This window comes from Ambystoma mexicanum, chromosome 1p (assembly GCF_040938575.1).
Source record: "Ambystoma mexicanum isolate Mex_15411 chromosome 1p, UKY_AmexF1_1, whole genome shotgun sequence".
NCBI lineage: Eukaryota > Metazoa > Chordata > Amphibia > Caudata > Ambystomatidae > Ambystoma > Ambystoma mexicanum.
In genome coordinates this window covers 246,850,261-246,922,349 of record NC_090921.1, presented here as the reverse complement: position 1 = coordinate 246,922,349, position 72,089 = coordinate 246,850,261, and the positions used below count along the sequence as shown (strand labels likewise).

The 72,089-nt window shown below is 46.5% G+C and overlaps 1 protein-coding gene across 1 annotated transcript; it reads left to right on the top strand.

Annotated features, from left to right (window-relative positions):
- The first annotated feature begins 14,204 nt into the window (after positions 1–14,204).
- On the top strand, positions 14,205–52,566 carry LOC138473019 (transcription factor HES-7.1-like). Its single transcript, XM_069611529.1, has 3 exons — positions 14,205–14,372; positions 47,611–47,706; positions 52,024–52,566. Exons 1-3 carry the CDS (start codon positions 14,205–14,207, stop codon positions 52,564–52,566), a joined length of 807 nt encoding a protein of 268 aa, XP_069467630.1.
- Positions 52,567–72,089: the final 19,523 nt, after the last annotated feature.

The window sequence follows — 72,089 nt, the reverse complement described above, 5'->3', positions numbered from 1 at the left end:
AGCCTTCAGTGTTTCTTTGACTATTAGTGCCACGCCTCCGCCTTTGTGTGTTGGTCTATCTTGCCGGAGGATGATGTATCAAGGGGGGAGAGCCTGGCATATGGCAGGACCAGAGGCTTCATGTAGCCAAGTTTCTGTAATGGCTAGGGCGTCTAGCTCGAGGTCAGAGATTAGGTCATGTATTTCTGTGGTGTGCGCTTGTAAGGATCTAGCGTTGATGAGGGCTAGCTGTATTGGGGGGGCTCTCTGTGCTCGGCTTGGCAGGGTTGTGGTTGTGTTTGGTGATGTTGGTGTGGAGATTGTTGGAAGGGTGATGGGATGAGAGATAGTAAAGGGTGTGGGCTGTGGTTGCAGTGTGAGTTTGTGGTGGGTATTAGTGTGAGCTGTGGTGGTGCGGGCTCCTAGTCTGACGTTTCTTATGTGCACTGGTACCGTGTGGGCTGTGCTTCTGGCTGTGGGTTTGGGGTTTGGGATAGTGTTAGTGGATGGGGACTCTTGGATGTCACGCTCTAGTGTGCGCAGAGTAGGTAGGAATGGAGTAGGGCGGATGGAGTCAGAGCATGGGAGCTTAGCAGGGTGAGCGGGGGCAGGTAGGAACGGAGTAGGGCGGATGGAGTCAGAGCATGGGAGCTTAGCAGGGTGGGCGGGGGCCATGTTGAGTATAGTGGGTGTAGCCTGGGTGTGGGTGTATACAGGGGGGCAGAATCAACTTTGTGCTAAAGACATAAAATATGCAGATTCGACTTTGGGCTAAAAACATGAAATATGCAGATTCGACTTTGAGCTAAAAACATGAAATATGCAGATTTGACTTTGAGCTAAAAACATGAAATGTTGGGATCTCCTTTCACATGGCCAGGCAATCCACAAACAAAGCATTTCCCAAATGCTCTCTGGAATGTGGGCTTGCTCTGACCTCCATCTGGTGTGGAACTAGGTGGTACACTAGCCTGATTCGGTTTACCTTGTGGCTTACCCTGGTTATGTTTGTGGCCCTCTTTTGGACTGGAATTATTGGAATTCTCCTTGTTGTCTTTCTTGGACTGCTTTCCCTCTTCCTTCTTCTGAGTGGCCTCAGAATCCTTGTGAGTAGCCCTGTTGGCAACCCAGAAGTCAGCAGCCTTATCTAACCTCTTAGGATCTATATACTTTGAATCAGCCAAGTGCTGTCTAAGCTCAGGAGAGCAGGCATAAAAAATAGACTCCAACATTACAAGATTCCTCAAACCTTCATAAGTGTTCACTTTGTAACCCTTAACCCAACCATCTAAGTTTTTCAAACAGTCACACACCCAGGTAGCCCAAGGGGTACAATCATGCTTTTTGAGGGTCCTAAACCTCTTAAGATACTGGGAAGGGGTCGTCCCAAACCTAGCTATTAATGCTAGTTTCACACACTCATAATCCTGCTTATCCACCTCCCCCAACTCCATTACCGCATCACTTGCAACAGGGGGAAGCCTAGAGAAAAGCCAAGGAATCAACTGATTCCCTGAGATACCTTGAATCCCATGATTGTACTCAAACAGTGCTAACCAATCCAAAACATCAAGTTTAGTCTCATAAATACTGAATGTAAGCTTCCCCAAAACACGCACCCCCCTTAGTGAGAGGCAATGACGGACACACCCCAGGAGGGAATGAGACCAAGACCAAGTGCGGGTGAGATCAAAAGGGTTTTTATCTAAACCAATATAGGGCATGCAAAGGACTCTGCAGACTCCGAGTGCTCTGTCTGACAATAGCAAAGACAGTCCTACTTATTACAGAACTACGTCACGCGTGACACAAGCTATAGGGGGCACATAGTCTTAGGGATTGGGTGGTGATGGCTAGGTGGTATACATTGTATACAGTTGCTTCTCCAGTATTGGCGGACGTCCATGCGGTGCCAAGTGGGGTTGATGGGTCAGCTGGGCTCATTCGGGTGGAGTGCTGGGCTGGACATGACTTGTAGTGATGATAAGTGGCGATTCTGATACTTTGCCCTTGTGGCCAAACATTCACATTCATTCATCATGCTATACAATTTCAGTTGTCTTGTAACTCTTGCAATACATTGACCTCATATCGAGAATGAGACAGGGACATTGATATATAATAAGAAGTGCCCCAATACATCTGTTGTAAGGACACCTTAGGTTCAAACATGTTAATCCCATGAGTCCATGTGTGGGGTCAGGGGCACAGGAGGGGTTACTTGATCGTCCTGTCGACGAGGGATGGTATTATGATCTGTTGGTACAGGGGTGGGCGCACCCCTTCGAGGGCCATTAACTTGGGGTGAACGGGGATACCAATGGGCCGTGGGGGGCATGTAACCGGTGCCCGGGAGATGGTGGGATTTAGGACCAGGTAGCTCGTAATTCATAGAGTCAGGCTGTGGCGGCCTCTTGATATGGGGGAGGTGGATGCTTGAAGCGGGTCCAGCAAGATTGGGAGGGGAGGCGAGGCTGTGCTGATCGAACACCAGCTATGCCCGGCGAGCCTGGGAGGGAGGAGGGGGGAGACGACCTTGCAGCTCTGAGCCTGTCTCCCTGCACGGGGCAGTTTATCGTACCATTGGCAAGGGGCAGGTGGCAACACTTGGGGGCTTCTGGGCTGTGCACATATATTTACATTAGTGAAAATATAAGCTGGGTGACTGTCATTTGGCACAATTTCATAACAACAGTTGACTTACGAACATGAGGTAGTGTTAGATTGGTTGGTGAGCAAAAGAGGGCAACACATATTATACCATGATACAGTCTGGCTCCAGTCCCTTGGTGGGCCTACATACATTTCAGCGGTTCATTATTACACTATGTACAGGGGCTGTCAAAAAGCTATCACATATCATATGGCCACTCTTTTACACAATAACAGCAAACGTTAGTCAACGCGGCAAATATCACAAAAATGGTTACCACACAATACAGGGTGCCTCGGGGGTGGGCGGGGTGAGGGGCGCCACACAGTCCAACTTAGAGGGCTTGGTACAGGGTCAGGGCATGCACAATTGGGCTGGTTTCGGTTGCTTCCTAATGAGCTTGGTCACGACTGGGACAATGATGTACTGCGGAAGGTAAAACGATACAGTGTTTACTTTGTTGTTTGTTCGTGTCTGGTTGCTCGTGAGAACAAGCTCTCAGCGGATCTACCCTGAGGTGGAGGCCGGGGGGGTGGGGAGTGCAGGCCTCCTTGAACGCGGTCAAGCAGGGGTCAGACTGTAGCTTTCTAAATGTGCAAGTTGTTCTGCCTGTTTTAGGTTTTAGCGCATTTGACAAAATGGAGTTATCTAGTACAAAATGGTGCCTGTGTTGTGCCATATATGTGGTCGTGCAGCTTCACGTGTCGATCTGCAGCCACCTTGCTTCCCGGGCCCTGGGGCGCGGGGGCTGCCGACGAGTCATAAGTCTTCACCTGGGTAGGCGATGTAGGCTAGAGGGGAGTCCCATCGACCTGCCCTCCCCTACATTTCCCCCCTTTCGTTACTTAAGTAACGAATACCGTAATTCCCCTAGCCACTCGCGTTCTATTTCATCCATTACTGCCTCTTCCCATGCTGGTGTCCCCTTTATTGGCATCCACGCTTTACATAATCCCCGGAGGCTTTCTCCCCTTCTAGCATACTCGTCTGGCGTGCAGGTCATATATATACATCCCCCATCTCCCTCCAGGTCTACCCATACGTCTGTGTACCACTCTAGCTCCAGGGGTTATTTTATTGTTGAATGATATAACCTATCTACTATATCCCCATCATAGTATATTGGCACCATTCTGAACTTTGGCTCAGAGTTCTCACCAGTCTGTACGTGTACCTCCTGTTGCGTTCGTGCCACTCCTCTAACGTTGCCCATTGTCACCATCATCATTGCTCCATCGGGGACTGCGCCTGCGCAGCAGCGAAGACCCAGCTGGCACACACAAAAAAATCAAGAGAAAAAACACGATGAGGGGCATCAGCATTTTGACGGCGAGTCCCATCCAGGAAGGCATCCATGAAAAGATGTTGTCGAACCATGTGCTTGACTCCGCGCCGCCTTCTTTCTTCATGCATTCCCCCAAGTTGTGCACTGCGGTGATAACGTGCGATAGTGTCCCATTATCTGCGTCTTCAGAAGGCACGAATGTGTAACACGCGCTCCCGATTTTTCGGGAAACACCTCCATCCATCGCCGTCAACAGGTCTAGGACATACCTGTTTTGCGTTGTCATTAGTCTCAGAGCCCTTAGCTCCACCTTGATCACATTGAACCCTTCTTCAGTGTCGTTTGCCAGTTGGATCAACTCCCAGCGCGTGATCTGCAGCCACTTCGCGTTCGTTCGTGCCTGGATGCTCGGGACAAGGGAGGCGAAAAAGGGCTCTGCTGAACTGAATAACCTGTACCTGTCTGGGATCTGTGCCAACAGTTCTGAGGAGGCTTTTGATATATAGTTTGACGACCTTCGTTTCTGGGATATGCCCCCTTCGATGTGGCCCTCCGACAGGGCATACAGCGGTGGCTCTTCAGTGGGTGGGGCGTTGGCTGCTAATCAGACCACTGTCCTACTTCCTTCTCCGATGTGGCTCTCTGGGATCACCATTAGGACTGAGTGCAGCGTTGACCGGCAACACGTGCCCCTCCATGATGGTGGGAGTTGCATGTACGCCCGTTTGCCACAGACCCAGTAAATGTCCATCAGGGCGGCTGTCCCCTTTTTCACGTTGGGTATCATTAGTGTTTTATTTCAGTTCGTGTTTTTTCCCAGATCATTTTTTCCTTCTCCCAGGAAGCAAAGTTAATTTGAGATTTCTTTCTGCAGCTTGAACGGTTTTTCTATGGTGCTCACCCACGTCAGTTTGGCTATGTGTTCTGTCCAGAGTGTGGTACAGGTTTTCTTGACCCATTGTAGTTTTTCGGTTGGCAATCCTTGCAGTGCTTCAGCCATACATGTTATCACGTCTTCCACTTGTTTTCGGAGAATAGTGTTCCTTTTATGATGAAAAATGGTTCTTTCAAGCATACCACTCCTTTGGCTCTTGAGTAGCATGTCTTCTCATTTTGCATAATTTCGAACGATACCGTGTGTGCCTGGAGGTGTTCTTAATTCTACACAGAGTGAGATGAAGGAGACATTGGGCATTTGTGAGAGGCAGTTCTTGTGGCAGCAAGACCTTAGGTGTGCCTGAAGCATGGGGAATCAATGAGCACACATAGCAACTTTCATTAGTTGTTTGCTTAGCTGTGGAGCTCATGTCTGCATATAATTTATTTGATTGGTGTGGGTGTCTGGGATCTTCTATTGTGTCCAGCTCCAGGCCGGAGTATTCGTCATATTTTTTCCTACCCACTTCCCTCCTCCTACTGCTTTTAAGGAATTATTTTGCATTCCTGGCTGCTCGTAGTAGTGTATCCCTTTCCCCACCTCCCCCCCCTTTCCCACTCGTCATACAGGGTCATGAAGTTATTAGTAATTTCTGCATTTTCTTTCATTCTATCTGTGATGTAAACATTTTCTATTGGTTGACTGGTTTCTGGGGTGGGCAGGGTAGCAGTGGTGTCATATAGGCATGATATAGCAGAGGGATTGTGATCATTTAAATTATATACACTGACATTTTTTGCATTGAGTTGGGGCTCTGGGAGTGTAGTTGGGCTGTTACTGGTAACATTATGCTGCTTAGCCTGGTCGGGGTGAGGGCTGTACCCCCATACCAGCTGGAAACCATCCCATATGAAATAATGACCCTCCTTAACCGGTTTCGTTGCATTCTCCATAATGGTTCCATTACCTCCCACCTCATTTATCCCAATGGAGATAAATGCAACGGCCTGTAAGTTACGAGCCCAAACATGATAGTAAAAAATAGAATTGCACAAACAGTCAAACCACATTCATACAAATAAGTCCGCAAATCAAAAGTTACATTTCTCTTCCTAATTTCCCTATCCCTATCCGTTGCAGGCTGCCTGTTCATTGCCATGGTTTCTCCTACATGTTAAAATATAAAAACATATTATGCATATAGATACATTGAAATTCACACTTCTCAATTTCTGATAGTACAGGTAAGGAGTGGAAGATGGAAAAAAAAGTGAAAGAGGAGAGAGAGAGAGAGAGAGAGAGAGAGAGAGAGAGAGAGAGAGAGAGAGAGAGAGAGGGAGAGATTACATTTATTTACATTTTCCTTTTAAATTTTGACACACGTTAAATATACTTGTCATATATTGTCTTTCAGTATTCTTGTACATCACGCGGAGACATTTAGTATGGCCATTTTGTCATTGTTCTACTATTGTGCCTCTAGTACATTTTCACCTTCTGTGCTATTCACCTGTGTGACGCTGTCATAAGCCCTTCGGACGTCTGTCAAATGTATCCAATACCTCAGGCCCTTCACCTTTACAGCCGTGGGCATGCAATACACCACCTCGTATGGGCCACGAAATCTTGGGGCATTCCACCTACGTACAAAGCTTCTGACATAAACCATGTCTCCTGGCTCTAGCTGCCCTGTTGGTATTTCTTTTTCTGTATTTGATGCGTCTGATTCTCCATCGCCTGTGAATGGTGGTGCGAGCTGCCTTGCTATCATGCGGGCTGCTTTAGTAAGTTTTGTCAGATACTCATTAAATTCTTCCTCCAGTACAGTTGAGCTCCTGTGGGCGTCAGAATGTCTGCGAAGGGGTGAGTTTGCTGTGTGCATTCATCTTCCTGTCACAATCTCATGGGGTGACAGATGGTGGTCCTTGCTGGACTGATTTCTCAGCTCGAATACGACCAAGGGGAGACACTGCACCCAATTATTTTTAAGAGTGAAGCAAAGCTTTGAGAGTCTCCCTTTCAACAGGCCGTTTATTTTTTCCACCACGCCGTTACTTTGCGTGTGATAAATCGAGCACAATTTGTGTTTTATGCCCAACATTGATGTTACTTCCTTAAAGAGATCATTAACGAAGTGCGTGCCATTGTCTGAGCAAATTACATCACAAATTCCCCAGCGGCGGAATACCTCTCTCACCAGAAACTTTGCAGCGCACTTCGCATCAGGACGTGCACATGGTCCTGCCTCGACCCACCTTGAGAATGGGCACACTACCACTATCATGTACCTAGCTCCATTGCACCTTTCCCCCATGTCTGCATAGTCAATATGCAGCTCTCTGAATGGGCCTATTGGCTTGGGTATTGTCCCTCTTAGTGTTCATAGAGTCATGCCTGAATTGTATATCTGGCACGTTGTACATTCCATTGTCAATTTTGAAAGTTGTTCTTGCAACCCAGGGACGAACCAGTGTTCTTGTATTTCTGCAGCAATGTGTTTTGCATTGTGTGCGGGAAAATGCAATTGCTGGAATGCCACTTCTAATTTAGTGGGCATGACCACCTTCCCTGTGTTGTTTTGTCGCCACAATAAATTAGTTGCTGACTGGCTGCATCCCCTCTTTTCCCACAGTTCTTTTTCCTCTTCTGTGGCTCCTACTTGCAGCTCTAATATTTGTGATATGGGCATAGTGTTGTAACCGCCTGGGAGGTCCTCCAATGTTTCCTTCCTCACTAAGTACTCACCTGTCCTTTCTTTTACAAAATAGGATGCTTCCTTGGCGGCAGTGTCCACTGCCGCGTTTCCCAAAGAGACAAAATCATTGTTGGTAGTATGGGCTTGGCATTTCACTATTGCCACTGCAGTGGGATCTTTCAAGGCCTCCATAAGTTTTTTCAGGAGTTCTGTATGTTGCACCGGGGACCCATCAGCCCTATTAAATCCCCTTCTCCCCCACCTTGCAAGTCCCCCATGTACCTTTGTGGTCATGTATGCTGAGTCTGTGTAGATTGTGACTGCACACCCCCTTGCAGCGCGCAGCGCTTCAATCAATGCTATGAGCTCTGCCGCGTGTGCTGAGAAATAGGCAGGCAGGCGCTTCTGTATTAGCACTTCGTACTCACCTTCTTCCAATCGCACGACAGCCACCCCTACATGTTTTTCTCCCGTTTCTGAATTTATGGAGGCTGACCAGTCTATATATTTCACCTTCAGCTAGTGCGTTTTCACTCACTATTGTTGCCCCACTTTCCTCTTCCTGGAATGTTGCACAGTCATGTGCTTGTATGTCCTCCATGGTGCAATGTTCTGAACTGAATCTAGCAGGGTTGACCACCTTACATCTCACTACATGTATGTTGGCGCTAGATAGGATCACTTCATATGTGGTGGCTCTTTGTGTGGTCAGTGTGCTTTTGGATCATTCTAGTATGGCAAACAAGGAATGTTCCACGTACAATGTCACGGAACACCCCATTACTATTGTGGTGCTTTTCTCAATGGCGAACGCGGCAGCTGCGAAGGCCTGTTCACACGCGAAGTGTCCCTGCATTACTGCGTCTAGTGTTCCACTGTGGTATGCCAAGGGCTTGTGCCCCAATGATGTTTTTTGTATTAAGACTGCTGTCATAAGCGTTCCTTTGCAGTGTGAGAACAGGTAGAACTCGCGTTCATAGTCTGGGTTTGCGAGTACTGGTGCACTTGATATGAGTTCTTTGAGTGAGGTGAATGCGTCGCACACTTCTGAGTCCCACTGGATCTCTGTGTTTTCCTTCTGTGCTTCTGTGAGTGCCTGAAGCAAGGGGCGTGTGTATGACGCATAATCTAAAATCCATGCACGGCAGTAGTTGCACATCCCTAGGAATTTTTGCATGTCCTTCACTGTTTTTGGTCTTCCTACAGCTGAGATGGCTGCTACTCTGTCTGGAATCATTCTCTTGCCATCCTTTGAAATCAATTGCCCCAGGTACAGCACTTCTTACCTTGTAACGTTCTTTCGACGGGATGTTCCTCCGACGTATTCCTTATCTTTGATAATACGTTTCCAGCTTGCTGGCCTCGGAAATTTTTTCTGTAGAGGGCGCTGCGCGTCGACGTCCGCCGAGTCGATGTCCCTCGACAGCCACCGTATCAGCGCCGACGTCATCATGCCCATAAATAGCCACGCGCTGCGTCCGTTGCTCAGTTCCATTTTGTAGCATAAGAAAAGTCATGCCTGAATTGGTTATTGACCTTGAAGGAGCGCAAGCTGCAACCACAAGGGAAGTATCACTGCGGGGATGGATGGGAGGGGCGATAAGGAATACGTCGGAGGAACATCCCATCGAAAGAACGTTACAAGGTAAGAAGTAACTTGTTCTTCGAAAGGATTGTGTCCTCCGACGTATTCCTTATCTTTGATAGACTCCCATAGCAGTGGCATGTAATTGGAGGTGGGAGTGAGAATGCTATGTATCCCTTTAGGGATGGACCGAATGTAATATGGCCTTGCCAAATCTGGTCTCTTGAGTAGTGGAGGAATCCAGGTGGTAAAAGTTTGTGAATGTATGTGCGGACGACCATGTGGCAGCCGCACATATGTCTCGGACCGGTACCCCTCTTTGGCGAGCCGAAGAGGCTGCGATACCCCTGGTTGAATGAGCCCTGAGATTTTGGGGTGGCTCTTTCCCTGCCAGTTCGTAACATTCCAGAATGGCCAAAATAATCCACCTGGAGATGGTTTGTTTTGTTATGGGTAGTCCCAACTTGTGACCTGAGTATCCTACAAACAGTTGGTCGGCTTGCCTGATCCTAGCCATTCTGTTGATGTAAAGCCTGAGAGCTTGCCTTGGGTCCAGCCTATGTAGCCTTTCCTCCTCTTTCCCCGGATGGGGAGGAGGGTAGGACGAAGGTAAGGTAATTTTCTGAGTAATATGAAATTCAAAAACCACCTTTAGGAGGAAATAGGCTTCACCCGTAGGACAACTTTGTCCTTGTGGAAGATTGTATGTGGGGGTTTACAGGAGAGAGCTTGTACTCGCTCACTCTCCTAGCAGATGTTAGTGCTACCAATAGGACAGTTTTAAGCGTGAGAAATCTCAGCGCACAAGAGTCAAGTAGTTCGAATGGAGTGCCCATTAGGAAGTTTAAGACTAAATTTAAGTCCCATAAGGGAACCTGGAATGGTTTTGGAGGATAAACATTAGTTAATCCCTTGAGAAATTGTACCACTAGAGGAAGTTTGAAATACGATGGTTCCTCCGCAGTGCGCTTGAAGATAGAAAGCGCTGCGAGATAGCCTTGTACAGTGCCAACTTGAAGGCCTGAGTTTGCCAAGTAGAGTAGAAACGATAACACCGTTGGTGTACCACATGAAAAAGAGTCGATATTCTCTTCCCTACACCAGCTGCAAAATTTGTTCCAACGGCAGCGGTATAAAGACTTTGTTGCTGGCCTTCTGGCCGAAAGCAACACCTCCATGACGTCATCAGGGAGATCCCAATCCTTGTACCTCACCCTTTCAGAAGCCAAGCGTGAAGGTTGAGGGGTCTGGTGTCTGGATGGAGAACCTGACCTCCCTTCTGCGAGAGAAGATTCTCCTTGAGTGGAAGACGAATTGGAGGGCAGATGGACATATCTAGAAGGTCCGGGTACCACGTTCTCCTGGCCCAATCCGGGGCAATTAGGATCATGGTTTTCCGGAATCTTCTCAACCGCCTGATCATTTGAGGAATAACAGGGACTGGTGGGAACGCGTAAAGGAGTGGAAACTCCCAGTCCACTACGAACGCGTCTCCTAGAGCTCCTCTCGTGGGAAATTCCCTTGAACAGAACAGATCGCATTTCCTGTTGGTGCTTGTGGCGAACAGATCCACCTGAGGGGTTCCCCAAAGGGCGAAGATCTCTTGAAGGACTTCCTGAGCTAGCTCCCACTCATGGGAGACTGTGCTCTGCCTGCTCAGAGCGTCGCCTGTCAAGTTCTTCTCTCCGGCTAGGTGGACTGCCGATAGAGAGATTCCTTCTTGGATTGCCCAAAACCAGAGCTGCATTGCCTCTCTGCACAGTGGCAGTGATCCTACGCCTCCTCTTTTGTTGAGGTAGTGCATGGCCACCATGTTGTCTGTCATTATCAGGACATTTCTCCCCTGTACTGATGGCAGGAAAGCTTTCAGCGCTAGTCTGATCGCTCTCAGCTCCAAAAGGTTGATGTGTAGTCTGGGTTCCGATGGAGACCAACGACCGCTGATGGTCAAATCGTTGGCATGGGCTCCCCACCCCGTGAGTGAGGCGTCTGTGACTACTGTTATCTCCGGCCATTGTTGCCAAAACAGTTCTCCTTTCAAGATGTTCTCTGGATAGGCCCACCATTGAAGGTCGCGGGCTACCTTGTCCGGAATCCGGAGGAGATCTGTCATTCTCCCTGAGAATTGCGACCACTGACTTGTCAGTGCCCACTGAAGAGATCTTATTCTCAGGCGAGCCTCTGGCGCAAGGAAGATGCAGGATGCCATGAGGCCTAGCAACCTCAAAAAGTCGAAAGCTGGGAGACGTTGGGCATTTTGAAATTTGGTGACCATCTGTAGAATATCTTGAGCCCTCACCTGTGGTGGCAAGGCTTTTCCCAGGGAAGTGTCCAGGACCGCTCCAATGAATTGGAGTCTCTGTGATGGCATCATCTGTGACTTCTTTAAATTGAGGGAGAAGCCCAGTTTGTGAAGGAAGTGGCAGACATAATCTAGCTGGGCCTGGGCCTGTTTCGAAGATACAGCCCTGATCAGCCAATCGTCTAGGTAGGGGTAGACGTGGATCCCTTCCCTCCTTAGACTCGCCGTCACTACCGAAATCAGCTTGGTGAAGACCCTCGGGGCGGAGGTCAGCCCAAATGGCAGAACTCAAAATTGATAATGAGAGTCGCCAATTGCGAACCTCAGGTATTTCCTGTGTTTGAGATGGATTGGCACATGGAAATAAGCATCCTGAAGGTCCAGAGATACCAGCCAGTCCTGGAGCTGGAGGGCCTGAAGGATCTGAGAGAGAGTTACCATCTTGAACTTGTCTTTCCTGAGGAACTTGTTCAATTCTCATAAGTCCAGGATGGGTCTCAGTCCTCCGTCCTTCTTTGGTATGAGAAAGTAGGGGGAGTACCAGCCCTTGTTCCTGTCCGCTACAGGTACCGGTTCTATGGCACCTTTCTCTAGCAGGTCTATAATTTCCTGCAAGAGGAGCGGATCTGGAACTTTTAGAGAGCTGTTCCCCGGTGGATGACTCTGAGGAATGTGTAGAAAGGGTAGGCAGTAACCCTGGGCAACTGTCTCCAATGCCCAGGCATCTGATGTTATAGCCTGCCATTCCGTCAGATGGTGAGTTAACCTGCCCCCTACAGGTGTATTGTGTGGAAAGGCCTCAGTGGTTTGGGGACGGCTGATGCAGATGCTGAGGGTAAAGAGGCACCTGCTGCTGCTGCGGCCTTAGTACTTTTGACCCGTCCACTTTGGGTGGATCTCCTTTGGCCTCTTTGAGCCGGCTGTCCTCTGCCTTTCCCGAATGCGGAATAATAGCGAAAGGACTTTCCTCTCCCAGAGGTTCCTGAGGGGCGAAAAGGAGTTTGGCGGATAGCAGCTCCTAAAGATTTTGCTGCTGCTTTAGAAGTCTGCAAGTTTTCCAGACTGTCATCAGCCTTTTTCCCGAATAGTGAAGAGCTGTCAAAGGGCATATTCAAAAGTCTGGCTTGCACATCTGGAGCAAAGCCGGACTTTCGCAACCACACATGCCTGCGGATTGTTGTACTTGCTGCCATTGCCCTGCTGATACTGTCAGCGAAATCGATGCCAGTTTGAAGTGATTCGCACATGGCATCTTTGCCATCTTTAATAATGTTAAGGAAGGCTTCCTTTTCCTCTCCTTCGGGTATGCAGTCAGCCGCTGATGAAGCACACTCCCATAGTGTGTGACTGGACCTGGCGAGCATACAGGTGGCGTTGATGGACTTCAACGCCATACTACAAGCAGAGAAGACTTTCTTCGCCATAGAATCGTACCTCTTGTCATCTCTATCCTGTGGGACAGTAGGGTAAGCGGCCCTACTGCTATATGAAGTTGCCGCTTGAACCACCAGGCTCTCTGAAGTCGGGTGTTTTGATAAGTATTCAGGGTCAGCAGCTGCTACCCTATACTTGGCTGACAATCTTTTATTGACCGCAGGGATAACTTCAGGAGTTTCCCAATTAGATGTAATTTTCCTTTGTACGGCTGCATGGAAGGGGACCAAAGGGTCCTCCAGTGGACCTTTGTCTAATATGTCTGTTAGGTCATCCTGTTGAAAAACAGGTGAAGGCGCAGACCAACCCATAATTTCAATAATTCTTGCCATAAGGGTTCTATAGGGTGTTTCGGCATGTTCCCCTAGGTCTGGTTTAACAAATTCCACTTCTGGGGAAGTGTCCAGCCCACTTGCCTCATGTAGTGACTCCTGTAGGTCCTTCAGCCTTCTTTCCTCAGAGGTGAAATACTCTGAAATAGGCAGTGTGGTCCTCTGTAAACCAAATGTTTCCTGGTCAGAATCTTCCCCCTCTTCATAAATTGAAGATAGTCCAGGGTACTGTGACCTCTGAAATGGTGTAAAACCTATCTCTAAGGCAGAAGGAGCCAAATTCGTCATTATTGGGCGAGAAAACGTCGATGTCGTCGACGCCGATGTGATAGGCTTCGAAGGCGCCGAGAACGGCGTCGAAAAAACTGGAAGGGGTCTCGAAGAACTTGAGAGGATCGGGATCCTACTCGAGGACATCGACAACGGTCTTGGCGTCGTGCCGGAGGCCCTTGGAATCACTGTTGGCTGTGGAGTGGCCTTAGTCTTCTCTTTCATCGGCGTCGATGTCGGCGTCGACGATGGTGTCGAGTCGATCGACTGATGCGTCGAGGAACCCTTCGACAACGGCGTCGATGGCGCTGATCCGTGCGGTAAAGGAATCTTTGATGACGGCGTCGAAGACGGTGCCTTCTTACCCGATGGCTCGTGGTGCTCTCGGGTGGAATGTTTCGCCGGGTGCTGCGACTCGCAGCGTTTTGATTTTTTGGGTTTTTCACCAGGGGTATCACCCTCAGCTGTCTTCGAGGGGGTCGAGGCCGCGTTCTCGAAGACGCTTAACATTTTCTTTCTGAATTCCTCCCACTCAGCTTGAGAGCTGTGTTTAGTGGGACAGGAGACCCTTTCTGGGGACACAGAAGACGACGAGGAAGGTGATCTTCGACGTCTCTTTTTTGAGTGTCTTGATCTCGACGAATGGTGGGAGCTACTTCGAGATCTAGAATGGGAATGTTTTCGACGGCGAGGAGACGAATGCCTCGACTCAGCCGAAGAAACATTCAAGGAGGTTTTGACTGACTTCCTCTCTCGAGCTTTCCCTTGCGCTCCTTCAAGGCTTTCGTCGTCATGGACATGCAGTCCTCACACTCCGAACAATGGTGCTCGGTTCCCAAGCACCAGAAGCAGATCCTGTGTGGATCCGTTATCGACATTTTTTTACCGCAGTCTCGACAATTCTTGAACCCGGATCGCAGCGTCGTTGGTTCCGATGAAGATGCCGTCGAGAACGAGAAGGTATATTCGAGTAGATATAGTAGTTATCCTGACTGAACTGAGCAACGACGTTCCGAGGCCCCACGAAGCGCCGGAAAAACGCAACAGAGCAACGGACGCAGCGCGTGGCTATTTATGGGCATGATGACGTTGGCGCCGATACTGTGGCCGTCGAGGGACATCGACTCAGCGGACGTCGACGCGCAGCGCCCTCTACAGAAAAAATTTCCAACGCCAGCAAGCTGGAAACGTATTATCAAAGATAAGGAATACGTCGGAGGACACAATCCCTTCGAAGCATCTTTTGGGATACTGCATAGAATAGATGCAGGATTTGGGACCAAAGGGAACTCTTTCTGAATGACGTCATTAAGTGGGCGTAGATCTTGGATCATCCTCCATGGCCCTCCTTTTGGTTTTTTGATGGGGTAAATGCATGAGTTACATGGGGAGTTTGAGGGTACTATTATCCCCTGTGTCAATAGTGTGTTGATTGTTTCCTTTATCCCTTCTTCTGATTCCCGGGACAGGGGGTATTGTTTTACTCGGGCAGTATGGCTCCAGGCTTAAGGTAAATTTTCACTGGAGTGACCCCATGTAGTAGCCCTATGTCATGTGGACCTGCTGTTCATAACTGGCAAGGCACCAATTGTATGTCATCGTTGAAAAACGATGGTGGGGCCCCCACTACCGCCATGAGCTATACTGGCACCTGTCTTTGTTGTATCATTATTTCACAAGGGATCGCTATCTCCATTATGATTTCTCCATCACTCTCTGAGACTGTGAAAAGCTCCTCGTCTGACAAATCTTGAAGTGCAGTGTCGGCGTTTATGCACACACTGTACGCCACTCACACCCGTGTATGTCCATTGCAATTACAGCTATTCTCTTGGCCGAGACTTGTACTGCATGTATGTCCAGTGACATGACCGTCCCTGGCACTATCTCTGGGCGGGCTATTGGATGAAAAACAAATTCTGCTGGCACCCTCCACTCCAGATTTTTTAACTCTGGGAACACCCGGGCCAATGTTTTTAACCCATGGAGGAACATATCTGGGTCCACCGGTATGCCGCGCACCTCTGGGCATGTTGCTCGTGAATATATCACTAGCATTACACGCATGGAGCACATCCCTGGGGTTGAGCAAACAATCCCTCCTCTTTTGGTAAATTAAATAGTCATGAAAAGCTTGCTGAGGAGGTCCCTCCCCAGTAGCTTGACAGGGGTTTGCTCATAATATAATAGAGGTGCCCTTACTGTTTTTCCCCCTACTGTTACATCCAAATCTTCTGTGTAAGGAACTTCGACCAGCGCCCCAGAGAATCCATGCGTCTCCAATTTACGATTAGATAGCGGAAACCGGCCTTCACGTATACATGACTTCTCGGCTCCGGAATCTACCATAAAGATGAATTGCTTATTCCCTACCTCTGCCCCTATCAATGGTTCCTCAGTTGCATTGAAGGTTGTCGATAGGATTGGACACGCAAGTGCTCCCTCTGGGCTGTCCTATGCTGGGTGTCTTGTCGTTCCCCCTTGACTGAAAACATTACCTGACACTACCGCCACTCCTCCATATGGGCCAGGTGCGCCATTCGGTGTCGTGGTGAAGGGATTGTTTTGTGTGTAGGTGAGGTGTTCGCTACTTTGTGGGTGTTGTTGAACATTATGTGGTTGTTCCCTATTTTTCTCTTGCCCTCTGTATTCTTTCTGTTCTCTCCCCCCGTCGCGGGGCAATCTGTAGGGGCTCTCTGGATGGGGGTGCCCGCAATACTGATCATCTTGGCAGGCTGGGTTCGGTCTGCTTCTACACTCGCGTGAGAAATGTCCCCACCTCCCACAATTCCAACAGTTTCCTTGGTTCCCTCTGGGTCCTGGTCCCCCATTTCTGCCATTATCTCCATATCTCTGTCCACCTCCTCGGCACCCCCTGTACCCACCTCTCCTGTTGCCGGGGGACCACACTTGCCACTGCTGCCCTCTGTAGTCCTCCTGTCCATTCCACTGTCTTTGCCCGTTGTCTGCCCAATTTGCAGCCATCCTCCCCTGTACCGCTAAAATCCCTCCTCCTCCTCTGCGTCTCTGTCGTGGGGTAGTGCTGCTACAGCTGCAGCGACCTTCACTAGTTTCGTTTGTATTAGTTTAGCTTCATCTGCCAGCCTTTTTTGTACCACCTCCTTCTCCCTTTCTTTGATTCTTTTGCAATGGTGAACTATTATGCTCTGTATTTCTGGTCATCCCTTCGCTTCGTTCCCTGCTATTTTATCAAGCGCTTTTTGGCCTTCTTTCGGGAGCCCCCTCTTTATTATGAAGTAAAATAAGGATGTAGATTGGTCATACGGCGTACCCGTTTCAGCTCTCCACATCTCCTGCACTCTGAAAATGTAATCCATAGCCTCTTCCCCATCATTCATGGTGCATTGCATCACTGACTGTAAATCTGGCATGTCCGGGAATGTATCCCTCAACACCTCCCAAACTCGCGCTCGCACTGTATTGAAAGCAGCGCCATCATGTCTGTCACTGTCCAATGTTATTCCCGGGAAATCTGCTTTTGCCCATACCCGGTCTGATTGGTCACCTACTGCTGACACAAGTAAACTCTTGACATCTCCTATGGCCAGGGGTACTCCTGCGGTTTGCTTCTCGAAGGCATATATCCACTTACTGGCTCCTCCGGATAGTGGGGGCAATGATTTTAGTAAATTAGCCTTATCCATTTGTCCCAAGGGTATGTAATTTGGTCTTCCCGCCCCCCGATGTATCAGTGGGAGTTGTAGGCGTCCCTTGCTTCCTCTCCCAATACTCACCTTTGACCCTTTCTTTCCCACCAGGGCCATCCTTCCCATCCTGTTCCTTAATATCCCTGTCCATTCTTGTTCCATTGCTCTTCCCAATGGTGTCTCCCCAAACACCACTAAATCATCCCCTGTGGCCATCCCTAATCTCCCAGCTTCTTGCTCGTCCTCTTCTATATCACACCATAGCTCTTCTCTCCCTTCGTCCGCCACTTCTTCCTCCTCTGCACTCCCTCCAAGGTTGTGTGCTCCCAGTTCTGCTATCCTTGTGGGCTCCTCCTGTATCCTGAATAGTATCTCCACCTTTTTCCACCCCTCCACATTTGATTTATCGAGGGTGTGTGATCGGGACAATCACTCTGATATTGTCGTGCCTGGCTCACTTTGTTCACATATGCTTTGAATCCTTGATAGCTCTTCTCTAGCTATTGGGAGTCGTGTATCTAAGTCTTCTGTTAGTTTACATATGTTCACTGATGGCGTACTCACCTGCCCACTTGTTCGGGGGCAATCATATGGTGGTGGTGCTGTTGGTCGTGCGGTGGGGGCAGGGGTGCTGATGGGCACATATGTGGGGTCACTATAACCTTCAGCAGGTGCAGGCTTATTCAAGAGTGGGTACAATCGGGTTACCTCTACCAATCCCTCTTTTCCCCCGTCCTCCTTACCACCTTCTGCTCTTGCTGATGGGGTGGCAGTGAGGGCAGGTTGATCGAGTCTGGTGTCTATTTTCTTCGGTGGGGGTATTTCCTTGAATAATCGCCACAGATCTAGTATTTCTCTCCTGTTATAAAAATGTTTTCCTTTGTATTTTAAGAATATGCAGGTGGCCACCATATCCAGAACGCTCTTATCAAAGGACCCTCCTTGTGGCCAAACCTATACGTGTGTAGCTGTATATGTGGGGCTCTACTCACTGTCAGTTCCTAACAATCAACTTATACTTTTACTCAAACAAAAACATTTCTTTGTCAAATCTTACCAGGTCACACTTACATTGACCACATCACCTGGAAATCACTTAAATCAGTATTAATATATAGAAACAATCGATTGCAAAAAACCATAAACACACAATGTGCACAACATACGACAGACATTCATCATACTTCAGCATACATGCATAGCATTTACCCTCCCTGCCTGGCCCTTCGCTTTTCCCTACGGCGACACCCCCGAACCCTCACACAGCTTCTTTTGTTTATGTGTATATATATATATATATATATATATATATATATAGTTTTTTTCTTTTATTCCCTTATGCCGACCTTGTTTTACCCCAAATAAGAAGAATAAGAGAAAGAAAGGCTAGTTCTAACGTATTTATCGTGTCTCTTTACTTAGACACCCTCAATTTATTTTTCCATTGTTTTACTTATTCCCAGCGCTAGTCGAGATAGCACTACGCGGTGCCGCCTTCTACCCCCTTGCAGAGTTAGGTTCCCGTACTCTTTTCCCTTTTTCACTTTTATATCCTAATGGCCATATGCAAAGAAAGAGAAAGTATTAGAAATTGAAAGTCCCCTCTATGTCCTCAACTTATTTCCCCCTTGTTCTCTCGATTATTTCCCCTTTTAGTATCGCTCGCACTTAATACTCACGTGCCCGTCTTGATCCGAGACTCTCCGGACTTGATCCGTCCAAGCGGCGTGGCCTCACACTCAATGGCTCCACCCGGCTCCGGCGAGTGGTACTAAGGGTTTTTTCAAACGGACCCGTACCCTCTCGCCCTAACTGAGTGCGCACGTCTCTGCATACCAGTTGCCGTAGGTGGGCGGCTCTGTTGAGCGGGCACGCCGTGCGTCTCCACTGCGACCGGGGCCTTCTCGTGCCAAGGGGACAATTATTAAATTTTTCACGTCTATGGGGTCACCACTGAATGTAAGCGTCCCTCAAAAACGTACCCCCCTTAGTGAGAGGCAATGACGGACACACCCCAGGAGGGAATGAGACCAAGACCAAGTGCGGGTGAGATCAAAAGGCTTTTTATCTAAACCAATATAGGTCATGCAAAGGACTCTGCAGACTCAGAGAGCGCTCTGTCTGACAATAGCAAAGACAGCCCTTCTTATTACAGAACTACGTCACGCGTGATACAAGCTATAGGGGGCACATAGTTTTAGGGATTGGGTGGTGATGGCTAGGTGGAATACATTGTATACAGTTGCTTCTCCAGGATTGGCGGACGTCCGTGCGGTGCCACGCGGGGTGGATGGGTCAGCTGGGCTCATCGGGGTGGAGTGCTGGGCTGGACATGACTTGTAGTGATGATAAGTGGCGATTCTGATACTTTGGCCTTGTGGCCAAATATTCACATTCATTCATCATGCTATATAATTTCAGTTGTCTTGTAACTCTTGCAATACATTGACCTCAGATCCAGAATGAGACAGGGACATTGATATATAATAAGAAGTGCCCCAATACATCTGTTGTAAGGACACCTAAGGTTCAAACATGTTAATCCCATGAGTCCATGGGTGGGGTCAGGGGCACAGGAGGGGTTACTTGATCGTCCTGTTGCTGAGGGATGGTATTATGATCTGTTGGTACAGGGGTGGGCGCCCCCCCCTTCGAGGGCCATTACCTTGGGGTGAACAGGGATCCCCATGGGCCGTGGGGGGCATGTAACCGGTGCCCGGGAGATGGTGTGATTTAGGACCAGGTAGCTCGTAATTCATAGAGTCAGGCTGTGGCGGCCTCTTGAAAAGGGGAAGGTGGATGCTTGAAGCGGGTCCAGCAAGATTGGAAGGGGAGGGGAGGCTGTGCTGTGCTGTTCGAACACCAGCTATCCCTGGTGAGCCTGGGAGGGAGGAGGGGGGAGACAACCTTGCAGCTCTGAGCCTGTCTCCCTACACGGGGCAGTGTATCGTACCATTGGCAACGGGCAGGTGGCAACACTTGGGGGCTTCTGGGTTGTGCACATATATTTACATTAGTGAGAATATAAGCTGGGTGACTGTCATTTGGCACAATTTCATAACAGTTGACTTACGAACATGAGGAAGTGTTAGATTGGTTAGTGAGCAAAAGAGGGCAACACATATTATACCATGATACAGTCTGGCTCCAGTCCCTTGGTGGGCCTACATACATTTCAGCGGTTCATTATTACACTATGTACAGGGGCTGTCAAAAAGCAATCACATATCATATGGCCACTATTTTACACAACAGCAGCAAACGTTAGTCAACGCGACAAATATCACAAAAATGGTTACCACACAATACAAGGTGCCTCGGGGGTGGGCAGGGGTGAGGGGCGCCACACAGTCCAACTTAGAGGGCTTGGTACAGGGTCAGAGCATGCAGGATTGGGCTGGTTTCGGTTGCTTCATAATGAGCTTGGTCACGACTGGGACAATGATGTACTGCGGAAGGTAAAACGATAGTGTTTATTTTGTTGTTTGTTCGTATCTGGTTGCTCGTGAAAACGAGCTCTCAGCGGATCTACCATGAGGTGTAGGCCGGGGGGGGGTGCAGGCCTCTGTGAACGCGGTCAAGCAGGGGTCAGGCTGTAGCTTTCTATGTGTGCAAGTTGCTTTGCCTGTGTTAGGTTTTAGCGCCTTTGACAAAATGGAGTTATCTAGTACAAAATGGTGCCTGTGTTGTGCCATATATGTGGTTGTGCAGCCTCACGTGTCGATCCACAGCCACCTCGCCTCCCGGGCCCTGGGGCTCGGGTGCTGCCGACAAGTCATGAGTCTTCACCTGGGTAGGAGATGTAGGCTAGAGGGGGTCCCATCGACCTGCCCTCCCCTACAATACCAATCATTTCCTTTGGCATACGGGGTCTCTTAGGGCTGGAATAACTAGAAGACTCTGGGAGAGAAACATTTTCTAGAGACAGTTTCTTCATTTCTAGTTCATGATTCAGCTCCATTTCTCTGAGTCTTAACTCTTGATGTTTCATGGCAGTTTGTGCATCAATACGTTTCACTTCTAATTCAAGTCTCATTTTCTCAAGTGCAATAAATTTGTGAGTAAGTGTAGGACCTGTGGGGGTCCCTGTGGACAGAGGTTGTGCATTCTGAGCAGGCAAAGGAGTTGTGGGGTTTCCTAGCAAGGACTCATCTACTTCTTCTAAATTAACACTCTCAGAATCAGAAACATCAAAATCCACATTGGCTAGAGGGGTAGGCCCTTCTGACCCACTCTCCAGACTTTTTCCCATTAACTTTGCAACCAGTTCAGATTTTTTTCCTTTACCAGAGAGATTCTTATCTCTACACATGGTTCTAAGAACCTCAGCAGTATAGAGTAAAAGACTCTCTTCAGTGTAGTTTTCCATATTTGACATGATTTCTCAGTTAAATAGAATTAGTGGTGTTAGCCTTGTGGTTAGTTGAACCCAAACAACAGCAGTACTCGAAGTGTAATCACTCTACTTCCAAATCCTCACCGCTGTACACCAGTGTTAGGCAGAATCCTGTGCAGTGCCCTTAGGGACCACTACACATAATTAAGACTACAGGTGGCAATACAAGTTTTACCTTTGTTACAAGTCTGTACTACTAAGTTATAGTGGTAGCAGTAGCGGAGCAGCCAGGCTTATCTCAAGAGTATATGAGCAGTAGCAGAGATTACACAAAGGAACCACAATTACTGAAGCTCAAGCAAACACTGATCCCCACCAGGTTCAAGGGAAGAAGACTCCGGACTGGATCTCCTCTTAGTCGTTGAAGGGAAGATAGCTCAGGACTGCAGCAGAGCTTCACTGGGACGGGGTAGTTGCAGCAGCCGTCGTTCTCTCCGCTTCTCTTCAGTTCCTTGTAGTTCCAGAGGCGACTCTGACTTCTAGCCCAAGAGACCTGCCTTTAATGCGCAAACCCCCATTCACACAGCCTGGCTGTCAATCACGCAGCAGGGGGGTTGCCCAGCCGGGACAACCACCTCAGCCAATCATGGCAAAGTGTGACTTGGGTTTCCTAGGATACCCTGTGCATGGGGTGGCTACAGCCCTTCCACACATTCAGTCTACCTAGACACCCAGGCGCCAAGAGGAGGGCTTCTCTGCAGAAACCCACCAAAAGACGGTGAACAAAGAAGGCGAACCTAGTTTACTGCGCAAAGTAAAACACAAGAAGGACTTTAACAAAAAGAAATGGCGAATAAACCCAACCGGAGGCAAAAGAAAGGCGATTTGGTCAAGCGGATTTATGTTCGAGGCTAAAATAATAGACAAGAAAAGTACCACGTTTATCTAATATAATCGCGGTAGAAATGTTAGGGTAGATACCGCTATCATCCAGCCAAGTCTAAATGTTAAAATAGCGAAACAATGCTCAGAGAGGTACAGACGGAAAAGGGGTACAGATTAGCCCTTTCCAGTACTGCATGTAAGATGGGGTGTACTGGGTCTGTGGTAAAAATGACTATGTAAAGTAAATGGCAACTTTACCTTTCTCTGGGGGACAGTAGCCAGCCCCAGCGAAATGGAGTCAGAGGGAAGTCTTAAAGACAACCCTGGGTTACTGCACTAAAGGGGCTGTGTAACCCATACAAGAACAGGGGCACCTGGAGTGGTGTGCTCCAGTGCCCAAGATCACACAGCGAGTAAAAACACATAGGCCAAAACACATGTAAGAGTGGAAAAAGGATGTACACTCTTACCAGGTGGAAAAAATAAAAACTCCAGAAATCCAACAAAGCTTCTGGGGGACTCACTAGGGGAGGGAAATTAGCCCTAGAAGGAGAATTCTCCCTAACAGGAATGGGACCTTGTTGGAGTAGCAATGTAATTGAAAAAGGTATTGGCAAACAGTTTTGGCTTTTGTGTAGGCATGGGAGGGGAGGGGCATTTTCAAGTCACTATTACAATACTTCCTATCTATATGAAGGCAACAGATGGAAAATAGTGTGATTACCAGGGCATATGATAGTGGGCTCTGCGGGAGGGCAGTGCCAGGGGAGAAGTGAGCAAACCAGTCACATTCTTTTTGTTTGTGTATGCCATTCCAGACACATTTTATTACACAGCAAAACATACATTTAATAAACAAAAAAGGTTACATTCCTAACAAACACACTCCTCAACAATGATAACGCATTTCAACATCTTTATACTGACAAGTGGTCCAAGCGGACCATCGCTCCCGAATGGGGGCGGCGAATGGTATTGAAGCCCTGTCCCCTCCCCGCCATGCCATTGGGGGTGGATACCAGCCAGGAGGCACGCCCTTTGTTACGGGCCCAACTGGTCCTCGATCCCACCCCCACACTCCAACCCCGCTGCTACCCTCCTCCCCGGTGGTTGTACACAGTTTATGTTTGAGGGGTGCCGCCCTGAGCCCTACCTCAGCCCTATTACAGCTCCGGAGTCCCCCGGAAGGGGATTTCAGTGTTCCAATAGTCTTACCCCACCTACAAACCCTCCTCCAACCACAAGGTGGGTGGGATGGGAAAAAAACAAGGTTGGCAGCTGCGGCAGCACCGGTCAGGCGGCAGGAGCGCGGCAGCGAGAATCTCTCCAGCAGGACGAGGCAGCAGATTGTGCAATCCTCGCCCTCTGGCCCTTCTTTTATGAGGAATCTTGGTGCTGTTGCGCCCCCCACTACCCCACCGCCAAGCCCCCCCTGCTGCCAAGCCGGAACCTGCAAACCCAGCCGGCCCCCGCTGGTAAACCAGTGCCCGGCAGCATCCACCATCAACTTCCCCTGATGCCCGCCCAACCTTGCAACCCTGCAAGGGCGGGTCCTTTGCCTTCAGAGTGCATGGCAAATGCCCAATACCGATACATAAGTTAAAACTTCTGGCTTTGCCAATGCTTCTTTTCAACAGGACCAATGCAAACAACAGATATAAAGTTGCGGAATGCACATTTGGTTAAGACATCTTTATTACAATTTTTATTAGCCAATTTACAGATGCAATTAAGCCATTGACCCTCAGAAGACTACTTCGAAACAACACTGGCAGACTAAGGCTTGATATAACTGCTTGACAGAGCTCAAGCTCAAAGAGATCCCAAAAGGATGTTTTGACCATGGAGAGGCAGATAGTGGGTTGGGATGGTCATAAATATTAGCATGACCATGGGCAGCCAATTGGTGGGTATAAAACCAAACAACTCCCATAAGATGTGTGTCCCTCTTCAAATGTTGTCTTTCTCTTAGTTGTACTCCAGTGCAATAGTCTAAACGTATAGGTGGCGCTTAAGAACCACCTAATAGACTAGGAACATAAATGCGTGGCAACTCATTTGCATCCGCTACATGCATAGGCGTGAAGCGCTGTGAGATTATAAACTCAATATGAACATCTAGTTTGGTCTGTATTAACTCCTAAACACTACTTTTTAGTGTTGATTAACAGCAAGGGATAATTTTTCCACAACAAACATCCTTACCGTATTGCCAGTTACTCTGATGTGAGACGGCGTGGTAGCCGGTTCTCCTCAGACGTCTTTCAACTTGGCATTTCCCCGTCTTCTACTGCTGTGTCTGAAGGAGGTGTGGAAGAGGAGGCTTGCCGACACCGGACTCGTACACGGCGCGCTCTCCACAATGGCAACAGTGGCACCCCAGAGGTGGGTCCTTCAATATATACGACACACTCCTTCCATCTGTGCCAAGGCAGTCACTTGGTTTCTGCCAAATAAACTTACAGTGATAGTTGCACTGCTTCCTGTTTGTGCCGGAGCTTGTTTGTACCGGCTAATCATTTATATCCTCCGTGGGGACCCTCTCCTTACTTCCTCATACGTAAAGCTCTCCTCGCGTAACCTGGCCCGTCAATCACTATACCTCCGGGCTGCAACTGTACAGTGAGGCCTACTCGCTACTGGACCCCGGTGGCTGAATTATATATTACACTTCATATTTCACTGGAATTTCTTTTTGGATTTCATTCAGCTGCTAACACACAACTGCTATCTTTTACCTCTCAACATGGCTGATACTACCAAAACTGCACTAATATCTGATAATTTACCATTTCATCCCTGCCTGGAAAGAATCGTAGAAGGATTCAGTAAACATTCTTCCTCCATTCCTACGCTCGACTCCCGTCCTCCAGTATACAAGAAGAACTGAAAGGTTTTAAAATGACATTCAAATATTCTCTGGCAGACTAGATGAAGCTGAAGAAAGAGTTGGATTTCTGGAACATCGGGTGAAGTGTTAACTCTATTAATTTTAAATACTGAATGCCCCAGTAAATAATCAACAATTGTGATATAAGGAAGGTCTCACCTTGGCAGACTGAAGACTACTCAATGGAAAGCCAATGCTGAATATAAAAGCCCCCCCGATTGACGCGTCACTCTCTGCCCGGAAAGTAAATCCCTGAGAGAGAGTACGTGACCATCAGGGAAACCCTCTGGGGTAGAAAACCCTGGTAGGAAGTGGAATCCAGTGTCTCAAGATAGTTGTGCAGATAGGGTCATCGATGGCGAATTGGTGCTCGATGCGGGAAGGCTTCTTCTGATGGCAGAGAAACAACAGGGTTGAAAATAGACTTTGTGAGAACACGATGGATTGAACAGAATTGGACAGTAAAACAGGAAGTAATCCCTAACCTCTTATCCTGAAACTTCTAAAATAACTGAAGCGATTCCTTGGAAATGGAAACCGGAGTGATATAGGAGACGAGATGTCTGCAGAAAACAGAGAAGTAAGTGCGAGCACTCGGAGATGAGTACTTATCAAAGTCAATGGAAGGAAAGAATATTTTAGTTTTGAGTGAACTAATTACCCGGAAGAATTTTAAGAGACGGGACTGGTAAGGAGGCTCCCGATGATAGGAGGGAAGCGGCCACGGAGTTTGGGCGAGCAGGAAAGGCTGTGAAGAGGATCTGAAATAAGCAGGAAGACAGGATTAGAGAGGAAAGGTTAGGAAGGGTTTCAAACAGGAAATGCTTGTATTAGGGCACCTAGTAGCGAACTCACGGAGCGTCTGCCAAAACAGTAGCGACGCGAAGAGCAGTCAGTCTTCGTGCATTATAAGGGATCACGTGAGCGTTCCTCGGCGTCTCTGGCGGACGTGCAGGGACTGTAACACTGCTCTCCGTCCAGACCGTACTACGGTCCGCCATCTTGGAAGTACGGACCCTAATTGAAGCGCATAGACGGTTTCAGGACCATAGGGACCAATGTCTTGTGTGTGTAACATGAAGGGACTTGAGAACATGCAACTAAGACGTGCTCAACTGGAAGGTGAAGTCACAGAATTAGAAGACAGAAACCGTAGAGACAACCTTCGCTTCGAGGGAATCCCTGAAAAAATGGAAGGGGATGACCCCATCAATTTCCTTACCAATTGGATCCCCTCCGCCCTTGGTATCACCTTTTCACTCCCATCAGAAATGCAGCGTGCTCACAGGATAAGGCCCCGCTTCTCTAGCAACAACACTTTGCCAAGACCCTTCATAGCTTGCTTTTTAAGACATCAGCAAGCACACCAAATTCTACTAGCTGCCAGAAAGAATTCCCCCATCCTTTTTCAGGGCAACAAAATCTTTACCTCCCCAGACTTTTCCAAGATCACTCAAGCCAAGAGCAAAAGATTTCTTGATATGAGACCTCTCTGGAAATCCATTAACATCAGATATGGTCTCTTGTATCCTGCAAAGATGATAATTACCATTCCTGATGGACCTACCAAAGAATTCACAGACCCAAATGATTGCTTCAATCTACTTCAATCTCTTCAAGCTTCACCGATGGACACAACCTCCCTGGACACCTCGCTCAGCACATCCAAGCCGGACCCACTACTTTGATCTCCTACCATCAGAAAACCCAGGAATTAACACATTAAAGTCACTCCTAAACACAACAGATCTGTTTCTTCAATTCCTTTTGACCCTCTGTCTACTTCGAATCATCAGAGAGGTACATCGAGATTTCCCATCAAATCCACTGATCCTTCTCTTTCAACTTTACAAACTTGACCGACTCCTTACTTTGGCTGCACTTCATCATTACTTTGTCAGATCTACAATTTACCCTATTTCTAACTATTTTGTTACTACGTAATAGCTCCATTGGCCACTCTATTTGTTCATGCTCATACAACCTTTGACTATATTCTCATCCCCTGCTCTTTGCTTCTCTTGGTTTATGCTCATTCCGTCTCAGTACTCTGGTATCCCCCATGATACTGTTTCTCATTTCCATTCAAACTCATCTCTCCTTGTCCTTCTTGCCATTACTTATGTTTATATCATCTCTTTCACACATCTTGCTTACTCTCATGTGCTTTTTCCTCTCTTGTCTTGTTCCCTCCCTTTTGTTCCTCCCCTTATATACTTGGGTTATCACAATGTATAGTAATTATTGCTTCAATGGTTTATTACATTTCTTTAAATCACATTCATTGCATTACGTTATTGTATTATTTCTCACTGCGTTTTTGTTTTGTTTCAGCCATTATCAATCTTGTCATTGCAAATGTCTATCAAGTTTGTCACTTGGAATGTCAAAGGGTTGAATCATCCTATCAAGCGTAGCAAGATAATCTCCTAACTTGCTAAGACTAAAGCTGATATTGCTTGTCTCCAAGAGACTCATCTGAGTTCGGATAGTGAAAACCTCAAGATCAGAGCCTCATGGGTCAGCCATACACTCTTCTCCAATGCTCTAGATAAAAAAGGCGGTGCCTCCATTTTGATCAATAAGAATCTAAACTTTACATTAGTTAATGAAGAAAATGACCCTGAAGGCCGGTAGATCATTGTTGAAGCAATCATGAACTACTTGCCAGTAACTATAATGAATGTTTATGGTCCCAACGCCCCCCCCCCCCCCCCAAACCTCCTTTTTGGTTTAATTTTAATTTAAAACTTGTACAGAAGAGTTCAGATAGACTTATTTTTATGGAGACTTTGCCCTTGACTGTAAATCTACCTCAAATTGTGTCAATTCCAAATCCCGTAGTAATTTCTTTAACTTACTACAAAACCTCAATCTAGTTGACTCTTGGCGCTTCTGTCACCCAGATACAAAAGCTTATACATGTTATTACCCTCCTCATCAATCTTTTTCTAGACTAGATTATATTTTTGTTAACTCTTCACTAGCCTCCACTATTATTAACTCTGAAATTGGTCCCATAACAATTTCTCATCATGCACCTGTCTCTACCACTCTAGAATGGTTACCTATCTCTAAACTCTCTCAAAGATGGAGATTTAACTCATTCCTCCTTAAAGACAAATCCTTCATCGACAAAACCAATTCTTTCATCCAAGATTTCTTTTTCAACAACCGCCCTGAACACACCTCCATGAATAACAAGTGGGACGCCTTCAAAGCCACCCTTCATGGGTTCATAATTCAATTTTCTGCCATTAAAAAACAACAATCAGAATTCACTCATAACACACTACTAATCTAAATAAAACATCTTGAAAAGTTGTACTATGCTAACCCTGATCCCAATACTATGAAAGCTCTCATGATCAAATGTATTGAATTTAACAAACTATGCACCGACAGAGCTGCTAATTCTATTCTTAGATCTAGATCAAAAGTATACAGTGGATTCAACAAAGCTGGTAAAATGTTAGCTTCTTATCTAAAAAAACATTTAAAGAAATCGCTCATTACCCATATCATTTCTCTTGATGGTAATAGATTAACCAATCAAAAATATATCAATTATGCCTTTCCTGATTTATACTCCAACATTCATTCCTCTGATTCCTCTATCAATACTTCTGAAGTCCATTCTTTCTTCAAAAAAATAAAAAATAAAGCCTTAAATCCCTAACAGAAATTAAACAAGCCATATCACACCTCAAAACTAACAAAACCCCAGGTCCCGACGGATTTACTGTAGATTTCTATAAAACATTTATTGACTCCATTGCACCAAAACTTTTACAACTATAGTCGTATTTTGTTGAAATTTGTCAAAGCCCTAGTTTCTTTGGTGAGGCGATTCTCATACTTTTTTTTCCTAAACCAGATAAAGATCCCTCTTTAATTAAAAACTACAGACCCATCTCTCTTATCAACTCTGACTCTAAGATATTTGCCCAAATTCTAGCAAAACGTTAGAACAATATCTTCCTAAGCTTATACACTCTGACCAATCTGGTTGTATCAAAGATCGCCATGCTTCATCTCATACTAGACTTTTGTTTAATACGTGTTCGCACTCTCAACATTCTGACGACCCCCTAGCCCTCGTGGCCCTTGACGCAGAGAAAGCCTTTGATCGTGTTTCTTGGTCTTTTATGTTCCATTCCTTAATTTGGCACAGCTTCTCTCCTTACTTTATCAATTTAGTCAAAGTCTTATACTCATCCCCTATCACTCGAATTCTTATTAAAAACTTTATTTCTCCTCTTTCCAAATAGAAAGAGGCACCCATCAAGGCTGTCCCCTCTCTCCCTTGTTATTTAATATCGCACTAGAACCTCTCCTATAAAGAATCAGAACAAACACCAATGTCAAATGTATCTTCATTAATAATATAGAAGTAACACTATCTGCTTTTGCGGATGCCCTTCTTCTTTATCTATCTAATCCTGACTCCACCACCCAACATTTAATAACTACCATAAAAAAAAATTCTATTGTCTCTGGCTACAAATAACATTTTGATAAATCTGAGGTCATGCCTCTTACTAACGCATGTAATCCAACCAATACCCCACTATTCGGCATGTCTTGGCAACCCTCACATATTAAATATTTAGGGCTTCATATCGCCAAAGATATTCACACTACTATTACTCTCAACTCTAATCTCATAATTGAAAAAGTTACAGAAATGATCTCAAAATGGTCACCTTTTTTCTTATCTCGGTGGGGACGCCTTGATACTATAAAAATGATGATTAGCAAGATCTCGCTTTATGCCGATGATGTACTGCTATCTCTAACAGAGGTCCATCCCTCCCTGGTATCAGCTCTTCAGGAGCTTCGTAGATTTGGGAGGGTTGCTGGGTTTGCCATTAACTTCGGGAAGTCATCAGCTCTGGGGGTAGGCTTGAAGCCCAGGGAGTGGGAATGCCTTAAACTATTATGCCCAATTCAATGGAGCAGGAAATCTATACCCTACCTGGGCGTCCGTATCCCAGCTCAACCAAAGGATCCATATCTAATGAACTCCCCCCGCTCTTTAAAGAATTGGTGAAAGACCTCGAGCGGTGGATCTCAGAGGAAATATCTCTTATTGGGCGGATAACTGCCTGCATGTTGAATCTTCTCCCATGATTCCCTTTCGCCTGTCCCTCTCTTCCCACTATGATCCCATTGCTCCCCTTTAGGCGCCTGCAGAGGAAAATGCTATGGTTCATATGGCGAGGTAGAAGGGCGAGGATATCCCAGAAGGCAATGATGGGCATACCCCGTCTGGGAGGCTTAGGGATCCCCAACTTGCATAAATACCAGGTGGCAGCACAACTGGCCCGCACCCAAGCATGGGGTATGTCCGCTGAGCCCCCGTAATAGCTGGAACTTGAGCACTCCCGCCTCACTCTTCCCCTCCGCCTCCTCCCACATATTCCACCCCCACTACGGAAGACCTGGCCAGGGATCCTGACCTCCACCAGAAACACTAAGGGTATGGGACTGTGCACTAAAATACAAGGGCATCCTGTGTGGTCCCCCCCTCCCCGATTATCTGTAAACCGGCTTTTTCGCTTGGGGCTCACCCTTTAAATTTCAAAAACTGGGCTGCAGGGGGTCTGGAATCCCTGGGACAATTGTCTGAGAATGGCCAGCCCGCACATTCGAACAATGAGAAACGACTTTTCAACTATATGAAACAGACAGATTCTCTTATCTGCAACTTAGACACTGGTGCTCTCAACCCCAGGTCCGACAAGCTGCTACATGAAATCTCAGTTCCCTTGAATTAACCTTACAGGACCTGCTACTAAGGGGAAAGATCTCCAATCTATATAAACTGCTGCAGGAAGATACGCTTACCATAAGACCCCCATATACGGCACTATGGGAGGCGGACCTGGGACACCCGGTGGAGTATCAAACCTGGTAGATATATGGTCTAGAACCCATTCTTCCTCCTTTTGCTTCACTAATCGGGAGTGTGCCCATAAACTGCCCCTGCGCTGGTATTACCCCCCAACTCGCCCTCATCATTTCAACCAATCCCTTGACCCCCACTGTTGGCGCAAATGTGGACAACCTGGCTCGTATTTCCATAAGTGGTGGTTCTGCCCCACCGTACAGTTCTTCTGGAACCATTGTATCGCCGTCATAAAAGACATTATGCAAATTACACTCCCTAGAGATCCAGAAGTCATTCTGCTGGGCGCTCCTGCTCCCGGGGCCTACCCAAGGACAGGGAAAACTGCCAACCTTCTTACACAATTACTACTGGCGGGAAGAATCGCAATTGCTCATACCTGGAAAACCACTAAGGGCCCCTCAATGATTCTATGGTGGATCAAACCCTGAGACATCTTGGTGGCAGAAAAAGTTACGACAGCCAAGGCAGGCCTTTTACATCGGTTCAAAGACATCTGGGCCCTGCTCTTGGACTATGACTAGAACTTCCCAGCGCTGACCCACAAGCCTCCACTAGCCTGGTTGGCAATACAGCCTGGCTCCATCGAATAATGAACAATCTGGCTCCACTGGACCAGAGGGAGGCTGGAACTGGAGATGAGGGAGGGGCGAGGGAGCAGAGGTTTGGGTAACAAGGACAATTATTGCTCAACCATAATTAGCTGTGATATCGTGTCAGATTGTGTGCTCTGTACTTATGTGCCAACTACGCTTGTGCAATGGATTTAAAATGATGATTAGCCCCATTATCTTCTACTCTTTATCTATGATCCCCACAGCAATTCACACTTCATTTTACCATAAAACTAGGTTCCCTTCTTAAATGTATATGGAATTATAAAACACCACACATTGCCATAAACAAACTAAGACTTCCTAAACCTTTAGGTGGAGTTAAATGTCCTAACTTCCAAATGTACCATAGAGCCTTTGTCCTTAACAATTAGCTATTTTTAAACACTATGAACCCCACCTTGAAAATGCTCCTTTATGGGTCAGTATTAGAGGCCATTATTATTTCCCCGCTCTCCCTCTCCCACTTCTTAATTACATCCTTTTGGCCTAATATTACCTCATTTCCATCACTGCATTTTTAAAAAATCCATTTGGAATAATCTCCCTACCAATTCTTTCTCTAAAACCAATACTGATGACATTTTCCTCTGGTTAAATACCCTTACGCCCCTGTGAATTGCCAAAGTTGTGGATAATTCAGCCAACAATGTCTAGTCACATCATGACCCAAATGCTGATTTTCTCCATTTAATTTTGAAATGTAAACATGTTTATGCTTTTTGGACTAAGATTTGGTCACGCCTGCAATTGATCTTCCATTTCACAGAACCCTTGTTGCTCTCTAACCTTATGATTGGTTCCATTGTTAATCCGCCTATACGACAAATTGAATTGTCTACTTTTTAAAATTTGTTTATCAGTATTGCGTTTCATAACATTACTTGTAACTGGAAGAATACATCTAACCTATCTTATAATAGCTGGTGGATTTCTATCTGTTCCACTCATCGAATTGAAAAATGTCATGCATCTTCTCACGACAATTTACACAAATTTAACAAAAGATTGAATGTGTTTATTCACTACCTCAACAATCCTGGCTGAGTTTAATCAATTCTTAATCATTGCTGTCCTTTCCCTCTCCTTACAATTGTTAACATTTGTTTACCATATATTTATATTACCTGTTTATTAACTCACTTAATTAAAAAAATGTAAAGAATTTTAAAAAAAGAATGCAAAGACAAACGAAACCACTGAGATTTCACACACTTCACAAGCGAGAGAAAAAGCAAGTAACTGAATGAAAGATTAACCTTAGGCCAGGCAACACTTGATTATAAACCCCTATGTGACTTGGAGGGCCAGGAAAACTTTTCTGAAGAGCCACATCTGACCCTCGGACCATATGTTCTGCACCTCTGGACTAAGGTGAGCAGCCTTTACTTACTCCCGTGGCTCGTCCCTTTTTTCTCCATATTGGGAGATTACAAAGCACTTCACAGATTGAGAAGCTGTATAAAAGCATTAAAATACAGAAAACATTTAACCAGTGATGCAATGTACTCAGCCAAATAAGTTCCTGAGATGTTCCTGCCCAAAAGGGGCATCAGCCCTTCAGCTAAAACAAATGGGCGTTGCAGGCGGCCAAGCCAAGAAGCAAGAGACGGCACACTTCTTTTTGGAAGGCATTTGGCCACATTAATCTACAGAATGCAACAGAGAATAACATGGAATCATAGAATACAGAATATGACAAATAACAACAGTGAAAGAATGCCTGACATCATAGAATATAGAATACGCCATACTATGGCCCAAATTACTAACTTGGGCGTGGGGGTGTGGTTGTGATCCATCCACCCCACACCAATGGAAAGGTCATTGGGGGAATAAGGTGACCTCTGTGAACTGACTAGACCCACAAGGCCCAATACATGGAATTATCGGCATGAAAAATAGGGTACTTTCGCGCGCAACTGCGCGCAAATCAGCCTTCGTCGATTTATGGAATCAAATGCTCTGTACTTTTTCTGGACTTGCGTGGAGTTCCTGCTGACTCAGCACGTCTGTGTGAGCCATAGAGGGCCTTGCGTGAGACCCCAAGCAGAGCATATGCATGGCTTGCGTAGAAGGCTGGGAAGGGGGCGGAAAAATAAAAATGCAGAAAAATGTGCGAAAAGTGGCTATTCCGAGGGACGGCCTGCAGGCCACTCAAAGGCAGGCCTAAGTGCACTTGTGTGTAGTATTTGCAGGGCGAAGGTGAGGTTGCATGTCGGATTTTGGGGTGTGTGTACTCAATCAGGGTTTCAATGTAATTTAGGGGTGCATGTAAGCGGTGCAGGAACGTTTTACCAGGGTTTGCACGCAGATTTATTGCTGGTTTTTTAAATGCATGTTGTTGGGGTGCCAGATACAGTTACAGGGGCCCAGCACAGGGTACCTGAGTAACAGGCCTGCTTACGGGGGACCCCACGCACTGTTTGAAGGGTGCGTGTATTCACACCCGGGGAGCACGCAAATGTAGGAATTCTGGCTGTTCATGCTTTGCGTGTGGGCGTGTCAGGGTCGTTCTGGGCGCGACTCGCGAATACGGTTGCTTTGCGCTGTAAATTCCATGAATACGCTGGGCGTACATTTTTCTTTCTACGCGGAGGCTCACGCAGTGTCCTTCTCGGCGCGCAGCACTTGCATAATTTCCTAGCACATTTCCATGAATCGGGTCCACAGTCTCCCCTGCTCTTCTATAGCCGATCAGCACTACTCAGTGAGCACCTGCATGACAGCTGCACCTTGCTGCTCTCTACAAGTGCATGGAAGTGTTGATACCAGTATACAATTCAGTGCAGTGTTGCCCCAACAAAATGCCCAAAAGGGACAAAATATGACACACCCCCTCAACTCATTCAAATGGTGGGAGGGCAGAAAAATTAAAAGAACAGTCGCGCTGCTCTTAAATGTAAATGCTCGGATTACTTAACATTGATCTTAACTACTCCTAGTCCTACTGTTCCTCACCCCAGTACTTACCTTGAAGTACGTTCCGTGCTCTCTGGAACTCCTTTTATTAATGTGATCTCCTCTGGCCCCTCCCCTCCAAAGAGGTATAATTCAATAAAAACAAAGACAATACAAACATAACACAGGATTCACCACTGTAGAAAAACATCATATTGCAATACGTATAGGGTAGAAGACATTCTCGGGCAAACAGATCTAGGAACCTGCCACAAATCTGATCAAATAAATTCATCTTTTTGTTTCTAAAAAGGATAATTCTTTCCATTCTGGCCACTTCTCTGAGGTACGAGGTCCATTCTACAAACGTTGGTCTTTCCAAATCTTTCCACTTCCTTAGAATAACTTTCTTAGCAGAGTTAGAAGCCCTGTGAAACCAGCATCTTTGGGACTATGTGAGTTCAGCCACCAATTCATCCTCACCCAGAATCATACTTACAAAGTCAAACTCCACATCCAGCATGAGAACCTCATTCATTTTCAATGACACCTACCTCCAAAAATGCCTCAGTTCATAAGATTCCCAAATCATATGTTCAGAGGTTCCTTTAGAACAGGGGTGCACAACTGATTTTGACAGAGGGCCGAAAGTACCTTACATGATGGCTATAGTGGGCCGAAAAGTAAATGTTGGTGGGGCAGTAGGTGCGGTGGGGCGTGGCGTGGCAGGAGGCTTTTTCAACCCCCAATTTTTATTAAACACTATGTCCCATGGCTCCCACCCCTTAACCAAACACTATGCCCCAAGACACCCACACCTCATGCAAACACTATGCCCCAAGGCACCCACCCCTCAAGCAAACACTATGCCCCATGACACCCACCCCTCATGCAAACACTATGCCCCAAGACACCCACCCCTCATGCAAACACTATGCCCCAAGACATCCACCCCTCATGCAAACACTATGCCCCAAGACACCCACCCCTCATGCAACCACTATGCCCCAAGACACCCACCCCACTATGCCCCAAGACACCCACCCCTCAACAAAACACTATGCCCCATGGCCCCCACTCCCTCGATCACACACTATGCCCCATGACACCCATCCCTCATGCAAACACTATGCCCCAAGACACCCACCTCTCATGCAAACACTATGCCCCAATACACCCACCCCTCAAGCAAACACTATGCCCCAAGACACCCACCCCTCAAGCAAACACTATGCCCCAAGACACCCACCCCTCAAGCACACACTATGCCCCATGGCCCCCACTCCCCGACCACACACTATGCCCCATGACACCCACCCCTCATGCAAACACTATGTCCCAAGACACCCACCCCTCATGCAAACACTATGCCCCAAGACACCCACCCCTCATGCAAACACTATGCCCCAAGACACCCACCCCTCAAGCAAACACTATGCCCCAAGACACCCACCCCTCATGCAAACACTATGTCCCATGACACCCACCCCTCATGCACCCATACAGACCCGAACCCCCCACCCCCAACTCAGCCACAAACCCACAAGCATACACCATGCACCCATACAGACCCGCACCCCCCAGCCCCAACTCAGCACACAAACCCACAAGCATACACCATGCACCCATACAGACACAAATCCCCGACCCCCAACTCAGCACACAAACCCACAAGCATACACCATGCACCCATACAGACCCAAACTCCCCACCCCCAACTCAGCACACAAACCCACAAGCATACACCATGCACCCATACAGACCCGAACCCCCACCCCCAACTCAGCACACAAACCCACAAGCATACACCATGCACCCATACAGACCCGAAACCCCCACCCCCAACTCAGCACACAAACCCACAAGCATACACAATGCACCCATACAGACCCGCACCCCCGACCCCCAACTCAGCACACAAACCCACAAGCATACACCATGCACCCATACAGACCCGAACCCCCCACCACCAACTCAGCACACAAACCCACAAGCATACACCATGCACCCATTCAGACCCGAACCCCCCACCCCCAAATCAGCACACAAACTCACAAGCATACACGCATACAGACCCGGGCTCCCCACCCCCACATCTCAACATACACTGAACGTGCACACAACAACAACAAACATTCAGGCAGACCCGACCCCACCACCCCTCCAAAACCCCCCAGCATCTCAACATACACTGCACTTGCACACAAACACATTCAGGCAGACCTGACACACACCCCACCCCCGCATCTCAACATACACTGAACTTGCACACAAACACATTCAGGCAGACCCGACACACATACCCCCTCTGCATCTCAACACACGCTGCACTTGCACACAAACACATTCAGGCAGACTCGACACACACACCCCACCGCATCTCAACATACACTGAACTTGCACACAAACACATTCAGGCAGACTCGACACACACACACACACCCCCTCCGCATCTCAACACACACTGCACTTGCACACAAACACATTCAGGCAGACCCGACACACACCCCCTCCGCATCTCAACACACACTGCACTTGCACACAAACACATTCAGGCAGACCCGACACACCCCACCCTCGCATCTCAACATACACTGAACTTGCACACAAACACATTCAGGCAGAGCTGACACACACCCCACCCCTGCATTTCAACATACACTGAACTTGCACACAAACACATTCAGGCAGACCCGACACACACACCCCCTCTGAATCTCAACACACACTATACTTGCACACAAACACATTCAAGCAGACCCGACACACGCCCCACCCCCGCATCTCAACATACACTGAACTTGCACACAAACAAATTCAAGCAGACCCGACACACGCCCAACCCCCGCATCTCAACATACACTGCAGACATACAAATACAAACACACCCATACACACCCGACACACCCGCCCCCCCCACCTCAGCATCTAAATATACATACAAAAACAAAAAACACAGTCAGGAAGGACCCGGGATAGACACACACACACACACACAAACATACAGCCCCCCCACCATGTACTTACCCAGACGTGCTGGAACGCTGGCGAGGCTTCTGGCACTACGGCTGGCGTGGGCTGGACGAGACAGAAATGCCTTCCGGCATCAAGCCTTACTGGTCACGCCAGCGGGAGTGCTGGCACCCCATTGGTGCAGCACACACGCACTATGTGGCTTGTAGGAGCTGCATGGTTCGTGTGCACTGAACCAATGAGGGCCAGTGTTTTGTCCGGCCCGGAAGACAACAAAGACTTTCCTAATGGAGGGCGGCCGATGCTGCTTGCGGGCCGCCCTCCATTAGGAAAGTCTTTGTTGCTGATGGGCCGGACAAAACGGCATGGCGGGCCGCCACTGGCCCGTAGGCCGTATGTTGTGCACCCATGCTTTAGAATGTCTGCATCTCAAACACGCATCTGAGTCAAGGAGGTCCCTTACTTGAAGCCTTTCACGTGTCCAAAAAACCATGTTCAATATCTTGATCTGACGACTTCTCTCACCCAGATTTATAGATGGTAAAATCACATTTTTGCAAATGTTCAACCACCTGACTTCACTCATCTCTGTGTCTAGAACAAATGACCATTTGTCCAACAATTCTGCATTTGGCTCCCTGAATTGATTCAGCTTTTTGGTCATGTGACCTTCTGCTTTATATTCCTTCAGCCAGGTATGCCACCCAGCATTTACCGAAGGAGTTTTCCTCATCAATGCCTAGCATCTCCTCCAATGCCATACCAATTTTATTGATCACCAACAAGTCAGCTGTAGGTGTTACGAGCACTGTACCCACACTTGTGGCGACTGTCGGGGGAGGTGCTGGAGCCAAATTTTCCCCAAAATCATCTCCCACAGCTGGACCTACCGCCGGGGGCTGCAGAATAAAAGTGAACGACCGTACTTAGCCCCCCATCTTATGAACATTCTCCATTGTCCGAGACCAGATGTGTTGCCCCCAGGTATGCCCACTTCCTCCTACATGTGGGAGAAGGAAGTGAGGTGATGGCTGAACCTGGGAGGGGTGGCCTGAGGCGCTCCCCGCTCTGTAGTCTGTCCCTCTAACGCCCCATCCTGGGGGTGCATGGGGGGTGGGGGCATGCCAGCCTCTGGGTCCCTAACCATCAGCAAACTATGCGGATTATCAGTGCCACCTTAGAAGTGTGATTCAGCAAAGTTTGAAACGTGCATATGAGCTCAGTAATGCGACATAACATAAATAGAGCATTAGACGCTATAAAGAGACATTTAGATGCTCAATAATTAATCATTATCTCCGAAACATGCTGATGAGGAATAATATAAGGGAGATTGTTTTTTTTTTAAATATAGAAATTCCCACAATTAAGGAGGGGAGTAGGAGATAAAAAATATCAACTTCCCACAAACGGGTCAGACAAGGTATATTGTAATGGGTGGGAGGTATTTGATTCGGAGGTCAAAAGGCAAATCATCCAAGATCTGCACCAGGTGTTAGCAACTTCAGGTATTGGCAGAAAGCTCGAGCATATAGGAACTACAAAGGGGCTTTGGAAAGCATAGTAAAGGTATACCTGCCGTTTAAAATTAACATTCTCACAACTACTATTGTTGGATGGAAACTAGCCTGTACCTGAAATAACCAAGCCATTGAAACATTGCTGCGTGTCTGTTTTTTCTGTCCTTTCTACACTAATGTAGCTTCCCGACGGGAAGTGTTTGCACTGGTTGACCAGTGTCACATAGCTATCAGTGCACTGCTGATGTCTGGGTTGCTGCCGTTTTAAGGGGCTGGTGCTATTTCTATGGAGGGAAGGTTTAGCCCTCTTTGTGATCCCCTTTCATGTGGCCTGCCTCCATGCTGGGGCTAGAAACCAGGGCTTTGATCTTCTGGGAGCATTCCCACCTTTTGTGTTCAACTTGTTACATCAAAAGGCATCAGACAACAGAGGCCAGAGGCCAAGGCCCACCTGAGGTACACCCCTCAAGGCAGGAATATTTCTGGCAGGCACCTGTGGGGTTCAACACATGCAACCATTAGGAGGGAAGCACAAGCTGCATGTCAAAAGGTGGAGGCCCCCTTATGGTGGGTGGGTAATGGGAGCTATCCACATATGAAAAGAACAAATATCCAGGCTTTGGTCCCTGCCCAATACTGGACATGAGAAGTCAGAAAGAAAAAGGACAAAGGAAACAGGAATCAGGAGTCAAACGCATATTATGCAATGAACATCACAAATCTATGTGATTTAAATATCACAACCATAATTAGGAGGCAATGGTGCATGCATGCAACACGATGCAGAGAGAGAGAGTAGGTCAGTACTATTGGGAGAGGGGCAATCAACAGGAAACTTCCCAAACAAATGCGATTCCCAATACAATGTGCAATGTTATAAAAAGCAGAAACATTCCTGGCAAGTGAGATGAGCACCCGAAGCTTCAAATACTTGGACGGGGTGACAGAATGAGGGTCCCCAAAACGCAGTTGCAGAGACCAAGGGGCAGTGGTGCCCAGACATAACGTCTCAGGAAAGACATGCAAAATACCTGGTAGCGGGTGACAATATAGACACCCCATGGCCAGAGATAAAGTGCAGTATACCAGGCAGTAAGGTCTCAACACAATCACAAAACAATTTAAATCGGGCTGTTTATTCGTTGCAAGGGGTTGAAAGAGTGGTGGTGATAACAGAAATAAAACATATACATAAGGATAGGAAGAGGAAACGAAAGAAAAATAGAAACGAGGGAGAGGGGGTGTAGGAGATAGAAGAAAAAGATGTAAGGCACAAAGTAATCGCGAGAGAACAAGACATAAAGGTACGGAGAAAGGAGAGAGTGGGGCGTTGAATAATAACGAGCCTGGTTGCAGCTTACCTCTCATGCGCCCCTGCATTTCTTTCTAGTTAGGTGCCTGTGAAAGGCATGATGATACAGTATATAGAAGCCAGCCAGAGCCTGGCTGAATGCGCTGAGCTGGTCTCCAGTAACACCGCCCTCAATCCACCTCCCGCCGGCCTCCTCCTCACTTCACGGGCTTTCTGCCCCGCCCAAATCCTTTGGACAGAGAGGATTGTCACATACACGAGCAGGAAGGTGAGACTTTCTCACTACCAGCATCCACGCGCCCGACGCTGCGGGGCGTTTGCTATAAACACGCTCATGTTCGGAGATCAAAAGCACTGGATGAGGGGGCACGCGCCTGTTGAAGATCCCACCATCTCAGATTACTATCATGCAGAAAACGTAATCTGGGGAAAACAACTTCTGGATGAACACTGGATCAAACAGTCTTCTCTTTACCGCAAATCTTCATGCATTACGTTCAATGATGCTGTGTTGCCATCACTAGAGCAATATCACCAAGTTTTCGTGTTTCTGATAGTACTGCGGGTTTCCATGTATTCTGCGGTCTCTGCGGGTTCTCCCAGCTGGATTCAGAAGTGTCCATCCTTCCAGGTCTGATAAGTGTGGCCTTGCTGATGAATTATCTGCAGTAATGTTTCCCTACGCTCTTGCACTTGAGGGAGAAGTGTATGAGAAAGTGAATCTTGTTTCTCGCATGACTCTGCCCCAGGCATCACTGCCTTCTTACTTTACAGGCGTGGGGATCAGCGCATCTTTTTTAACGTGTGAAACGGGCCGCATCACAGCCTGCGAGCGGGACAACTAGGTTGCAGGCTATGCGGAACAAGGCCCCTGCTGTACACAATATGAGAGCCACCACCCCCTTCCCCAAATCAACTAGGAAACCCCCACCCTGAGTTCTATCATCACAGCTCTTGTTTACTGTCCTCCATGCCAGTTAAATCATAATTCCTGTTCTTTAAGTCGGATGAAATATCAGCAGGGGACACTAACATGTCAGAAAGCAATAGTTATTTGAGCGAATAGCCCAAGAAGCATAAGAAAGTAAAGTAACTGAGAGGCACCCATGTCTCCTCCAATATCTGTGAGAGATTAGTGGAATGTGCGGCTTAGAGACAGAGGGAGGGCAGAAGAAGAAAAGGTTCCTGCATGCGAATGTCAGAAGTACATGTAGAGCTGTGCTGGCCTGGCAGAGCTAGGGCCGACTCGGGTCGACACTGAGGCTCTGGACTGACACTTGTTTCGAGCAAGGGCCAACCACGAGCCTCAGTTTCTGCCCACATATCCCAGAATTAGAGTTTTGTAAACTGTCAATTTAGCCCCTTTGTGTTTCAGTGCTGGCAGAGATAGTACGTTGTTAGAGGGGGTATTCTGCCAGTAGGGGATCACTGTATGAGACTCTGCCTCCTGAAAAATCTAAAGGCTGCAGTAGCAGCTCACGACAAGGCAGCATTTCCTCTAGTGTTTCAGCAGCCATGACAGCACCCTCTTACTGCAAACGGTTGTTTGTGATATTTGATTGTCCTTGTCCCACACTTCACCGGATAGGATTCATTGCCTTGTTTCCATGGTTTATATGTCACCACAATAGTCTGCTGTTTTATGCGCTGTTATAAACATGTATACTGCGGCACTCACTACAATAGTGGTTATGCAGTGCTGGTACCTTTTCCGAGAAATTGGCGTATTGCGGTTCCACCTGGGATAACCAGGTCTGTGGAGGAACAGATAAAAGGGCAACCATGTGGGTGATGGAGATGTGGAAATGAGAAAGCGACACACATAAATAACAAGTTGTGGTTGCAGTGAAGGGATTGTGATTGCAAAAGTAGAGTTGGCCGTGCAATGGTAGGCAGAGGGTCATACAAAGTGCTGATCTAGAAAGAGGGAAGATTAGCCATTTTCCAGTGAAGGCAGTTTCTAATACCTCAGAAGAAAGTACTAAAAATGGTGGAAACATGATTGTTTGATTGCCCCATGACGTGCTCAGTAAGACTTTGAAGTGTGGAAGCCAGATTGGTCAGGTAGCAGTTTTTAGGTGCCCCCAGCAACCCTATGGGATATCATCTGCGACTGCCAAACTATCTGTCAGGACGGACAGAGCCATGGATTGGATGTGCAAAAAGGTGAATGTGGGGAACATAGTGAGAGAGAGGGAATGGGGAAGAGGAAGGGAAATGCAGACTACAAGTGCCAAATGTGCATGGCCACAACATGAGGAAGAACTCACGAATGCAAGATGTGGGAGTTGCCTGATGTCAGTGCATCAGTTTAAGATGCTTCAATGTGATGTTCTTGTGCTTTCCGGCAATGGACAATATTTGGCATATCTAGGACGACTAGCACACACTGGGTGGTTCCGGAATGTATTAAAAATGCAGTTGATTTACAGACCTATATAAGCTATATTTACTTCTCATGCCCTCTGAAGAAAATAATCTATAACGCCTTACCAATTATAAAATTACACCACAAATAATTTAACAAACGCCTTCCAAATACGATGCTTTAAATATTTAGCCCGCATCAGTCCTGTTAAACATCTAGAATTAATTAACCCTTTTCAGGTGTTTATACAGGCTGTACCGCCAGGAAATGTTAAGATTTGCACCTTTTAATCAGAGTTTCAATACCCTAAGATATCTGAGCAAACCTCAGATCAGGACAGGACACTGGTAGTAGTCATAACAGATGTCAGATTGCAAACAGATGTCCTTACAGTAGGCATAAACAAAATACAACTTGAGAGCAAAATGAGCCACATAAAAAAACTAGAGAACTATCTCCATTTTCGAAACGAGGGACTGAGACAGAGGGGAGCAAATTGGGCACTTTTTAGGCCCTCACTGGACTCCAGGGAGATTATTCTGCATCCATACCACCGCATTTCAAAACACTTTTCTGAGATACAGTTAGGACATCTCCCTTCACCTTTTCTTGAAGTGGCCAACATTTCTTGGGATGCTTCAACATCTCTCTCAGAGGTGGCTATATTCCCTAGTTTGGCAGTAACAGAGATAGCTCCAATGGCATGCTCCGTTTCTTCTGTGGCTTTTGATTCTTTACTAGTAAACAGTCTTCTTGCCCAATAGCTGATTTCTTCACCTTACATCTTCTGCCCTAACAATAGCAGCCCGGCACATTGCAGGGCTGCGGCTTGGGAAACATGGTGATAGGCCAGAAAGTGACTGGTATATGTAAGGTGGAGGGTCATTCGGGCACTGAGTGGCTGAGGACACTTGTCATTTTCAGGTGCAGCTGCTCAGAGCCAAAAGTATAGAGGAAAGGGGGTCTTGGGCGGGATATAAAGAGAAGGAGCCGGAAGTGCTCTCCCTCTCTTTTGGCTATGGGGCAAGACAGCCGAGGCAGCAGTTTTCTAATTTCCCCACACACCCACCCTTTTATTTGGGGGATGAGAGGGTATGATTCTCAGAGGAGAGCGGGCAGTATGCTGGGGCACATTTTATTGCATTGAGGTATGGGCTCAACAATTTGGTTCACTGTAAGGGAAATTGCTTGCTGTTTTATGTTATGGTACAAGGTTTGGCGCCGAACTGTGAGGTATCATACCAGGCACTCATTGAGCGATCCTCACCGGTATGCACAAAGTGGAACAGGACTGGGAGGCTGTTTGGTTTACAAGGTAACCTATTTCCCTCTAGTCCATTCCCTGTGTGTGGGGGGCAATGGCTACGGCCACTCCCCCACTCCCCCACGCTCAAGTAATGATGACGTAATAGGCTACATGATATCATGCATTTATTGTGTCTTGTCGCATTTGCTGAAGTAATAAATGCGACCTAAGGGCACCCAAAAGAATATTTGTGTCTGGTGTCACTCGCTGGCCCTGCCGCCTGTGTCACCCACAATTGTTACTTATGGTCGAACTGCCTTGTAGGGCAACATGGCATTGGCTGAGGCTTTGGCAATCGCTGGACTGAATTTTATCAGCCAGTCAAGAAATATCCAGCACTCAAACTCTCTACAATTGTTTAGGACATCCTTTTCATCTCTCAAACAAGATACTGCACAGCGTGCCTTAATAACCCATGAAGAGGCTCCTTTTGAGTCTACACTTTTGCACATCTATACTTGGCCTGGTCCCTCCACAGTGTCTGGTAAGCTCACAGACTCGTGGGTCTGTTTACAAATTGGTCCTGATGAATGCGGTCCAGCCAGTCATATCGTCAAAACGTATTGCATACATCAACCCTGATATTGTAGTCTATTACTCAATGGACATGTCCAATTATATGAGGTAGTTGGTTGGACCAATGCTCAGATCGACTCTCTTAATTTACAGAGGCTGCATCTGAAACTGTGTTACTTCGAATTACATTTGTATAAAAGTTAGGAAACCTTAGATTCATTTGTCCCCTTTGATTTGGTACATTTCACTCAGGGATACTGTTTTTTCAATATATATTTGTGCCTGTTTGCTTCACTGTATGTTTTTTGTACATATAATTTATATGTTCATGTAGCACCATTAAGAATTTTTTTTTGTTTCTTTTGAAAATTTTTCCAAACTGTTGCGCGTAATGCAGTACACGAGAAAGAATTAAAATTGGCATTTATCTATCTCTGTTTTCCATAGTATAATCCTTTAGGTTGTTTATTGACAAATATACTTTTCAAAATGTTATTGGAAATAATTCCTTATGGGAACAATATTCAGTGTTGTCTGAGGCTGGGGTTAAGCTGTCCAAGCAACGGTGAGTGGGAAAAGGCAGGTGAGGAGTTCAGTGGATGCAGGTGCTCTGTGCTCCTGAGGGTGTAAGTCCATGAGGTCTTGTGGGTTGATATCAAGCCCTCTCCCAGTCTTCCCTTTGTGGTCATTGGGCCTCATAAGAGTGGCGGTGACGGTATAAACGGTGCCGGTAAGGCACTGGCACCGTTCATACCGTCCCGCCGCATTACGAGTTCTGCTTGCGGTTTCCTGACAGCCCGCCAGGCAGCCATGAGCACTGGCTATTCATTACATTATGAGGGTATAGCGGACACTCAACTAGGATGTAGGGTAGGTGAAGTGGATAACAGGAGTGCTTTGGTGGGGACAGGGTCATGGTCAAGCCTCGTGCTCTAGGCATTTCAATCATAACTTGAATTCCCAGCATGAGCTGCTGATAACAGCAAATATGTTTGTTAAAGGAGGTTTGCAATTCTTTCATATATGTTAAAAGAGGAATTATTATTAACTTATATACAGTGATGTAACATCATGAAACATTTTCATTCTGAAACCTATGAAATTCAATTAAAAAAACGTTGGTAAAGGGACGCTATGGTTAAGATGCAATAATAAAAACCTATGAAATTCAGTGAAAAAACGTTGTTAAAGGGATGTTATGTTTACAGGTAAAACCGAAAAACCCTAGAAAACCCTAGAAATTCGCCATTTATGGTAAGCTATTCAACAAGACAAAAAAACATAATAAATAAATACTGATGTAAGCTCCACGCTACAAGAGGAGAGTCTCCACAGTATGTTATTGATTACATGTTCCAAGCACTTCTGTAACTAGCGCATAGATACCTGAGGGTTTTGTACGCTGTAAATAAATGCAAAAAAAATAAAAAAAATAACTCGTGCCACCGCCATGCACTGCTAACACTAACACCCAAGACATTAAAGATGAGTAGCTGGCCCCAAAAACAAACTAGGAAGCAGCTTACTGTCCCAGCAGGAATGTGCTTACCAACCTTCTAACACCGTCCAAGAGGGTTAGGTGCCAGAGAAGATATTAACCTCACACACCTATGATACATAAGGAATACCCCTATGGTGTGACCCAGGAAAAAGACACAATTGTGAGGTAGGATCTCCCAGATTCACACCGGAATTTGTCTCTTCTTGGGGCCTGCCTATACTTTTGCTGTAATCCTCAACCAACATTATACAGCATTGACGCTTCCTAGGTAGGTTCATGCTATATACTCCCATCAATAAATGCTGACTGTGTCCACTGAAACAGGTGTTGTGTTACAATTGAGAATTAGCTTTCTAAGGGCTCATGTGGGGGTGGGCAGCGTCATTGGGTTTGCATTGGTAACATAGCATTCTGTTTTAATGTCACAGTATACATTGAAGCACCATGGCAAACTACTGTTTATTGCAGTTGGTGAAAGAATGCATAACTCTCAATTGACACGCATTTCACAGTTACACTGTGGAGTCAGTTCAGATACAAGGCACGTTATGTACACGTCCATAGACTCCAATGGCCTATCACCCACGAAAAAAAAAATCATTTGGTTTCATCCACCCTGGAGACTCAAAAGGTTGAGAGATATGAAGGTATTTAGTAACATGTTTATGTCATACGGCCTCTACAGCTAAAATAAAAATCACATGCATTTGCAGAGCGCTACAAGGGCGCGGCCTACTTTACAGAAAATAATTTTGCACATTAAACCATGTGTATGTCGCACTCATGCATTGTGCAAAAGGTTGGGTTAATGTATTACACAGTCAGGCCTTCTTTATCAACATGTTTTACCGACATCACTAAAGATGGGAAAGCAAAAATAATCGGTACTATATCACATTCGTGTCCAAGAACGTTCTCTTTATTTAGTGGCCCAAGATTGGTCCGCACAGGGTTGCTTTCGTCCCTGGCAGGAAATAAACAGTAAATCTCTACTTGGGATAGGAAACGTGGATAAAGATGGGTTTTTGGAGGAGGGGCAAGCGGCCCTTTGGTGTCCAGGTTTACAGGGGGTTATTGGCGGCACACTCTGGCTTGCATATCTAAAGCGGGGAAACAAAAGGGAAGGCAACGGGGCAAGGTGTGAAAGGCACTCGCCCCCTCCTCCTCGGCGCTTCTTAAAGCCGGCATTTGGCAGAGAGCCGCACACACCGCTGCGTCTACCAGAGCGTCCAGTTGACTGCAGGCTGCCTTCACACCCCCTTGGACTGCATTGCTTCAACTCCCTCTGGACAGCCGGACTTCACATTATACTTGGCGGCCTCACTTCCCCGTCAGGAAGTTATGGGGAAACCAACCGACGAAAGATCGTTTAGGGGCATGCGAAAGGTACATGTGCGAGCCGCTTTAGCCGTCGGGCCTGAGCTACCCTTTGGGGTTTGGTTCACACGTTTCTCGGCGTCCTGTCCTCACCATCTCCCTGTTTGTTTTAATTTGCAGTTCCTGAAGCCCATGGTGGAGAAGAGGAGAAGGGAGCGCATAAACTCCAGCCTTGAGAGTTTGCGAATGCTGCTGCTGGAGAAACGGCCAAACGAGGTGGGTACCCTGACATGCGAGCTCTGAAAAAAATAACCTTTGCCCCTCGCGGAAACTGCCTCTGTGTGACTCTCTAGAGCGTGCATAGAACCCCTTTTAACTCTCTCCGGGACTATAAATCGTAATAAATGTGCTCCTGGCGTTTTATTCGACATGCTTCACCTCATCCCCCCATTTCTAGTTAAGCAGGACCGTGTCCCTGTGTATACATATGCAGAGCTCCGTGGGCCAAATGTGCTACTATGTGCAGCCATGAACCCTATCATGAACGGTTATTGCTTAGTCATGTGCCCTCAATGTGCACTTATACCGAGTCACGTGACTCCCATGTGCATTTATCCGAAGTGCCAAATGCTACACTCTACTTGGGTCGCATAGGCTGTGCCTAGAGCAGGCGGCAGAATGGCTGTATGACTGGTTGACATAGATTTCCCGTTGGTGGAAGATTTCCGCTCCCAAAAAGTGTTTCCTTTGTGGTGCGTATGCTTTGCGGTGCGCAGCACGGCCTCTTTACCCTTGCACACGTGCTGATTTCCCATATATATAACTGTGCATTACATGTTTAATGAACCATGGCCGTCCTGTATGTAGTTCGTACGTTTGAAATGGCCCTTAACATGGTCATTCCACAAGTGTCCTTGCGTTTCGACAGACTGTGGGCTGTCTTGAGTTCGGCAGCTTACACTACGGTGGCTGACGGCGTTGCTAATGTAGACGAACAGCACAAGAGTAAATACTGGTTGAGAAATAGGAGGAGTGGGACGAACGGGAGACGCCAATATGAAGAGGGGGGGGGGCAGTTTCGGCAGTGAGGAGGGACTGTGTATTAGAGCACGAGGATAGAAGGGTTGTTTGTGAAGGAGCGGAAGGAAGTGGTCGTTCCCTCGGGGCATAGGATGACGAGGGGAGCGTGCGGGCATGGGAAGGCAACTCGGTGTCTGCATATGGCAGAATGGGCTTTATATGGGTCCCATGGGACGATGTTCAAGAGGTCTTGGGCTGGTCTATGTGCAAGGAAGGGCATGTGACAGGCCATGCTAGAGGGCCTGGGGGAGGAGCGTGCATGTGAGGCCACAGGAGCTACCTGTGAGGTTGTGTACATAGATCAATGAGGATGTCGGGCTGTATTTTGACATAGAAAGGACCACGATCACGTGTGTGACGGCATGACTCGAGGCTGTCTTGAAACTGAGGAAAGGAAACGGTGTGTCAGCATTGTATTAACGTTGCATTTGAGAGCATAGGCTAAGGGATATTTGTCTGGGCAGGGTTAGGAATGTGTTGTTTCTGTGGATATAGGAAGAAATAAGCTGCGTGAGAGTTTATTGAGGGGCTGTGTGTGCGGGTCTGGCAGGAGGTCTACACACTCCCACTGATTGGACCAGACGGTTAACATAAAATTCGCAGGCCACTATCCAAATGGACCCATGTCAGCCAGGCCAGTGTAGCTGATTCCGTGTTTTTTCTTTGCATTGTGAGACTCATAGTTTTGCCTTTTGTCGTTAATGAAGGACTGCAATGTTCAAAATGCTAAAGACAAAGCCGCAATGGATAGGCTATGCGTGCCTGACGTGGGTCTCGTGAGGGCACCAGACAACGGGGATTGCTGGATCTTGCCTCCAGCTCACATTTTACTTCTTAACTCTAGAATAAAACCAATGTAGTTGATGCAAAATATAATTTATATTTAATTGGAGCAGCGGCTGCTCTAGCGGGGTCTCATTAACAAAAGACCGTGCATTGCGTGAAATGTTCAGGGAGTTTGAATTCTGCGACGTGTAGTTTTGTCTTTCCCATTTTACAAAGATTAGAGCTAAGACTGCGTGCCTATTCAAGCACGCGATGGGGAAACCTGAGAACTGTATGTGCATGTAGATATTATATGCATATAAAAAATAAGCCTTTGATCTCAAGAAGTACCCGCTGTCGCCTCAGAACTTGAAGAGCCATGACCCTTAAAATTCCCGACATGCATATACTGCATACATTTAAAAAACGCATACAAGTGTACATTATTCCAGTTTGCCACCACGGCAGAATAAGCTAGTGTCAAACTGAATTAAAACATTATCAATAACAAAAATATTGCTGTATATGCATACCAAAAACAATTGCTCCTTAACACTTACGTAGCAGGTGTGACTAGGTACATACAATCAGTGCTACTTAAAAGAGTTGCATGAATAGCACTGGGAACTTAAAGTGTCTTTAAGCATAAAAACATAGAAAGCAAGTTTACTTTACAAACACAAATTCCTTTGGCTATGAAACTGGCTAAACTCTGCATTCTAAATATATTTGTATTTAATGTACTTACATTAACGCATTTTAAGATAGAGAAAACGTATTGTATGTTAAACATGTTTACTTTAATACCTTTTAACAAGCACTTCTAATGCTCTATTAAGGCTCGATATCGACATGTCCACTTTTTTAAATGTGTGCGAGGATCTCTTTGTTGAGGGTCTACTCCTCCCTCCATGCAGATAATGTAAGTGTTTCACAGCTGGGAGTTGCGGAGGAATTTAAAGATGAAACTAGTGACTGAGCAGCAACTAGACCTCAAACAGTTGCACCAAAAAGGGGCGTGTGTCTCAGCAGTATTAGCACAAAAGAGGACGTGCCATGAATCTCACCTCAGTCTGCAGAAGCAGACACAAAACAAAGTACAGAAGGGAATCCGAATAGAGAACTATAAAATCGGCCTGTCCAGTCAAAATCCGGATACCCTAGACGTGACAATCAGCCCTGCTATGTAGGGCCCAGGGCTAACGTATTATTGCACGGTCTATGTCCAGCCCTCGCTCTTTGTATGTCTCTTTGGTAGGGGGAACTTCATGGACCCTTCTATACATTTTGGGGAACGGTGGGGTCATGTATGTGTCACGCCACTGTCTGTATCAGGCATGTACGGGGACGCATCCCGTCTTTGCTAGACTCGGCAAATAGGTCGCAGAATGGGTACAGCGATGTCCTCCTGTAGGCCCCGAAGTAAAACCGCTTCGGAGGCTGGTGCTGTGCACATGCCACTTGCACTGCCAATTAGAGAGTGCCCCAATATCATTTAGAATGCCCTTCGCATGCTCTAGTGCCCTCACTGTGAGGTTGCTCATGTTCTGTCCATACATGTCTTTTGATGGTTCTCCAGTGCTGCAGCCAGAGTATTACTCTGGGAATGTCCCATTACTGCTCCATTTCTTAGAACATTGCGCTCTGCTGCTGGGATACTGTGAGGGCCATGTGCCGCTCATACTGTTCTTATGAGCACATTCACATTTATTTGGGGAGAAGTGGGCGCTTTGAAAAGAAATGGGTGCACGAGCACATATCTGACAAGGCAATCCAATTGACGCGTTGCTTACAATGGTAGATGAGAAATCGTAACAAATGCAATAACCAGGTGAATAGAAAGTCATTGGTACAGCAAGAAAGGGCTGAACTGGCATACCATTAGAAACACACCTATTACAGGTTTAAAAATGTTGGCTATATACACACGTTAGAAGATTATTATGTGCAGCACTTACAACTTTGAAAAAGTACAGGCAAAAAGGCCTGATGGGGAGAGGAGGGATGCCACTAAGCAGCCACGATCCTGCTTCCAGGGAAAGGAGATGCCCTTTTAAGGCAGTCCTGTTAGATAGAGTGGGGATGGGCATGGTGTCACAGGGGAGACTGTTCCAGTGTGTTTGGAATGAGTAGGAGGAAGGTGTGAAAGGTAGCATAGAAGGACAAAGAGGTTAAGGAGGGTTTCAGACCAAGTTACAATGCAGGGACACGCCTCCTGTCTTTGGAGTGCACAGAGGTGGGTGAGCATCAGAGGAGATTGAAGACGTTGCAGGTAGAAACATAAGCACCTTGTCAAACGGGATTAAGGAGTAGAAAGAGAGTCCCACCAGGAACCTGGATGCTCAGGACAAGGGCGTAGATAAGAATTTTAGTGGACCTAAAGGTGAGAAATTGGCAGACTGGATGGATGTTGGAAGATTAAACCTGGTAGTAGGAGAGGTATCGAACTATTGAGGTTCTGATCACTGTTAAAGAGATCCCCGGAGTTGTAAAGCTATGAGAAAAGGGGTGAGCGTGTCAGGGGGGAGGAAGTAGGGCTCTAGTACTGATCAGACTAACTCTGAAAGCACCCCAGTACTGTTCACCCTGTTCCTAAGAATGTAATCTAGTGCTGATCAGACTGTTACTCCAAGAGTTTCCAAATGCTGAGAGCTTCTCACAAGTATACCTTATGTGCACTTTTTTTCTCACCTGTATTTCTGTATCACCTCATCCCTTAACCCTAATACCCTATTTCTTGTTTTACAGAAGTTAAAAAATCCCAAGGTGGAAAAGGCAGAGATTCTCGAAAACACGGTGCAGTTTATTCGAGCTCAAAACCAGAGCCTTGAGGCCCTGCCCAACGACTGGCAGACCTACCAGGCTGGGTACCATGACTGCCTGCAAAGAGCAATCTTCTTCTTGAACGCCAATAAAGATGCTGACCAAGAGAGGAAGGCATTCCTCAATGGATACCTAACTTCCTGCCTTAACCAGCTTCAGTCCTCTTCAGTCCCTCGACCACCAGGAGCAAGCTCACTGAGAGCTACTATCAATGGACCCCAGCTAGAGCCTGACACAATCTCAGACTCCGAGGCATCCTCAGCAAGAATCTTGCCCCTACTTCCACTCACAGATATCCTGCCTTTTAATTCCAGAAGGGGTTCAGAACTTCAGACCCCACAACCGCCATCTTGTGCACAGCAGCAAAGCCTCCAAGAGGGTAGCATGCATATCAACAGGACAGTTGGGGCCCCCACAAACAATGACTTTCCAGCACCATCTTCTTCAGTGTGGAGGCCCTGGCCGTAGGCAGATTCATTGACAACTGGTCGAAGAGATTCTGCTTTTCAGTATGGATTTCACTTGGAAAGAATGTAAGCATCTTGCCCAGGCTTGCAGATGTCTTGTTTCTATGAGTTGTCAGTGTTGGTAGGAACAAAAAGGAAGTTCTACCAGAACACCGGTCCTGCTCTGCCGCCAGTGGGATGGATGTCTGGGCACAAGGGTAAAAACATCTGCTTTGCAGACTATACTTAGGACACCCCTGATGCAGAATGCCATGTTGATCTTCAGTGGACAGCTGTAGGTGTAATGGGCTGGTAATCCCAGCCCAGGGCTCAGTTAATGGGTGGTCCCACTCAAATTCCCCTCTCATTTACACAATTAGGCAGAATAACGCCTGTCACTTGCCAGCCCAAGAGGAGAGAGGCTGACATAGTACAAAGATCAGCATGGTCTTGTGATGGAGCGTTTCAAGCCAAAACCTCCATAAAGGCAGATTTGGAAAAAAAGGAATAGGCCTGGAACATAAATACAGACACTGATATTGAGAGGACAAGTGAATGTAGAAGTAGTGTTAACTGGACATTAACCTCCCGTTACGCTGCTGTTCGGGATTAATAAGGTGCTTGCTGGTGATTCCAGTTCTTAACTAATATGGTATTTGATGAATTGTGGTTAATGAATTGTGAAAAAGAGTGCAATATTTATTTTTGGAAGGAAATGTCATGGTCACAGAGTCAAGTGTGTAAAATGATGACATCTCACTATGAGCCTGTTTGCAGCTACGCCGTCACTCGCTGCTTCCTACTATGGTTGAGAGGCTAATGCACAAAGGCACATGGCTGTAAATGGCAAAAAAATACACAGGCTTGGATGTGGAGGGGCACAGAAGTGGTACATTATGTACATTATGCAATTGTACTGTACACACACCTGCGACTTTATTTGTATACTTTTTGGCCATTCAATAAACTCTTACTATTGAGGAGCAGATGTCTAGCACACCAGGCCCCTGACGTTATTGCCAGAAAGTTCCAAATCCATCCTAGAGGATACTGTGGCCATGGACAGAATGTGCGTTACTAATCTAGCAGTGACAATTCTTCTCATTCTTACTGCTCACTTTATGCATTCTTCTGTTTAAAGTTGTTTATTATTTATTCATTGTCATTGCTCATTTGGTCGTTTTTGTGAATATATTTTTATAATAAAAAATGATAATCTCTTATGTGTGTTTTGCGTCTTATGGTGGACAACTTCCACATTCAAACAGTACAGTTGTACACAAACCTGACAAATCCACACAACAGGCAGAGACCTTTCCATCAACCACAAGGCATCACGGTTTTGTCAAAAACTCTCACCTGCCTTCACCACCACATTTAAAATCGCCTCTGTTCATCTCACACTTTCACACTGGTATCATCTTCAACTTAATCTACCAACCGCAGTCATAACAGGTGCCTCACCACCAAATGTGCAAAGATTCCATCCAAAGCCAAGACATCACATGCCAACAGCTACCCTACAGCCTGCACGCTTCGAGGTAACACAAAACAAAACCAGCAAGGGTCATTCATGGATTTATTTTATTTATTGGTTATTTGTAAGGTGCCTATAAAACAAATGGTGTTTCAAGGCGCTATAAGACAAAAAAGGGGGTGGGGGGCAAAGGGAGAAAGATAACGTCTTATTAGGCCTTGTGACGTTTAGATCATGCAAGTGCAGTAACAAGAAGTGCAAGGGAGAGGGGAGTGCCAATCTGTGCGAAGAAATGCTAAGTGCTAGGGTGGGAAGGGAAGTGCAGGGTAAAGAGGAGAAAGTGTAAGTTTGTTTGGTTGTTTGAAAGGGGAAGGATGGAGGGCGTGGGAGAAGGACACTGGGGCTAGGCAAGTGCTATGGGGAGGCCAGGCGGGCAAGTGCCAGGGATTGCATGGGATGAAGGGGGAGAGGGTCCACATGCTAAGTGCGAGGAGGTGGGTGGAAAGGGCAGGGGTGGTGTCTGGTACCCTGTAGAACTCAGAGGGAACCAGACAGCCAGTCACTGCAGCAGGCGGGGGTGTTAGCAGGAGAGGGAAGGAAGAAGAGAAAAGGAGGGTTTTGAGGAGCTTCTGGAACTTTAGGGGATGCGGCTCAAGCTTGTGAGGCGCAGGGAGACCTTTCCAGAAGGAGGCTCCTGCGGAGGAGAGAGATCTACCTCCAATCTCTGCTTAGAGAAGCGTCTGATTAGCAGAGAGTTTGAGATAGAGGGATAGAAGACCAAAGGGCTCTAGCAGGGAGGTATTTAGGGAGAGAGAGGTGGATGTAGCGGGATCCCAGTCCCTGTTGGATCAGGTGGAAGATGACCATCTTCTCCAGGAGTTTGGGGTAATGGAGATAGGACGGTAGTTAGCCAAGCAGGAGCGGTCGGCAGAGCGCTTTTCGAGAAGAGGATGCACAAGAAAGTACTTGAGGGGTAACTGGAAGGAGCCAGTGGCAAAGGAGAGATTACAGAAATTGGCCAAGGCTGACACAAGGGAGGAAATGTTGTTCTTGATAGTTCTGGAGGAGCTAAAAGTGACTCCGCCTTGAAAACGGAATGAGTTGTGTCAGGAAGTCCCTTCATGACTCTTGGGGTGAAGGGTGCGGTAGCCAAGGGGCATGCATGCTGCTATCTGCTAAATAAAACGCTGGGCCCGAATGTAGTGCAGATTATGCAGTTAACTGGACCCGCCCCCAGGAACTGTCATTGTTTAACTGCTGTCAGGCATGTAGGGTTTTGTTTTCTGAAATAGGATTGGTCAAAGTCCGCTAGTATCCAGGTTACCTACCACTGTTGACAACACCACCCCTTATACCGACTGCGGTCAAAACCGTCAGAACGGCTGGCCGCCATCTTGCACATTGCACATATATAGAAGGGGCAGGCGCAGCAGAAGTATGCATGAAGCAGTTTTACATGAGATGTACATGCAGCATTTATCCAGTGCTATGCCCATTGCTGCTCACTTTGAAATAAAGAATAGTACTGAATCCAACCAATTGGACAACAAATTAAGATGTTTAGCCACACCTCAATGGCAGAAATGGGCCCATTTACTCTTGCACTGGTCCTGCATGCTCTGCTTTCCAGCCACCATGATGACCCCTTGGTCTCATATGAAAACCGCAGATGGCAAAACCTTAACTACTCTGGTTTCAGACTAATACATTCAGTGACTGGGGAGGAGGGATGGAGACTCTTTCCCTCCCCAAGACAAAATGTTGGTCTTCTGAAGCAGGAATAGAGAGGTCACAGAGGAGAGGTTCATAGGTCCTCAAGCCAACAAGGAAACACCAGGAACATCAAAGCTCAGCTGCACTCTTGCCGCTTCCAGAAGACACTGAATTAACAAGAAGATATACAGGCATCCACCCAAGGAATTCGGAACCACTCCCTGCCAGAAACTGTACAATGTGCATCTCGCATTCTCTTGAATGGTCCCACTCCTCAAACAACTTCCAGATGGAGCAAGATCCCACTTGTGGATGTCATAAATCCTCTTGCTTAGAGAATATGCCTCCTCCCTGCTCTTACCTGGAGGGTGCACCACCTAGAAAGTAACGCCATTTTTTAACACCTGTGTGCCATTGCAGAAGTTGACTAGCCATATTAAAATCAGTACTAGAAACGCCACAAATAGTAGCAGATCAGCCTGAACTGCTTGGCCATGGCCCCTCTGTGTGAAAAACAAGCAACCCCAGACATGTTTCAACCGTGCCAATATTTGCACAATACGACTTGCAGTGCTCGCGAGAAACGCATTTACGGTGCAGAATTTCACTATCAGCTACAAAAGATTGATGTGCCAAAGTCCGTGGGGCAGGATCATAAGCTATGGATCTCCATCCCATTAAGGGGCCCCCCAATCAATTAGGGAAGAATCTGTTGTGATCGTTGTGAAGGACTGGGGTCTGAAAAGTGTACCCCAATCTAGAGGTGCACTTGATCACCCCACCAGCGCAGATTCACCCCAAGACTCCCTTTAATGGGAAAAACCACCTTCTAAGGTTGGAAAGAGTGTCTCTGTATAGTGGCAAGATATATCTCTGTGCATCTCATTCTCATTCTGAGATATGTAATCAACAGCACGCGAGAGGCCCAGCAGTCTCAGAAACTCCCTTGCAGTTGATCTGTCGTGACTGAGAAAGAAGGAACAAGTCTCTGGAATTTCGTTAATTCATTCCTACATGGGGAAAACCCAGTCTCTTTATGTGTCCAAACGGAAACCTTAAAGGTCAGCCTGAGCACAGACATTAAGCAAGATTTCCTGGGGCTGACGACAGACCCAGCTTGAAAAGAACAGCCTCAGCGATGCTGCACCATCCTCCTAACTGGTTGTCCAGACCAACCAGTCGCCCAAGTAAGGGTAGATGTGCACCTCCTGGAGAGAAAGGTAGAAAGCAACCCCTTGCCATCAGTTTGGTGAAAACTCTGAATTCGGTGTCCGGTCAAATGGTCGAAAATAAATGGTCGAATGACCATTTGATAGAATCAAAATGGTCGAAAAATAAGGTCGCATTTTTTTTTATTTATTGATATATATTTTTGTAAGTTTTGGTTGCTTAAAAAATAATTTTAATACAGAAAAGGGGGGGGTTGGGGGAACCCCCCCATAAAATAAAATAAAAATAAAATAAAAATGTGACCTTTTTTTTCGACCATTTTACTTCGATCAAATGGTCATTCGACCATTTTACTTCGATCAAATGGTCATTCGACCATTTGGTTTTCGACCAAATGACTGGTAACCGCTGAATTTAGCCCAAAAGACAGCAACCTGTACTGAAGTTCCCTGCCACCAAAGGGATAACAGAGGAACTTCCAATGGGGCTCTCACATCCAAATGTGAAAGTATGCATTCTGAAGATCCACTGTACAGAAGCAGTTGCCATGACACAGGGCAGACAGAATCTGCACCTCCGTGAACATCTTGAACCGCTCTAGGTGAAGAAAGACGTTAAAATGAGAGAACCAGATTTATCTGCAGGCCTGCCTGGTTGGGTGGGTTTGGCAATTGTGAATAACCTGAAGAAGGAGCTAGTTCTGTACTGGGAAAGTAGAACTTCAGCCCCTGTGCCCAGGTCGAACAGCATTTATATCTATTGCAGACGGGCCAATGACCTGAACTGCTAGATCTAGGACCAGAGGGAGGGGGAAAAGGAAGGAGGAAATAAAAATCACACTGAGGGGTCCTTGAAAATTGGCCTCCTTGACTCCAGATTAAGTGAGGCTCTGCCACCTTCCGCCACTGGACTGAGTGACCAGAGAGTGAACCAGGAAGTGACTGTTTAGATTTTGCCTCAGTCAAAGATGAGGAGGAGCCTTGAAAGAACCTGCAAGTGGTGGTGTTGCTTTCAGTGACCATAGTGTGACCTGCCACTCTGCCTCTCTCTTGAATCCTGCAAACTTAAGCCTACAAAGGACCTAGATCCTGATTTCTCCTGTGAGCAGAGAAAGGGCTTCTGCTGTTACCTAATTAGAAAACCTGGAGGCATGGCTGTTTGGGTGCTATCTTTCTATTTACACAGCTCATCAATTGCTGTATTAAAAAGGTGAACCCTATTAAAGGGGAGGTCAAGAATCATTTTCTGCATGACTGGGATAAACACTGTAGGTCTCGGGTAGGTCTGGCGCCTCACCTACATCACAATCAGCATGCCATGCGCTGTACTCTCAATATGACCTGTGTTCAACTGAATGAGGTCTTCTGCCACCTGACACGCCTCAGCCATCCCACTGTACAATAATCCCTTTTGCCTGAGGGAAGGACCTGCTCAAATTCTGAGAGCTCTTTACAGACCTTTTGGTTTGTCACTGCTAAAACACATAAGCATTCTCCTTCTGTAATGGAGAGCTTAGTTCTCTCTTGCCCATGACCTCGAGTAACCTTTCCTCTTTCAGAACACGGGTGAGGACAATGCCCCTCGGGTTGCCTTAGAATACAGCAAGGCTGCTGTGACCACTGAGTCGAGGCAGTAGACCTGGGGGGCAAGACAAGTGTTCTCCAAAGGCAATGGGCTATAATTGACATTCACCATACCACTAACAGCCTGAGTTGTGTGAGGCTTTTGCCAAAGCTGCTGCATTTTAGCTTGCATCCCCTTTTGCATAGAGACCACGGAACGTTCCTGATCCTGGGATGCCAGAACATCCGACTTGACACCTAGTTCTGTTTGTGAGGTTTCAGGCAATGGTATGTCCAAGAAATCAAGGAGCCCCTTCGTAAAAGGCTCTGGCGGAGGAGGAGAGCGCTTCCTTGGCGTTCATAGCTTCGTCATCCGTATCCATCATCTGTATCCAATGGAACAGCATGGCCAAGTCTCCCGGAGGTGGATGTGTTGGTGGTGGCCCCACAGGTGCTTGGGGTAAAGGTGGTGAAGGCTGCAATTGTAGCAGCGGGCTACACAAACCAAAAATGGTCTGAGGAGAAGACTCATTGGAAGCAACCCCCAGGGGCATCACTGGACCATAACCAGTATCTGCTCGGGTCCAGGTCAATCTGTGTGTTTAGCCTCCTTGGGAATGGTTGAGGCAGCACCTGCTTAACATCAGAAAAGAAGCTCTCCATTGAGAGTAATTGCATTATCGCCAGATATTTGGCCAAAAACAAGTCTTACGCTGGATTCTGAGAAGGCTAGGGAGCTGAGGCGGGGACTAAGCCATGAGGCTGGCACACATGCAGAGCAATGGGTCTGCATAGACCAGCAGAGAGGAAGTCTGTGGCAGCTCTAATGTGGGTGGAAGGGACATCAGTGTTGGATCCAACCACTAGACCGAGGGGGAATAGGGATCCCAACTAAGTGGAAGCAACATATCCCTCTCATAGCTTACACCCAAAGGCCCTGTGGTCTCCAGTGATGCCAATGAAACATGCACAGCACGTTCCCACTCATTTTATTTGTCTGGATAGCATTGGAAGTGGCCAATTTGGTTTCCCACTCCTTTGACACATTGTCCACCATCTCATGGTGTCAAGACTTTGAGGAGGAGCCTGATCCAAGCTTGTGCCTGTGCATCGGTTCACAACTCTTTGGGAATTCTGTTTCACCTTTTTTCCATATCCCTTGTATGGGGACCCTCATGCTCCTGCCCTGTTCTAGCCCCTATTTGGGGATCCTTCGGCCACAACCCAGAATTAGCGACCTGAGGGGGATTTTCAGACTTAAGTCCGGAGACAGCTTCTTCACAGGGGTCCTCAGACCACGTCCTGGAAGTGCTTGTCCCAGCCCCTTGATGGGGAACCACGGAATAGCATCAGGCTTTAGCCCCGGAGGGAGTAACCACAGTACAGTAAGGACCACTTAAATTCGGTCGGGTCTGAGATACACCTGGTAAGGTGTGCCCAGGCCAGGGTGCCATAAAAATGTTTGTGGCCCCTCTGCATGTGGACGGGTTGTGTCAAGAATTTGGAAGAAGGGAGATGGGATCTAAGAGTACAACCACATACACGTTTCACGCTCGTTAGAGATCATCATTGGTATATGGTCTTACATCCTTGACACACTCAATGTAATGGTGGGTTCAAATACGCATTGCTCAGTAGCTCTGGAATGGAGATGAACTTCCAGAGATGGCTACTGACTTGGCACTGTGGAATGTGTGCTTGTTAGGTTAAGTCACCTAGACTACTCTCACATTGCAGATAGAGCTTGCTGTCACCTGCAACAACAGTGGGCTGAAGGTGCACCGAGCTACACTTAGCAGCTAAGAACAGACTTAATTTCAGATGGTTCCCAATTAGACCGAAGTTTTGGCTGCGTTCAGCCCAACAGATAACAGACCCGCCACTTGTACTCCATACAAATAGGTAAACACTTACAACATCAAATAGGGTGTAACAATACTGCTAACAAAAAATTAGGAAACACCGAATACATCTGTGGGTGGAATTCCCTGCTTCCAACCATAGATTTGCTTCTTTCTGTGATACCAGCAGAGCAGTATCACACAAAAAATATCAACTATTTTACGGAATGATCAGACGATGAAATTTAATGTAAAGCGGAAACACTTCACTTTCATGAGATAGTGTGTGGACAGAAGTATGGATTACAAAAATGATGTTTCTTAAACGTTAACATATATGTTTACTTACCTAAAAATACCCCCATTGGGAAGTAACATTCTTTTTATGCTCCAGAAAAAGCCATTCACTCCCAGCTTAAAAGAAATAGAGAGTAAAATACTACCAAGTGAAAATCGTATACAAATAGTAAAGAAGCCATTATGGAGAATCTCATGTCATATGAAATCAACTGAAATCTTAGTTAAATGGATACATGAGTCTTTTCAGTTATCTGAGGTGTGAACATAGGGGTAGTATTTTTTTTGCAGAGTACCTAATGGATATTTAATTAAACTGTACTCCACGTGAAGCAGAAGCACAAGGAAATTCGATTGCTAAGGCGTATTAAAATAGTATGGCCTGCGAAAGAAAAATCAACAAGTGACGGTCATTCAGAAAACAAATCACACTCTCGATTCAGGTATATCAAATGCTTCTGCAGCGTAGAATGTATACAATCTAAACAATATGGTTACATTTTTGGGTAAAGACATCCAGACTGAAAGATTTGAAGAGTAAGTCAGCAGGATCTGTGTTTCGCATTCTTAACTAAAATACTTCCAACACTCGACCATTTTGTAAAAGTCGTTACACCCATGAAGAAGGTTTGAGGGTTTATCCCTGTAATGCAGAGAGCATATACTACATAAACAGCAGCAACCTTATCCGAAAAGCATAGTGGCTTTCAAAACCTTCCTATGGACATTTTACTGCTATTTATGTGGGCGATGAACAAATTACTTACCCCTGGTAGAGTTCTTTCGACTGGATGTTTCTCTGACATATTCCACCTCTTTAATATATTCTAAGTCTACTTGCAGATGCAGCAACATTTTTCATAGTAGCGGGCCCATGCGTCATTGATTCGTGTCCCTTGACAGGCTCTGCCCTATCCGCAGCCGTGACGTTGACACTGGTATAACTAGCTTGCCCGGCACACATAGCCTCAGTTCTAGTCCTCCCTCACCATGCTCAGTCGTCTTGAAGGTATGACCCAGATGTTGAAAGCAGTGGCGGCTGGTGAGTTTGAAAGCTGGTGGGGCGTAAATTTCCCAGGGTGAATTTTGTGGGGTGGGGGTGGTTCTCCCCCCCATTGAAAGTTTTGGAAAAATGGCCTACAAAATGTGCAATTTACTGTCCAAAAAACTCACCGAAATATGAAAAAAAGCATTAGGTTTTACATATTAATGGTGGTACACTATTCTTACGTGTGCAAGTGTGATGGTGTATTTTACAGCAGCTTGTATTGAGAATAGCTGGTACTATGGTGTATGCATAAATAAATTCATTATATAGTCAGTAATGATGGAAACATGTTTGTCATGCTGTTACTGGCATTCACATGCGTTCATCCTCTTACTAAGGTGGGATTTTAGGCATTTTCTGAAAGGGGGAAACTAAGCTAAAATATTACTTTAGTTTTTAACCACTTAATTAATGTGACATTTGTCCTACCTCTAATGGCTGTCTGCCTTGCTGAGATGCCATTGCTTCAGTTGCTCTAAGATGCAACACGTGGAATGCACAGGTCTCATAAATAGCACATACATATTGCATGGAGAAAAAAGCAACAGAAATAGTTTACTAAGTTTATTATGTTGAGTGCTTTATTATCAACCAACAACCATAACATCAAAACATACTTCACATTTCTCACTGTTCTGTCAAATAGATCATGCATCCTTACACAAAATCCTAACATATAAGGCCAGTGAAACAAAGAATTCAAGGTAACCCACAAAATAACTGCAAATAGCTTGTTGTAACAGAACATTCACTGGTCAATCATTTAGAAGGTTTGTACACAAATTGTGCAGGTCTATTTTTCAGAGAGGGAAATTTATCAATAGTCTGTGTATTGAAGTCAGGGATCTCTTGAATTAGTTGTTTTTCCATGGACAGCATGGCCAAAGCATTCAGACAATCCTCAGTCATTGTGTTTCTCAAGAATGTTTTAACTCACTTCAGGGTGGAGAAACAGCGCTCAGACTCAGCTGTTTTCATGGGTGTAGTAATCAGAATTTTTAATAACTGCATTGTCTCACTAAATGCTTTTTCGAGATTGTTTTCAATTAACTCCTTTTATTTGTCTGGATAGCATTCTACAGAATTCTGGTCTCTCATAAACAATTGAAAGCTCAGTGCGCAGTCTTTCCTTGTTTAACACGGGGTACGCTTGGACAGTTGCATTCAGTGCATCTTTGGGAAAAGACTGTCCATGTGTTTGAAATAGGTCACTCTGCAACAATTTGGCCCCCTCCAAGTGGTTAGTAAATGCAAAGCGTTCTTGGGCTTGTGTAACTATAATATCACATACTTCTTTAGCCAAACGATTCAAAGTGTTCATATTTACATCGCGACTTGCAAAAGTTGCCTCTGATGGAAGTTTAGCTTCCAGATTGTCAGTGCTTTCACGTACTCTGCCAATGCACTTGATACAAGTTGCAGGAGCTTTCTGCACATACACAGAGTCAATGTCTCGCTTCTGAAGCTGGTTATATAGAATGTCAACATGGGGCATTATGTCATTGAACAAAAAAAGAAAAGGAACTCCTTCCCTTTCAGAGTTCGAATGAATCCCCGAGCCTCATGCACAGTAACCCCCTCAAAATCAGTCAGTTTTTCAATGATCTCAAAGCATCTACGGAGTGCTTCCCTGTGCTGATATATGGCTATACTACTCGAATATGGTAGCTCCAGCGAGTGCGAGATGGTTTTGGAAGTCTTTTATCTGATACCTCACCTAGAACTTCGGTTCTTTTTGGAGGACGAGAAAAAAATGTTCAGAAGCCAGAGATATCACAAAAGAAAACTCGAGCTTCTGAGATTTTGGAAACAGCCTGTTCAATGATGACGTTAAGCTGGTGTGCATAGCAATGTACATAATGTGCATTTGGATACACTTCAGCTACTTTCTTTTGGACTCCACCAGACACCCCCCTCATTACACTTGCACCATCATATGTTTGCGCAATTACTTTTTTTTATTGCAATCTTCAGGGAATACTTTGTCCAATGTTTCCATTATGGCAGTAGCAATGGTCTGCGCACTAGAGTCTTTCAGATGAGTAAATCCATAAAACCTTTCAACAATTCTGTATCGTTCATCAATGTAGCGATAGACTAGCACAGACTGAGTCTTAGTGGAAACATCAGTTGTATCGTCTGCCTGAATAGCCACATAATCTGTGCATTTTAACTGCTCTACAATGATGCTCTCTGGTGACCGTGTGCATGCAGTCCAGCAGTTCATTCTGAATTGTTTTTGAAGTGCCCTTGAATACTGTTGCATTTTTTAAGTGTAGTTCCATTGCACTGTGTCTATGCTGGATACAAAATCCACCAGGCATCTAAATAAACCAGGATTCAAAGAATCTTCAGTTTCATCAGGGCCACATAAAGCCAATTCAAACACACCACAAAACGCACACAGTCGATTAACTTTGACAAGATGCATCGTTTTTTATCCACATCCTCATTATGCTTCATCACGCTCCGGCGATAGGCATCATCCAACTTTGTTGCAATGTTTACACATACAATATGAAATTTGCACGATTCATGTCTCTTGCTTTTTTCTGACAAATGCTTTAAGTCAGTGACTCCTGTTTTTGTCCAGGCCGTTTCACCTCCAAACAGCAGGCAAGGGAAGCAGAACAAAGACCGCTTAGCAATGCTACCAGTGAGCCATGTCTTCTTTTCATACCACACCATGGAAAATGTGCGTGTGTAAGCCTTTCCCCTATCTTTTGCGGACTGTTCAATTTTTAAATCTGGCCGATCAGGCCCTAGTCTTTTCACCTGCAGTCCAGAAAAAGGTTTTGAGAGTAATTGGTCCACTGAATTCATTTTCGGCAAGAGTGACACCTGTTAATAAGAAAAATGATCATGTATATATATGGGATCATGTAGTCATTGTTAGGTATGCTCTTTAATAATACATAAGTATAATTTGTCGGTACTAGACACAGATAACATCTGCAATTATACACAATTCTGCTGTACTTATACTCAACTGTACTGGTCGATGATAATTGCTGATGTTATCCATGCATGCGTTAACACACATGCCCGTTAGCAAATGTGACACCAGCCACACAGTACGTATTGCAGCTTGTTTGGCAAATTAGTACTTATGGAAGAAATGAGGCAAGTTTGTTCTGTTAATACTGTTCTAAAAAAACATTGTTTACAATGTAGGGAGATTTTTCTGACTGCATCACACAACCCCCAATCCCTCCCAAGCACTGTGGGAGCAATGGTGAACATTAGAAAGAAGGTATTCTGATGTTTGAAAGACTGTGGGATTTTTCAGCAGTAAAACAAATTACTGTATACCATTCAACTGGAAGATACCAGGACATCATGAGGTAAGTGGGAACCACCACCCAATCCTGTCCTTCGAAAAACAGTATCCAAATGGACAGGTTTGCTTCCGTTGAACCATAAGCATGCCTTTTTGCATTATATGTATGACTTTCCATTTTCACATGCCACCCTTTCACCTAGTCATAGATGCCATTCTGTAGTCTGTACTGTTCATCAGATTTTCCCCCACCTCATTGATCCCCACACACATGGGCTTCTTTTAAAAAATGTTTTAAACAAGATAGCTGTGTGCCTACTTTACTACGAACACAAACAGAGTTGGAGTGCCCTGAGCACCAAACCCAACAAAAGACTCATGCTAGCTCACCTCGTTCTGGACAATAGTCACTGCAATGAACTCCTTTGCAGGCTATGGGAAATCCAAATCCTGGAAGGTGCACTGTGGAGGTTGAAGTCCGATGTTTTTAGTTTCACAATTACCTTGGACTGGTTGGATTTGTTCATGTAAGGTGTTGCTGATGGTCTGTAAAGAGAAAGTGAGAGACTGATCTGAGAAAGGGCAACATAGGTTCAGAGCAGTATTAAAATGGTTTTCACACATGATGGAGAGAGTCAACTGCTTGTAACATTGAAGCTGCACCAGAATAATCACTTTTGCCCCGCGATCTGAGGTGAGTGTTAGGTGTTTGGAACCCATCCAACCCCATTTGCAATTTAAAAAAAGGCCTCTGAGCCCCTGCCTAGCCCCTTCTTGCCCGTGTCCCCTCGGCATCCCTTCTTGATTCTTTGGCCTCTCCCTCCTCGCCCACCGTGCCGTGATTGGCCTCTGTAGCTCTGCTCCTCTGTGCCTAACAACTCACTGCAGGCCCCGGCCCCCTCACTTTTGCCCCGCGATCTGAGGTGAGTGTTAGGTGTTTGGAACCCAATCGACCCCATTTGTAATTTAAAAAAAGGCCACAAGCCCCTGCCTAGCCCCTTCTTGCCCGTGTCCCCTCGGCATCCCTTCCTGGTATTTTGGCCCTCCCTCCTCCTTCCACGCCCACCGTGCCGTGATTGGCTCTGTAGCGTTGCTCCTGTGTGCCTAACAACTCGCTGCAGGCCCCGGCCCCCTCACTTTTGCCCTGCGATCTGAGGTGAGTGTTAGGTGTTTGGAACCCATCCGACCCCATTTGTAATTTAAAAAAAGCCCCCCGAACTCCTGCCTAGCCCCTTCTTACCCGTGTCCCCTCGGCATCTCTTCCTGGTTCCTTGGCCCTCCCTCCTCCCTCCCTCTCTCTCAGTTTGGTCCTAACAAGAGGACTCCCATTCATTACCAGTCGCCCCTGAGCAGCCCTCTGCCCGGCAGCCCATCGGCTAAGGACCCAAGGCAAAGGACGGCCTTTTCAGTGATGGCTCCAGGTTGTATCTGCAGGTATCAGCAGGAGAAGCAAGAAACCAACAATAAGTAAGTGTGGCAGGGGCGGGGTCAGAAGCAATTACTTCACGCCATACTACCCTACCACCGAACCCTAGATGCTAAACTATTGAAAAATCCTCATACTGTGGTAGAACTGCATTTAGAAAACGTGAATTCTCTGTTGACTTTGAAGTGTGCCTAATATCCTCTGTGTGCAAAGTTGAATTTAGAAGTGTGCCTAATAGCCTGCCCAAGTTGAACTTCGAAGTGTGCCTAATAGCCTGCCCAGGTTGAATTTAGAAGTGTGCCTAATATACTCCGTGTGCAAAGTTGAATTTAGAAGTGTGCCTAATAGCCTGCCCAGGTTGAATTTAGAAGTGTGCCTAATAGCCTGCCCAAGTTGAATTTCAAAGTGTGCCTAATTGCCTGCCCAGATTGAATTTAGAAGTGTGGCTAATATCCTCTCTGTGCAAAGCTGAATTTAGAAGTGTGCCTAATAGCCTGTCCAGGTTGAATTTAGAAGTGTGCCTAATATCCTTTGTGTGCAAAGTTGAATTTAGAGGTGTGCCTAATAGCCTGCCCAGGTTGAATTTAAAAGTGTGTCTAATAGCCTGCCCAGGTTGAATTTAGAAGTGTGTCTAATAGCCTGCCCTGGTTGAATTTAGAAGTGTGCCTAATCGCCTGCCCTGGTCGAATTTAGAATTGTGCCTAATATCCTCTCTGTGCAAAGTTGAATTTAGAGGTGTGCCTAATAGCCTGCCCAGGTTGAATTTAAAAGTGTGTCTAATAGCCTGCCCAGGTTGAATTTAGAAGTGTGCCTAATAGCCTACCCAGGTTGAATTTGGAAGTGTGCCTAATAGCCTGCCCAGGTTGAATTTAGAAGTGTGCCTAATATCCTCTCTGTACAAAGTTGAATTTAGAAGTGTGCCTAATAGCCTGCCCTGGTTGAATTTAGAAGTGTGCCTAATAGTTTGCCCAGGTTGAATTTAGAAGTGTGCCTAATAGCCGGCCCAGGTTGAATTTAGAAGTGTGCCTAATAGCCTACCCTGTTTGAATTTAGAAGTGTGCCTAATATCCTCTGTGTGCAAAGTTGAATTTAGAAGTGTGCCTAATAGCCTGCCCTGGTTGAATTTAGAAGTATGCCTAATATCCTCTGTGTGCCCCTTCTTGCCCGTGTCCCCGCTGCATCCCTTCCTGGTTCCTTGGCCTCTCCATCCTCACCCACCATGCCATGATTGGCCTCTGTAGCTCTGCTCCTCTGTGCCTAACAACTCACTGCAGGCCCCGGCCCCCTCACTTTTGCCCCGCGATCTGAGGTGAGTGTTAGGTGTTTGGAACCCATTCAACCCCATTTGTAATTTAAAAAAAGGCCACGAGCCCCTGCCTAGCCCCTTCTTGCCCGTGTCCCCTCGGCATATCTTCCTGGTATTTTGGCCCTTCCTCCTCCCCCACGCCCACCGTGCCGTGATTGGCTCTGTAGCATTGCTCCTGTGTGCCAACAACTCGCGGCAGGCCCCGGCCCCCTCACCTTTGCCCCGCGATTTGAGGTGAGTGTTAGGTGTTTGGAACCCATCCGACCCCATTTGTAATTTAAAAAAAGCCCCCCGAACTCCTGCCTAGCCCCTTCTTACCCGTGTCCCCTCGGCATCCCTTCCTGGTTCCTTGGCCCTCCCTCCTCCCTCTCTCCCTCTCTCTCAGTTTGGTCCTAACAAGAGGACTCCCATTCATTACCAGTCCCCCCTGGGCAGCACTCTGCCCGGCAGCCCATCGGCTAAGGACCCAAGGCAAAGGACGGCCTTTTCAGTGATGGCTCCAGGTTGTATCTGCAGGTATCAGCAGGAGAAGCAAGAAACCAACAATAAGTAAGTGTGGCAGGGGCGGGGTCAGAAGCAATTACTTCACGCCATACTACCCGACCACTCAACCCTAGATGCTAAACTATTGAAAAATCCTCATACTGTGGTAGAACTGCATTTAGAAAACGTGAATTCTCAGTTGACTTTGAAGTGTGCCTAATATCCTCTGTGTGCAAAGTTGAATTTAGAAGTGTGCCTAATAGCCTGCCCAAGTTGAACTTCGAAGTGTGCCTAATAGCCTGCCCAGGTTGAATTTAGAAGTGTGCCTAATATCCTCTGTGTGCAAAGTTGAATTTAGAAGTGTGCCTAATAGCCTGCCCAGGTTGAATTTATAAGTGGGCCTAATAGCCTACCCAAGTTGAATTTCAAAGTGTGCCTAATAGCCTGCCCAGGTTGAATTTAAAAGTGTGTCTAATAGCCTGCCCAGGTTGAATTTAGAAGTGTGCCTAATAGCCTGCCCAGGTTGAATTTACAAGTGTGCCTAATAGCCTGCCCAGGTTGAATTTAGAAGTGTGCCTAATATCCTCTCTGTGCAAAGTTGAATTTAGAAGTGTGCCTAATAGCCTGCCCTGGTTGAATTTAGAAGTGTGCCTAATAGTTTGCACAGTTTGAATTTAGAAGTGTGCCTAATAGCCTGCCAAGTTGAATTTAGAAGTGTGCCTAATAGCCTGCCCAAGTTGAACTTAGAAGTGTGCCTAATATCCTTTGTGTGCAAAGTTGAATTTAGAGGTGTGCCTAATAGCCTGCCCAGGTTGAATTTAAAAGTGTGTCTAATAGCCTGCCCAGGTTGAATTTAGAAGTGTGCCTAATAGCCTGCCCTGGTTGAATTTAGAAGTGTGCCTAATCACCTGCCCTGGTCGAATTTAGGAGTGTGCTTAATATCCTCTCTGTGCAAAGTTGAATTTAGAGGTGTGCCTAATAGCCTGCCCGGGTTGAATTTAAAAGTGTGTCTAATAGCCTGCCCAGGTTGAATTTAGAAGTGTGCCTAATAGCCTGCCCAGGTTGAATTTACAAGTGTGCCTAATATCCTCTCTGTGCAAAGTTGAATTTAGAAGTGTGCCTAATAGCCTGCCCTGGTTGAATTTAGAAGTGTGCCTAATAGTCTGCACAGTTTGAATTTAGAAGTGTGCCTAATAGCCTGCCAAGTTGAATTTAGAAGTGTGCCTAATAGGCTGCCCTGGTTGAATTTAGAAGTGTGCCTAATATCCTCTCTGTGCAAAGTTGAATTTAAAAGTGTGCCTAATAGCCCGCCCAAGTTGAATTTAGAAATGTGCCTAATAGCCTGCCCAGGTTGAATTTAGAAGTGTGCCTAATAGCCTGCCCAAGTTGAATTTAGAAATGTGCCTAATAGCCTAGCCAGGTTGAATGTAGAAGTGTGCCTAATAGCCTGCCCTGGTTGAATTCAGAAGTATGCCTAATATCCTCTGTGTGCAAAGTTGAATTTAGAAGTGTGCCTAATAGCCTGCCCTGGTTGAATGTAGAATTGTGCCTAATATCCTCTGTGTGCAAAGTTGAATTTAGAAGTGTGCCTAATAGCCTGCCCTGGTTGAATTTAGAATTGTGCCTAATAGCCTGCCCTGGTTGAATTTAGAAGTGTGCCTAATAGCCTGCCCAAGTTGAATTTAGAAGTGTGCCTAATAGCCTGCCCAGGTTGAATTTAGAAGTGTGCCTAATATCCTCTCTGTGCAAAGTTGAATATAGAAGTGTGCCTAATAGCGTGCCCTGGTTGAATTTAGAAGTGTGCCTAATATCCTCTCTGCGCAAAGTTGAATTTAGAAGTTTGCCTAATATCCTTTCTGTACAAAGTTGAACTTAGAAGAGTGCCTAATAGCGTGCCCTGGTTGAATTTAGAAGTGTACCTAATAGCGCGCCCTGGTTGAATTTAGAAGTATGCCTAATAGCGCGCCCTGAGAGATTGAGGGGGACCAGATACGTTTCCTCTTTAGTGTCTTTGTTGCGACTGGTGTGTGTGAGAGGGTAGGGGGTTTGATTTTAGAAGAATGCCTAATAGCATGCCCAGCTTGAATTTAGAAGTGTGTCTAATAGCCCACCGTGGTTGAATTTAGAAGTGTGCCTATATCCTCTCTGTGCAAAGTTGAATTTAGAAGTGTGCCTAATAGCCTGCCTGGTTGACTTTGAAGTGTACCTAACATAATCTCTGTGCACAAATTAATTTGGTTGCCTAATATCCTCTCTGTGCAAAGTCGGATTTAGAAGTGTACCTAACATCCTCCATGTGCAAAACCGATTTTGGTTGCATAATATCCTCTCTGTGCAAACCTGATTTTAGAAGTCTACCTAATAGCCTGCCGTGGTTGAATCTTGAAGTGAGCCTAATATCCTGCCGTGGTTGAATTTAGAAGTGTGCCTAAAATCCTCTCTGTGCAAAATCAAATTTTCCAAACACCTAACACTCACCTCAGATCGCCTCAGGCCTAATAACCTGGCCTGGTTGACTTCAGAAGTGTGCCTAATATCCTCTCTGTGCAAAACTGAACTTAGAAGTGTTCCTAATATCCTCCCTGTGATATCTGAACTTAGAAGTGTGCCTAATATCCTCTCTGTGCAAGTTTAACTCAGAAGTGTGCCTAATAGCCTGCCCTGGCTGAATTAGAAGTGTGCTTAATTATCCTCCAAGTGCAAAGTTGAACTTAGATTTATGCCTAATATCCTCCCTGTGCAAAACTAAACTTAGAAGTACGCCTAATATCCTCTCTGTGCAAAGTTGAATTGAAGTGTGCCTAATTGTGTGCCCTAGCTGATCTTAGAAGTATACCTATTAATCTGAACCCAGAAACCTTCAATAATATCACAGTTACTTACCATGTGTGCACCCGATCCACAGAGGACTAGCGGAAACGACCGCTGTGCACCGCCCCTCCCTCCTGTCAACCCTTCCATCCCAATCTTCCCAAATCACCCTAGCCTCCACCACATCCCCCACCCTACCCCTTTCCAAACACCAAGCCAGAGGGGCATGATGGAGAGCCAACCACCCTAAGACCACTGCTCCCCCGATCCTCTCCACCGAACAGCCTGCTATGAGCATACCCGCTCGCCACACTAGCCTCACAGGCACCCCCTTCCCAGCAATCATGCACCCCACGCTCTTCCCATCAACCCCCATCATCATCCCACACCGACCACACTCCTTCTCCTCCTTAAAAACTGCATGCAGAGCCCTAGCAAGAACCGAAGCCTCATCCCTCTCCCCCTGACCCCCCTACCCTCTCACACACACCAGTCGCAACAAAGACACTAAAGAGGAAACGTACATGGTCCCCCTCAATCTCTCGGCACTCATCGCCTCCCCTGTCTCGACCCACCACCTCATCCCCCCTCTCTCCACCCTCCCCCCACGCCTCACCTTACCTAAAACCCCTCGCCCTCGACTTCTCACAGACCACAACCGAAACTCCTACCCCTACACACCCCACCTCCAAATCCCCATGCCAAACCCAATCATCCCAACACACGCGTCCACCCACTCCCACCCGAAACCCAACAACTCTACTGCTCGCCCACTCTTCCCATCGGCCATCACCCATCCCTCCCCTCTCGCTCACCAGTCTCCGCCCTCTCGCTCACCACCCCCATCTCTGCAGCTCTGACATCAACATCGATCCGTAGCAAAAAACAGACACAGCATCTATGACCTCCTCGCCTCTGACAAACCAGACCTGGTCTTCATCACCGAAACCTGGCTCTCTGACGACTTTGCCCCCATCGCCAATGAAGCCTCCCTCCCCCCCGACTACTCCCTCATCCCATTGAACCGTCCCTCTAGAGGAGGAGGAATAGCTTTCGTCTTCAAGTCTCACTTCCACGCCTCAATCATCTACAGCCAACCTCCCATTCCTTCCTGCGAGTCACTACTTATTA

Bases quoted from the DNA above. Each gene is read 5' to 3' on its own strand.
- LOC138473019 (XM_069611529.1), top strand. From the start codon at position 14,205: ATGGACATGCAGTCCTCACACTCCGAACAATGGTGCTCGGTTCCCAAG. The intron at 14,373-47,610 runs GTATATTCGAGT...TTTAATTTGCAG, and splicing joins ATGCCGTCGAGAACGAGAAG to TTCCTGAAGCCCATGGTGGA. The intron at 47,707-52,023 runs GTGGGTACCCTG...CTTGTTTTACAG, and splicing joins TGGAGAAACGGCCAAACGAG to AAGTTAAAAAATCCCAAGGT.